The sequence below is a fragment of the Dasypus novemcinctus genome, chromosome 9 (genome assembly GCF_030445035.2).
Source record: "Dasypus novemcinctus isolate mDasNov1 chromosome 9, mDasNov1.1.hap2, whole genome shotgun sequence".
NCBI lineage: Eukaryota > Metazoa > Chordata > Mammalia > Cingulata > Dasypodidae > Dasypus > Dasypus novemcinctus.
Window position 1 is genome coordinate 101,890,041 of NC_080681.1, and position 63,739 is coordinate 101,953,779.

General features: G+C 44.0%; 1 protein-coding gene across 4 annotated transcripts; it reads left to right on the plus strand.

The window, feature by feature from the left end:
• Window positions 1-11,886: 11,886 nt before the first annotated feature.
• Window positions 11,887-46,838, plus strand: AK2 (adenylate kinase 2). 4 transcript variants are annotated; one of them, XM_058303951.2, is made up of 7 exons: window positions 11,887-12,086; window positions 32,848-32,973; window positions 35,232-35,342; window positions 35,475-35,569; window positions 41,000-41,072; window positions 42,203-42,398; window positions 45,922-46,838. In XM_058303951.2, the coding sequence occupies exons 1-7, from the start codon at window positions 11,988-11,990 to the stop codon at window positions 45,924-45,926; spliced, it is 705 nt and encodes a 234-aa protein (XP_058159934.1). In that variant the 5' UTR covers window positions 11,887-11,987; the 3' UTR covers window positions 45,927-46,838. The 4 variants fall into 4 exon arrangements, with proteins under 4 accessions (XP_058159934.1, XP_004471436.1, XP_004471434.1 ...); XM_004471378.4 differs by having other exon boundaries at window positions 11,893-12,128; XM_004471379.3 differs by lacking the exon at window positions 45,922-46,838 and having other exon boundaries at window positions 42,203-42,569.
• The last annotated feature ends 16,901 nt before the right edge of the window (window positions 46,839-63,739 follow it).

Consider the following 63,739-nt stretch of genomic DNA (forward strand, 5'->3'; position numbering starts at 1 on the left):
GTGAAGCCCATCAACGGCACAGATGGAGTTGTGTTCTGAAAGGTGGGAGGGAATTGGTCTGTGTAGGTAACTAAATATAGCCCCTGAAACTCAAAATCCACACCACCACTAATCCCAGCAAGGGGATCTCAGCCTCTTGTCTGCAGTTCAGCTTCTTTACTTTAACCCTAATGAGAGATAGATCAGGTAGGATAAGTTAGATTTTGCTGTAGTAAGAAACAACTTAGGAAAAGATACCCCATGGTCATGTATCAGAAGACTTGATAATGCTAAGATGACTATACTCCACAAATTGATGAACAGTTGCTGTGTAAGCACTAAAATTCACCCGGAAATTCAAGGCATCTGGAATAGCCAAAACAATCTTGGAGAAGAAAAACAAAGATGAAGGATTCATACTTTCTGATTTCAAAACTTATTACAAAGCTGCAGTAATCAAGACATTATCATTCTGGCATAGTATAGACATATGGATCAATGGAATAGAATTGAAAGTCCAGAAATTTTTATTTATGGTCAACTGATAATTGACAAGTGTGCCATGACAATTCAATAGAGAAAAATAGTCTTTTCAACAAATGGTGCTAGGACAACTGGATATCCACATGCAGAGGAATGAAGTGGGACACCATACCAGATACAAAAATTAACTCAAAATGGATTAAAGACCTAAACGTAAGAACTAAAACCATAAAACTCTTAGAAGAAAGTATAGGAGCAATTATTTGTGACCTTGGAATTAGAAAATGGTTTCTTAGATATGACACCAAGAGCACACACACTACCAAAGACAATATAAGTAAATAAAACCTTATCAAAATTAAAAACTTTTGTGCTTCAAAGGACACAGTCTAGAAAGTGAAAAAACAACCCATGAAATAAGAGCAAATACTTGTAAATAATATATCTGATAAGGGACCAATCTAGAATATATTTTTTTACAAACTATTACAACTCAGTACTGTAATAAAAAGACAAATAACCTAATCAAAAAATGGGTAAAGGATCTGAATAGACATTTCTCCAAAGAAGATATGCAGAGCTCAATAAGCACAAGAAAAGATGCTCACCATCTTTAGCCCACAGGCCAATGCAAACCAAAATCATAAGGAATTATCACTTGGATGACCCTGATCAAAAGTCAGATAATAACAAGTGTTAGCAAGAATACAGAGAGGGAAGCGGATATAGCTCAATGGACAGAGCTTCTTTCTACCTACCATATAGGAGGTCCAGGGTTGGATATCCAGGGCCTCTTGGCCCATGTGGCGAGCTGGCCCACGTGGAGTGTGGCCATGCACCAAGGAGTGCTGCCGTGCGTGGAGTGCAGCCCTGCGCAGGAGGGCAGACCGCTCAGGAGTGGTGCAGCCCACACTGATGCAGCAAGATGACGCAACAAAAGAGAGACACAGAGAACAGACAATATGAAACACAGGGAACTAGGCAGCTGAGGTGGAGCAAGAGAATGTTCACCTCTCTCCCACTCTAGAAGGTCCCAGGATGGGTTCCCAGAGCTGCCTACTGAGAATACAACAGACACAGAAGAACATACAATGAATGGTCACAGAGAGCAGACAACACAGGGGAGGAGGGGGCAGGAGGAGTGAGGAGAAAAGGAAAAAAAGAATACAGAGAAACTGTAACCCTCATAAATTGCTGGTAGGAATGTAAAATGGTACAGCAAGTTTGAAAAATAATCTGGCAATTCCTCAAGTTAAACAGAGTTACCAAATGCCCCAACATTTCCACCCCTAGGAATATAACCAAGAAAAACAAAAACATATGCTCACACAAAAATTTGTACACAACCTTTAATAGCAACATTATTCACCATAGCCAAAAACTGGAAACAACCCAAATATCCATCAACTGATAAATGGATAAATAAAGTGTGGTAGATCCATATGATAGAATATTATGTGGCCATAAAGAGAAGCGATACACTACATGCTACAACATGGATGTACCTTGAAAACTTTGGGCAAAGTCAAAGAGGCCAGTCTCAAAAGATCATATATTATATGATTTCGTTTATGTAAAATGTCCAGAATAAACAAATCTATAGAGACAGAAAGTAGATTAGTGGTTATTTAGGACTTGGAGAGAGTAGTGTGAAAAAAAGGAGTGACTGCTAAAGGGTAAGGGTTTGTTTTTTTTTGGGGGGGGGTGATGAAAATGTTCTAAAACTGATTATGATGATGGTTGCACAATTCTGTGAATATACTAAAAACCACTGAATTGTGCACTTTAAATAGTTTAGTTGTATAGTATGTAAATTATATATCAATAAAGCTGTTATTTGGGGAAAAAACCACAGTAGCTTAAAATAACAAAATTAATTCCTTGCTCATGCTATATGTGCATCTTGAATCAAATGGCAGTCCCCACTCATGATAGTCTCTCAGGGACCCAGGCCGACAGAGGCTCTATCTTGATACAGACAGAGGCTTCCATGGCTCCAGAGGCCAGGAAAGAGAACACTGGGAACCCGCACTGGTTCTCGAAAGCTTCTGCCCCATTGTGGCTTGCATATCACTTCTGTTCACAATCATTGGCCAAAGCAAGTCACATGCCTTTGCCAAGTTCAACAGGGCTGGGATCCACCTGTAAAGAGGGACATTGAATATTTGTGAAAAGCAGTATGGTCTATCACCAAACAAACAAACAAAAAGTTGCTGAGGTGGGAGATTGCACTTCAAGCAAGCCAATGAAGTATGCTGAGCCTCAGTTTTCCCATCCATGAAATAGGGACACTAGCAATTCTGACATTAAAAGTGTATTGTGTTAGCTTAGTCAGATTGCGTGTGGAGTGCTGGCACAGAGCCTAGTATAAATACTTACTCAATAAATGGTAACTTTTATTATTAAGGTATGAAGAACCTTGATTGCTGCAAGGCTAGAGTAAAATGGAAGTCCTGAGGCCACTTGCTTCACTGAGGCTATAAGAACCCTGGAGCTACCATCACACTCACACACACATGTAGCAACTGGGTCCAGGGCCAGCCTGGCCTGAGAAGGTCTGGGATTTCATTGGGCCTTTGTAGGCAGAAGTAGGCAGAGCTGGCCCCCTGGCCTGCTTTTGTTCTTAACCACCAGCGCCAATGAAGCATTATAAGTCAGGGCCATTTATGTGGCCAGTGAGGCTCAATGGAGGTCAGCATTGGATTTTGGGGTTGCAGGAATAGATCTTAAGCCTGAGAAACTGACTCTGGGATGCATGTTTTGTACCAGTTACTTGTATCTGAAAACCAGGCAGGCATGTAACCTCTCCAGAGCAGTCAGGAGGCCCTAGAAAGGAACCACACTCCTATAACAGGAAGTGGGAGTTTCTTGCACCTGGAAGAACCTTCATTCTGTGGGACAGCAATGATATCTCAGGGTGGAACCTGGTGTGGTGGTTTGAAGCTGTATGCACCCAGAAAAACACATTCTTAAATGTAATCCCTTCCTGTAGCTGTGAACCCATTGTAAGTAGGACCTTTTGATGAGGTTACATCAGTTAAGGTGGGGCCCACCTCTGAGGATGGGTCTTAACCCTATTACTGGAGTCCTTTATAAATGGAATGGAATTCAGACACACAGAGAGAAAGCCATGGAAGCAAGAAGCTGAAATCAACGGAACCCAGAAAAGAATGGCGAGGCTGCCACATGCACTGCCATGTGACAGAGGACCAAGGACCAAGGATCACCAACAGCCAGTGCCAGAACATCAGTCTTTGAGGGAAAAAAAAGTATCAGCTTGATAATGCCTTGATTTAGACTTTCTTTGAGCAAATAAATTCCCATTGTTCAACCTAACCCATATCATGGTATTTGCTTGAGCAACTCAGGAAACTAAAACACCTGGGAAGATCTGAGCCATCTACCCCTCCATCTGGGAGCACGTACGTAGTCTCCTGCTTGGTAGAGTCCAGACAGATAAGTGTCCATACCCTGCACCATTAAAGAAAGTAGACATTCTTTAATTCTGTTGGTATTTTTCTATCAATCCCATCATTATCCAGATGGGACACCTAGGCCAAAGCCAAAATTTTGTATTCTTAAAAATATATTCATATATTTTTGTATTCTAGATGGACTTATTTGTGGCAGCAATGTGGAGGAGACACTGGAGGCTGCAGGGGGTTCATCTGGGGTGCATGGGGCAGAGTGGGTGTATTAGTCAGCCAAAGAGGTGCTAATGCAAAATACCAGAAATTGGTTAGTTTTTATAAAGGGTGTTTATTTGAGGGAGGAGCTTACAGATACCAGGCCATGAAGCATAAGTTACTTCCCTCACCAAAGTCTACCTTCACGTGTTGGAGCAAGATAGCTGCCAACGTCTGCGAGGGTTCAGGTTTCCTGGGTTCCTCTGGGTTCAGCTCCTCTGGTTTCTCCACAAGGTCAGCTGTAGACTATGAGGCTCTCTAGGCTTTGCCTCTCTCACAAGTTCAGCTGTAGACTGTGAAGTGAATGGCTCTGGCTCTCTCCCTGGGGCTCCAGCTTCAGCATCAAACTCCAACATCAAAACTCCAACATTAAAAGCCCTAACATTAAGAACCCCTCCAACGCTGTCTTTTGCCTTGCCTTTTATCTGTGAGTCCCCACTCACCAAGGGAATGGGCAGACTTGGTGGCCACTTGGATCTGGGGAGAGAAAAGGCGAAGGCAGGATCAAAACTGACTCCCAGGACAAGTTTAGGAAAAATATTCAAAATATGACACCAAAAGTAACTTGGTAGCAAAATCTGACCTGGAAGACATAGACTCTTTGTATTAATAATTATTTTTCTCCTAATACTGCAGAAAAGTTAATGTGTTTTATTACATGGTTCTGTGCCCAGATCATACTAGGGGTAGTAAATTACACAGCATATAATATATGCCCTATATCGCCTTTTTTGCAAGTCCAAAAAGGAAATTCTGAACTCTGAATCATATCTGGATTTATAAAGGGGATTGTGGAGCTGTAACAATAGAAGCAGCAGCAGCAAACCACTGCCCTAGGCTCCTCCTAGAGGGCACACGAGGATATCATTGTTACTATTTGTTTTCCAGTTATCTGTCCACAGAGGTCCTTGTACCTCCTCAGGGTCTCTTCTACTCTGCTGGTCACTGGTGTCCCCACCCCAAGCCACAATGTGAAGAGGCACTTTCTGCTGCCCCTTGGAGCACACTGAAGCATGAGGGGATCTGTGGATGTGTCTCAGGTCCCTAGCCTTGCCCTGCTTCATGGGGTGAGGGGGAGACTCTGAAGTCTTGTGTTTTCCTAGGCATCCCTCACACACACACACATACACACACAGAAGCTATAGATCCTCTTCTGCTCTAGGATTTCTCAAATCTACCTGAGGATCATATCACTGCCCCCACCCACTCACCCTACCCACCTCCGGGACAGTGAGGGGCAAGACACAAGACCCCCTCTCAGTAATCATAGATTTTCCCTTAGACTATCTTCTTCCTTCTGGGCAAAGGTGTCTAGTTTCTGGGGGTGGGAAACTGACTGTTTCTTCTAAATTTTTTCCCGAGGCCAAGACCTCAACTTTTAGAACCCCAAACTGAGGCTGTTTCTCTTCTGTTCTTTGCCTCCCCTGGAGTCATTATTCCCCTGAGGCATGAAAGTGAGCACCCATAGTTGCAGAAAGAGCTTGATTAAAAACAAAAATGATATATGGGCGCACAGCTAAACAGGCTGCCCCTTCTAAAAGAAATATTGCCATCCACTGGGCCACTCCTTCAGGTTTCTCCTCTCTCCTTTTCCTACACAGCTTCAAGAACAAGGGATTTCCACTCACACTTCCCTCATTTCCAATGGAAGCTGCTCCCTTATTAAAGGTCATCTACAGACTCCTTAGAACTAATTCCTAGGGGCTTTGCTCAGTCCTCATCTTCTTTGACTTCTCCAAGAAGGCTGATTGTATGATAGTTCAAGAATATCATCTATTTCTTTAAAAAAAAGTATCATTGCCCCTCTGACATGACTCCTCCCAGTAGGAGGAGCATATTTCCTAACCCATTGACTTCAGCTTGAAAACAGAACTTGCTTTGGCAAGCAAAATGTGAGTACATGTGACCTGTGGCACTTCCATGGCCTGTGCCATTTCTGTGCAGAAAGTTTAAAGCCCAACACATGGGAAGCGGACTTGGCCCAGTGGTTAGGGCGTCCGCCTACCACATGGGAGGTCTGCGGTTCAAACCCTGGGCCTCCTTTACCCGTGTGTAGCTGGCCCATGCGCAGCGCTGATGCGTGCAAGGAGTGCCATGCCACGCAGGGGTGTCCCCAGCATAGGGGAGCCCCACATGCAAGGAGTGTGCCCCGTAAGGAGAGCCGCCCAGCGCAAAAGAAAGTGCAGCCTGCCCAGGAATGGCACCGCACACACGGAGAGCTGACACACACAAGATGATGCAACAAAAAGAAACACAGATTCCCTGTGCCACTGGTAAGGATGGAAATGGTCACAAAAGAACACACAGCGAATGGACACAGAGAGCAGACAACTGGGGGAGGGGGGAGAGAAACTTTTAAAAAAATATCTTAAAAAAAAAAGGCCAGCACATGATCCCATCATTAGCCTTTTTCCTGTGGTGTACTGGTAAATGTTAACAACCAGCTCTTCAAAGGAAAAAAACCTGTTTGCCAAGTTCCATGGTATAAATATTCCCATGACAACTGATTTCAATCTACCAATATGACATCACTCTCCACCTTTACTAAGGAGTGGACTTGAGAGCCAAGCCAAGCCCACAATTTGAATCTTGAGTGCAATGGCACAGGTATAGAAAACGGCTGGAGCTGAGTCATTCTGATTGCAGAATCCATGAGTAATTTTTGGGTTTTGGGGTGGCCGCACCCAAATTTAGAACCAAATGAGAGCCACAAAAGTAAGACAGAGGAAGACCAAATACCATTACCACTGACAAAGCTGCTGGGGATGTGCCCTTAAGTGTGATAGACAAGCAGACTTACTAATACTGGCCCCTAGAATTAAACTTCCCCACCTGGTCCCAGGCAGTGCTGAAATATCATAATCCTCCCAGTGAGGACCAGATTCCGGAAAACAGCATGGAAGGAGAGAGAGAGAGAGAAAAAAAAAGCATGTTTTGTATAGCAGGCAGATCTCAAAGGGAAAGAGAGGAATTTCTGAGTTGAGCTTAACTCATTTTCTTCCAACTCACCAATCAGGTAACTCTGGGGAGTAATAGGTGGGTGAGGGGGTGGGACAAGACACAAGAGCATTCCTCTAAAGGAATTCCTTCCACATAGAAAAAGCTGGTATAGGGAATAAATGTTTCCCCCAGCACTCCCACTTCTTCCTCATATCTAGATTTCCCAAAGCAGCCCTTGCTCTATCATTCCTGAGGTCTCTGGTGCTCAGCTGTATCCTCCCAATGAATTCCATCTTGTTTAACATAGCCAGAATCTATTTCTGTTGCTTGCAATCAAAGAACATGTATTAGCTTCTGTCTTAAGTCAGTCAAAGGGGTACTGATGCAAAACACCAGAAATCGATTGGTTTTTATAAACGGTATTTATTTGGGGTGGAAGCTTACAGTCACAAGATGGTAAAGAGTAAATTACGGCATCTCATTCTGCAGCACTCCTATGGTCCATGCCTCAGACCATATACTTTTCTTGTTTTCTTGTTTCTTAATAAACTCTTTATTCCCTTGCCTGAGGAAAAAAAAAAAAAAAGAAATGAAAGAGAATAAATCCCTCATCAAAGACTGTTGCCACGTGTTGGAGCAAGATGGCTGCTGTCTCTGCCAGGGTTCAGGCTTCCTCTGCAGGCTCCGTGGTCCCAGTTTCTTCTGGTCTCAGCTACAGGCTGGCATAAGGCTTGTTTCTTTCCCTGGAGCTTGTTTCTTCCTGGGCTCAGCCGCTCATTCTCTCCACAAGGTCAGTTGTAGACTCTCCTCCCAGGGCCTCTGCTGTATCTATGGAGCCATTTCTATTCTTCTGTGTTCTTCTCCCGTGTATTTACTTCCCAGGGCTCCAGCATCAAAACTCCAACTCTCTCCTCTGCCCTGTTGTTTTCTCTGTGAGTCCCACCCACCACTCAATGTCCTACCAACATGGCCAAATCAAACCCTAATCATAATTTAATCAAGTAAAAAATGAAATCTCTGAACTTAATACAAAGGGGAACACACTCAGAGGAACAGACCAGTTTAGAAACATAATCCAATATCTATTTTTGGAATTCATAAACAATGCCAAACTGCTACAGCTTCCCATTGCTGCTGTAACAAATTATCACAAATTATGTGGCTTTAGAACAACACAAATTCATTATCTTACTTTCTGGAAGTCAGAAGTCCAAGATGGTCTTTCAGGACTCAAATCAAAATATTAGCAGGACTTTATTCCTTCCGGAGGCCCTAGGGGAAAATCTGCTTCCTTGCCTTTTCCACCTTCTGGAGGCTTTCTGCACTCCTTGACCCATGGACCCAGCCAGCAATCATATCACTTTGATGTCTGCTTCTGTTGTCAAATCTTCTTTGCTGACTCCCCTGCTTTCCTCTCTCCCTGATGAGAACCTTTGTGATTACACTGGGCCCACCCAGAAAGCACAGGGTAATTGCCTTATCTCAAGATCCTTACCTTTATTGCATCTGCAAAGTCCCTTTTGCCATGTAAAGTAACATACTCACAGGTTCCAGGTATGAGGACGTGAGCATCTTTGAGCAGGGAACAGAGAAGCATTATTAGCACAAAACACTAACAGAAATACTTAACTTGTCTCACACTCACCCCTTTTTCTCCTCTCCAGTCTGTCCTGCAAGTGATCTTCATAAAATGGGAATCTGGTCATCACATCCGTACCAAAGAAATTTCCTCATTCCCCCAAACCCACTTAATATAACCCACAGCACACCTAACTCGCTCCTTCCTCTGAAAGTTTGTTCCAGTGTTCTCTCAGCCAGAAAAGTCCCCAATCCCCAGCCCAAAACCCAGTCCCTTCCAACCTTCAAGGCCCTTCTCTTTCACATGATCTCCATAATCTCTCTGGCTAGAACCCAGTGGGACTGTGAGCTTCAGATTGGCAGTAACTGCTGGAAACCATCGACTCAGACAGAGTTGAGTCCCAATCTCAGCTCAGCCACAAGTAGTAACCTGAGCCTTAGTTCCTCAATTTTAAAAATGTAGATAAGAGTAGTTACCTCACACATAGGTTGTTGTGAGAATTAAATGAGATAAATCACGTACATGCTTAGCATAGTGCTTGGCACATAGTACTCGATAATAGGTAGATGGTGGTAATTATTATTAATAATACCATTGAGTAAATAAATGAACTAGGTACCCCCTCCTTTCCCTGATTGTCAGAATCCCCTTAGTATGCCCCAAGGCCTAGAGCATTTAAAAATAATAATAATGCTTTATTTTTACAACAGATTTAGGTTTATAGAAAAACTGTACAGAAATTGCAGAGTTCGCCTTACCCCTCAACACACAGTGTCCCCTATTAACATCTTGCATTAGCGTAATACAATTAGTTACAATTGATGAACCAACACTGATACATTATTACTAACTAAAGTCCATGGTTTACTTTAGGGTTCACTCTTTGTGGTGTACAGTTCTAGGCGTTTTGACAAATGCATAATATCATATATCCATCATGACAGGATCATACAGAATAATTCCACTGCCCTAAAATTGTCCTGTGCACTATCTATTCATCCCTCCTCTCTCTTTGAACCCATGGCAACCACCAATCTTTTTTTTTTTTTTAATTTTTTATTGTAGTTTACCTTTAAACAATTTTTAAGAGTACACTTCAGGGGTATTAATTCACAATTTTGTGTCACTGTCACCACCATCCATTACCAAAATTTTTTCATCACCCCAAACGGAAATTCTGCACACATTAAGTAATAACTCCCCATTTCCCCCTCCCCCAGGCCTCTGGCAATCTCTAATCTACTTTGTCTCTATGACAGAGCTTTGAACACAATATTTGTCCTTTTGTGCCATTTTCCAATTGAATAAATAAATGTTACATTTTGTGTATTTATGGGTAGTCTTAGTTGCTTTCCCTCCTGGGGATTCATGCCTGATCAGAATCACCACAGGATTTGGTGGCAGAAGGGGAAAGCTGTCCCCACACTCCTTGCCTGGTGCCCTCCATACAGCAGACCTTAATAAATGCTTGTCTTGTTGAGTTGAAGTGAATTTGGACCACAAAGAAACTCCCACCAGAGAAAACGGAGTTACTCCCTTCCCCTTCTTCCACCAACCCTGTGCTCTCTGGGGCACCAGCCTGAATTTGTGGCTTTGGACTGGTCACCATCTATCTTTAGTCTTCAGCGTCCTTTCTGATATATGGGCAAAACAATCGCTGCCTCCTTCAGGGCCATGGGGAGGAGCCAACAAGATCAAGCAAGCACCCTGTAAAAGTCCCATAAGGAAATTAATGCAAATTTCTTTTGTGAGGTAAAGTAGAAGAAACCACCACCCAAGGGTCAGAAAATTCATCACTGGAGGTTATGAGCCTTTGGGGAAAACATAGTTGTTTCATAATCACACTCTTGACAAAGGTCCAAAGGGGCCCTTGGGTCAGGTCTTGCCCAGGCCTCAGGGGTTGCTTCATAGAGGGTGTGGATGGAACTTTCACACACCAAAAAACGGTAGAAATCATTTTCCACTCCAAAGATGTTCATCTCTTTAGAGAAAAGCTTTCTTTTCCCTACTTAAAAAAAGTTGTTTTTATTATAAAGGCCACACCTGTTTATTATAGAAGTAATTATAGACTTTTTTTAAAAAAGATTTATTTTTTATTTATTTCTCTCCCCTTCCCCGCCCCCCCCACACGTTGTCTGCTCTCTGTGTCCATTCGCTGGGTGGTCTTCTCTGACCACTTCTATCCTTACCAGCAGCACCGGGAATCTGTGTCTCTTTTTGTTGCATTTTCGTGTTGTGTCAGCTCTCTGTGTGTGCGGCACCATTCCTGGGCAGGCTGCACTTTCTTTTGCACTGGGCGGCTCTCCTTACAGGGCGCACTCCTTGCATGTGGGGCTCCCCTACGCAGGGGACACCCCTGCGTGGCACGGCACTCCTTGCACGCATCAGCACTGTGCATGGGTCAGCTCCACACGGGTCATGTAGGCCTGGGGTTTGAACCACAGACTTCCCATGTGATAGGCGGACACCCTATGCAGTGGGCCAAGTCCACTTCCCAAGAACTTTTTGAAAAATATAAAAATGCACAAAGGGGGGGTGCGTTCCGGTAATTACAGTATACAGGGATCAAAACTTGTAACTATCAAAGAGACTGGGATTTTGTGGTATAATAACCGCAATATTGTATCCTGCTTGGTGTATGTTTTCCTATATGATTAAATAGTTCTATACAAAGGGAAGATTCCAGTATACAAATTTGTTGCAATTTATTTAACCAATCTCTGCTTGTTGGATATTTGGGGTAGTGCCATATTTTTTTCTTTTCCCCTATTAAAAGTGCTGCTGGTAACATCTTCGTAACATAATCTTTGCACATATCATTGACTATGTCCTTTGAAATTCTGAAGGTGGAATTGGTGGGCCAAAGGACATTTGAGATGTACTGCCAACTTGTCTGAATGATTTTACACATTTTCACTCCCACATACACTGCCTATCACACCGAAATTGCTGGTGTCAGAAACAGCCTAACGCCTAACCCGCCCAACCCAGTCTCTGGCCTTCCTTCACCAGTTCCCGCCTATTTCACACACCGGCTCGGAGCGCCAAGAGCACCCCGGCCCCTCAGTCTTGCGGGCCCGCCCCTTCCTTACTCCCGCACAGATTCTGCCCAATCAAAATCAGCCGTCCCCAGTATCGCCGCGTGGTTGGTAAATTGAAGTGTCCGTGGCGCTCGGGGGCGGGCGGACAGGGCTGACGGACGTAGCGTCGGGCCAGTGTGAGCGGCGAGCGCGGCGTGCGTGGCGTGCGTGGAGAGCTGGCCTGGAAGAGCTTGACCTGCGACTCCAGCGGTGGTGCGGTGACCAGAGGATTCGGCGGGCATGCCTCCTAACGAGCCAGCGACCGAACCGGCCCGCGAGTACTCTAAAGGTATCCGGGCCGTGCTGCTGGGGCCGCCCGGGGCTGGCAAGGGTACCCAGGTGAGCCGCAGGTCGGGCCCGGTGTCGGAGCGGAACTCCAAGGTCAGGGCAGCCGGAGGTCTAGAAGCCCTATTCTCGCCCGGGAGCGCGGCTGTGGGCTGTGGAGGTCCCGGGTTTGGACGCTGAGGCTTGGGGGGAGGTCTGGTCACGGTCTTGATTTCTGGTGAGGAGATTAGGGGAGTCTGAGTTAGGATTGGTGTTCTTGAAGAATCTGGGTTTGAGGTGTCGTGCCTGGGGATCTGAGGCTGATTTAGTGGTTAGAGGCTGGGAGGTCGGGGTCGGGGTGGTCCTGGGTTGAGGTATCAGGATTACTAGCTGAGTGGTGGCAGGGAGCTTTTATGGCCCACATTACCTGCGAGTTGGGGGTGGATTGTCCAGAATCAAGGTTACCGTCCAGGCATTAGGGTTAGGGGAACGTTTTCGTTAATGACTAATGACGGGCTGGAGAACATCTCCAGCTCTTAATGCAGCCCGGCATCTCTTGATGAGAAATGCTAAGAGAAATGAGGTAACTTGGGTTAGCCGGTTACGTTGGGGGATGGAAGAGAAAGCTTAGGGCCTTCTGAAAGCTGGGCGTGAGTGTGTAGAACAGGCTTTGTAGTAAGCCTGGGGAGCCATTGAGATTCTGATAAGCACTGAACCTTTGAATAGTATCCAAATTAAGGATTGGAAATGCTTTTGGGGCCTCAGGGTGGAGTTGGGATCTGAGACCACTGCCTATACCTGGAGGGGCTAAACAGCTTAAATGACTCAAATAATTTTAGATAGAGGGAACTTGGAAATTTAACTTCCTCGATATGCAGGTAAGAAAATAGGGCCAAAGGGGTTGGTGGCTTTCCCAGGTTAGGGGAGTTGATGTCATGGAGCCTGGGACCATAGTCATGGAGCACCAGAGGACTGGAGTCAGAAATATCCCCCTGCTCTGGTAGGCTGTGGGTGGCCTCACTTGGTTTCTGGGTCCCTCCAGATCTGGGACCTTTTGGGACTTTAGATCTGGATTGGGATTTTTTATCTCATTTAGGATTCAGAAGTCCGTAGATTACTTTATTGCTATCCTCTTCCTGCCTGAGGTCTGTCATTGCTTATTTGGCTCTAAAGAGGGAATTCCTGAAAATTTTCAGCCCCCAAGTGAATGGGCAATCTGGGAACTGCTCTGTGCCCATTCTTCTCTTCCTAGCACTTGCCAAGATTGCAAAGTATTCGCTCTTGGCCAACCTACCCCACCCCCACCCCCACCCCCATGACACCTAGCACGTTACTTGGCACTTGTGGTGGGTTTGCTGTAAATTTATGAATGATAAAGATTAATGTGGGTGATGAGAAGGGACTTCTGGGAGACTGTCCCTGTGACTTTGCTTTTTGTCTCTGGGCACTAGGTCAGAAAAGACTGCTTTCTCTTTCTTTCCCTAGCCTGAGCTGATTCTTTCTCCTAGCCCACTCATTACCTAATCTCCTTGTCCTCAGTGATGTTGACTTCTCTCCTTTGTCCTGTTGCTGCCATCCTCAGTTATCAGGTATCCTGTAGCCTATACATCTTTAATCCTGTACTCTGCTAGACTTCTGCTATTAGTGGCCAGGTATAAAAAGGGTAGCTCAAGTGCATTGACTTTCTTAGCTCATTATGAAATTAATAATTTCAGTAGTCGTGAAGTGGACAGCCCATGCCAGTGCTATAACAAGAGCATACAGGGACTTTATATTCTGGTGAGTTAACTTCTAAGCCTCAGCGTTCTCACCTGAAAAATGGGGATACTTGTCTTATCATTCAACATTTCATGAGCACCCACATTACAGAGACAGTAATGAACAAGATTAATAAGGTGCTTGGCCATGTTGGCTAAAGGTTCACAGGATATTGGACACTCAGGTTATATGTGTATATAGCACCCGAGATACTTCGATCACAACCTGGCACATAGTAGGTACTTAGTAAATATTCACTCCCCCTAGAAACACATCTCCCCTCCCCTCTGATGTATATCAGTGTAAAAGGTGACTCCTTCAGGAAGTCCTGAAGAAAATTTTACTTATGAGCTGCTTTATAAGATGCGAGTTTGATGGAAAATTGGTCAGAGAAGGCTTTGTGAAGGAGAGGATATGCGAATAGAGCTAGGAAAGGGTAAGATTCACACAAGCTACTTAACTTGCATAAATTTTCCTCTCCACAGTTAGAACAGTTAGGAATATTGGTAATTGTAGTCTATGAGTTAAAAAGAAGCCAGAGGTTGCAAAGTTGCAGCTTTCACCAGCATTTAGCCTGCAGGTGCATCCTCCTCCCTAACTTGTTATTGGGAAGAATTTTGAATATGCAGAAAAAACAGGATAGTACTATGAGCCCCATTACCCAGGCCCAAGAACCATTAACTAGTAGCCATTCCTTCCCTATCCACTCTCCCTTCACAAATTATTTTAAGGCATGCCCCAGGCATCATAACATTTCATGTGTAAATACTTTGGTGTATATCTATAAAAGATAGTTTTGATGGGGGAGAGAGGGTGGTGTGAACAAGATTTAATAATCCTTTTTATTTCTGTGGAGTTGGTAATAATGTCTCCCTTTTCGTTTCTGCTGCTTGTTATTCACATCCTCTCTTTTTTTTTTTTTTTTGTCCGTCTAGCTAAAGGTTTGTTGATTTTGTTGAGCTTCCCAACCAACTTTTGGTGTCCTTGGTTCTAATGTTTTTTATTCTATTTCATTTATCTCAGCTCTAATCCTTATTATCTTTAGGACTTGTAAGTCCCAACACTCTAATTGGTCTGCCTTATACAAAAGAGGGATTGAAAACACAACTTTTTACTGGCTGTTTTCCTCGGAGTGGGAATTATCCAGGGGAGGAGTCAGTGAAGCATGTGGTCAGGTGATAGGTAGGCCTTTTGTCTTCTGGTGTCTTATAGCATTAGGCCTTGGGTCTCCCTGTTGTTTTTTTTTTTTTTTTTCCTTTTTCTTTTGAGGTAACAGGGGCCAGGGATTGAACCCAGGACCTTTTATATGGGAAGCCAGCTGTCAACCACTGAACTATGTCAGCTGCCCTGAGTTGGTTTTTTCATTTGTTTTTGCTTGTTGTTTGGTTTTGTTTTTTCCTTAGGAGGCACCAGGAACTAAACCCAGGACCTCCAATGTGAGAAGCAGGCGCTCAGCTGCTTGAGCCACATCTGTTCCCCTCTCCCTGATTTTTGAAAGACAGTCTCGCTGAATATAAAAGTCTCGGTTGACAGTTGTTCTCTTTCAGCACTTTTATGTATTTCATCCCACTACTTTCTTGCTTCTATGGTGTCTAATGAGAAATCTGTGCTTAATCTTATCAGGACTCCTTTGTACCTAACACCTTGCTTTTCTCTTGAACTTTTTTCTTTGTAAAATTGTTTTAACATTGTTATAAAGCTTACAGTCTGTATACCAATTTTTTTCATATGTCCCAATAATGTCCTTTTGAATGTTTTCTCCTTTCTTTCTAGATCTCATCCAGAATCATATATTAATACATTTAGTTGTCATTGTCTCTCTTTTTTTTCCCAAAGATTTATTTATTTATTACCCCCCCCCAGTTGTCTGCTTTCTGTGTCCATTCTTTGTGTGTTCTTCTGTGTCTGCTTGTATTCTCATTAGGCAGCCCCAGGAACTGATCCTGGGACCTTCCAGAGTGGGAGAGAGGCGATCATTCTCTTGTGCCACCTCAGCTCCCTGATCTGCTGTGTCTCTTATTATTTTTCCTCTGTGTCTCTTTTTGATACATTATCCTCCTGTGCCAGCTCTCTGTGTGGGCCAGCACTAATGCACGAGGCAGCACTCTGTGCAGGCCAACACTCCGCATGAGCCAGCTTGCCCCCACCAGGAATCCCTGGCAATTGAACCCTGAACCTCCTATATGGTAGATGGGAGCCCAATGGCTTCAGCCACATCTGCTTCCTTCATTGTCTCTTTTATTGCGCTTTCTTTTCTTTTTTAATCATGGAAACATATATGTAATGTGAACTTTTCCACCTCAGCCACTCCCAAGCATACCATTCAATGGGATTAATCATATCCACAATATTATGGTACCCTTACTACCTTCCACTACTAAAACTTTCCTCTTTCCCCAAACAGAAACCTGCACCCATTATGCATGAACTTCCAATTCTCCCTTTTTCTCCTGCCCCTGGCAATCTGTACTCTAATTTTTTTTTAAGTGTCTCCCCCTGCCCCGTTGTCTGCTGTCTGTGTCTGTTCTCTGTGCGTTCTTCTGAGTCTTTTCTTCTCTTTAGGCAGCCCTGGAAACCGATCCTGGAACCTTCTGGAGTGGGAGAGAGGTGCTCACTCTCTTGCATCACCCCAGCTCCCTGATCCACTGTGTCTCTTATTGTCCTTCCTCTTTGTCTCTTTTTATTGAGTCATCTTGCTCTCTGCTTGGGCCAGCTCACTGCGTAAGCCAGCTCAGCGTGCAGGCCAGCTTGCCTTCACCAGGAAGTCCTGGGAATCGAACCCAGACCTCCCATATGGTAGACGGGAGCCCAATTGGTTGAGCCACATCTGCTTCCTTTACTCTAATTTCTGTCTCTGAGTTTGCATATTCTCTGATTTTTTTATTAGTTACCATGGGGCTTAAATTTAACATCCTAAATCTATAACAATCCTGTTTGGTTTGATACCAATTTAACTTCAATAGTATACACAAACTATGTTCCTATACCCCTCCACCCCCTACCTTTGTGTAGTTCTAGTCTTAAATTACATGTTGACACATTATGAGCCCAAAACCACTGATTTTATCATTACATTTTATGCATTTGCTGTTTATGTCTTGTAGGAAGTAAAAAGTGAAATTATAAACCAAAAATAAATGCAGTAGTACTGGCATTTATATTTACCCATGTCATTGCCCTCACCCAAGATCCTTATTTCTTCATGCAGTTTTATCTATTTTCTAGTGTCCTTTTCTTTCAACCTTTATTTTTATTTTTTTTTTTAAAGATTTATTTATTTATTTAATTTCCCCCCCTCCCCTGGTTGTCTGTTCTTGGTGTCTATTTGCTGCATCTTGTTTCTTTGTCCGCTTCTGTTGTCGTCAGCGGCACGGGAAGTGTGGGCGGCGCCATTCCTGGGCAGGCTGCACTTTCTTTTCACGCTGGGCATGCTCTCCTCACGGGCGCACTCCTTGCGCGTGGGGCTCCCCCACACGGGGGACACCCTTGCGTGGCACGGCACTCCTTGCGCACATCAGCACTGCGCATGGCCAGCTCCACACGGGTCAAGGAGGCCCGGGGTTTGAACCGCGGACCTCCCATATGGTAGACGGACGCCCTAACCACTGGGCCAAAGTCCGTTTCCCTCTTTCAACCTTTAGAACTCTCTTTAGCATCTTTTTTTTTTTTAAGATTTATTTTTTATTTATTTCTTCTCACCCCTCCCTGTTCTCCCATTGTCTGCTGTGTCCATTCGCTGTGTCTTCTTCTGTGTCTGCTTGTGTTCTCATTAGGCAGCTCTGGGAATCGATCCTGGGGCCTTCTGGAATGGGAGAGAGCCGGTTACTCTCTTGCACCAACTCAACTCCCTGTCCTGCTACATCTTTTTATTTTCTTTCCTCTGTGTCTCTTGTTTCATCATCTTGCTGCACCAACTTTCAGCGTCAGCCAGCACTCCTGCGTGGGGCAGCTTTCCCGCGCTGAACGGCATTCCCACACAGGGGGGCACTCCTGCGTGGGATGGCATTCCTTCGTGGGCTGGCACTCCATGTGGGCCAGCTTGCCTTCACCAGGAGGCCCTGGGCATCGAACCCTGGACCTCCTATGTGGTAGATGGGAGCCCAGTTGGTTGAGCCACATCTATTTCCCTCTTAAGCAGCTCTTGAAGAGTTGGTGTAGTGGTGGCAAACTCTCAACATTTGTTTATCTGGGGATGTCCTAATCTCACTTTCTTTTTTTTTTTAAGTACGTTTTTATTAGAGAAGTTTTGAACTTATAACACCCTTCCACCAACACACCACACAGTTGTGGAGCATTTGTTACAGATGATGAGATAATATCATCAGACTATTACCACTAACCAGGGTCCAGAGTGTAAATTTGGTATATTTTTCCCATAGCCCCCTATTTTTTAACACAGCACATCTTTGGCATTGATGCAAGAAAATTATAGTATTGCTGTTAACTATAGTCCATAAGTTACATTAGTTGTATTTTTTCCCCTTCTCCACATTCCCACCACCCTGCAATAGTGACATACATCCGTTTTAGTTCACAGAAGGATATCCTTTTCATTTGTACTGTTAACCACAGTTCTTATCCGCCTCTGGGTTCACTATGTTGTTTAGTCCCTGAATTATACTCTAGCTTCCTTTCAATTAACATTTACATCCTTAGACTACCCTTTTCAGCCACAATCTCATTTTTAAACGAGCTACTTTCATTCTGCTTACAATAATGTGTTACCATCAACTCTGTCCATTTCCACACTTTTACAGTCAAGTTAATTAAAACTTCTACATTAACCATCAGTACTCCTCAACCTTCCTCTTAACTCCTAATAACCAGTACTCTTGATTTTAACTCCATGCATTTATTCTTTATAATTAGTACATATTAGTGAGACCATGCAATATTTGTTCTTTTGTGTCTAGCTTATTTCACTTAGCATAATGTTTTCAGGGTTCATCCATGTTACATGTTTCCCAATTTCATTTCTTCTTACTGCAGCATAGTGTTTCATTGTGTGTATATACCACATTTTGTTTATCCATTTATCGGTTGATGGACACTTGGGTTGTTTCCATCTTTTGGCAACTATGAACAACGCCTCTATGAACATCGGTATGCATATGTCCGTTCACGTCCCTGTTTTCAGTTCTTCTGGGCATATTCCTAGTAAAGAAATTGCTGAATCATATGGCAGTTCTATATTTAGCTTGCTGAGGAAGCACCAAACTGTCTTCCACAGAGGCTGCACCATTTTACATTCCCACCAACAGTGAAGGAATGTTCCTATTTCTCCACGTCCTCTCCAGCATTTATTGCTTTCTGTTTTCTTAATAATGGCCATTCTGTGTGGTGTGAGATGATATCTCTATGCCATTGTCCTTTTGATTTGCGTTTCCCTAATAGCTAGTGCTATTGAACATTTTTTCATGTGCTTTTTTGGCCATTTGTATTTCCTCTTTGGAGAAATATCTAAGTCTTTTGCCCATTTTTTAATTGAATTGCTTGCTCTTTTATTGTTGAGTTGTGCAATATCTTTTTATAGAATAGAAATCAAACCCTTATCAGATATATGGTTTCCTTTTTTTTTTTTCCCCATTGAGTGGGCTGCCTTTTCACCTTCTTGACAAAGTCCTTTGAATCACAAAAGTGTTCTAAGTTTGAGGAGGTCCTGTTTATCCATGTTTTCTTTCGTTGCTCATGCTTTTGGTGTAAGGTTTAAGAATCTACCGCCTACCACCAGGTCTTTTTTTTTCTTCTTCATTTGTTTTTATTTATTTTTTTACCATCAGGTCTTGAAGATGTTTCCCTACATTTTCTTCTAGATTTATAGTTTTAGCTTTTTAAATATTTTCGGTCTTTGATCCATTTGAGTTAATTTTTGTATAAGGTGTGAGATAGGGGTCCTCTTTATTCTGTTTGGATATGGTTATCTAGTTCTCCCAGCAGCATTTGTTGAAAATTATTCTGCCCCAGTTGGGTGGGTTTGACAGCCTTATCAAAAAATCACTTGACTATAGATTTGAGAGTCTGTTTTCTGAAACATCAATTTTATTCCATTGATCTGTGTTTTACCTTTATGCCAGTACTGTTTTTACCACTGCACCTAGGTAATATGATTTAAAGTCTGGAAATGAGAGTCCACCAACTTTGCTTTTCCTTTTTAAGAGGTTTCTGGCTATTTGGGGCTCCTTACCATTCCAAATAAATTTGATACTTGGCTTTTCCATTTCTTTTTAAAAAAGGCTGGCGAAATTTTTATTGGAATTGCATTGAATTTGTGTATATATTTGGGTAGAACTGACATCTTACTGATATTTAGTCTTCCATGAGCACTTTGGAAGACTTAAGATTGGTATTAAATTTTTTTTTTTCTTATTCATTTTTTTCTCTATATATATATTTTTAATGTTACATTAAAAAAATATGAGGTCCCCATATGCCTCCCACTCCCCCTCACCCCACTTCTCCCACATCAACAACCTCTTTCATCATCGTGGGACATTCATTGCATTTGGTGAATGCATTTTGGAGCACTGCTGCACCACATGGATAATGGTTTACATTGTAGTTTACACTCTCCTCCAGTCCACCCAGTGGACCATGGCAGGACATACAGTGTCCAGCATCTGTCCTTGCAGTATCACCCAGAACAATGCCAAGTCCTGAAAATGCCTCCACATCATATCTCTTCTTCCCTCTCCCTACTCTCAGCAGCTGCCGTGGCCACTTTATCCATGTCAATGCTACATTTTCTTTCATTACTAATCACGACAGTTCCATAGTAGAATATCAGTAAGTCCACTCTAATCCATACTCTTCTTCCATCCTGTGGACCCTGGGATGGTTATGTCCACTCCACCTCTATATCAAGAGGGGGCTTAGGGTCTTGGTAGAACTCATCTGTGAAACCATCTGGTCCTGGGCTTTTTGTTTTGGGGAGTTGTCTGATGACTGTTTCAATCTCTTTACTTGTGATTGGTTTCTTGAGGTTTTCTGTTTCTTCTAGGATCAGTGTAGGTTGTTCATACTTCCCTAGAAATTTTTCCATTTCATCTACATTGTCTAGTTTTTGTCATACAGTTTCTCATGGTATCCTCTTACGATCTCTCTTATTTCTGTCCATTTATCACATTATTCAAGCTCTTTCTTTATTGAGCCTCTGCCCATATGTTCTGTACAATTCTGAAAGTGGTGTATTGAGGTCTTCAAGTATTATTGTAGAGATATCTCTTTCTCCCTTCAATTTTGCCAGTGTTTGCCTCATACAGTTTGGGGCATTCTGGTTAAGTGCATATACATTTATGATTGTTATTTCTCCCTGGCGAATTGCCCCTTTTATAAATATATAATGTTGTTCCTTGTGTCTAATAACAGTTTTGCTTTTAAAGTCTATTTCATCCGATATAAGTATAACTACTCCACCTTTTTATTTGTTTACTGCATGCATGGATATCTTTTTCCAGCCTTTCACTTTCAACTTGTTGCTATCATTGGGTCTAAGATGAGTCTTTTGTAGACAGCATAGATGTACTCATATTTTCTTATCCTGCCAATCTGTATCTTTTGATTGGGGGGTTTAATCCATTAACATTCAGTGTTATTACTGTAAAGGCAGTTCTGCTTCACCCATTTTGACCTTTGGGTTTTATCTGTCATATTTTATTTTTACCACTCTTTTGACTCAGTTATTTTTACTGATATAATCTTCATTTCTAAATTCTCTTCTAAGCCCCTCTTTCCTGTCTTTTCTTTTCAGGCTGTAGTACTCCCTTTAGCATTTCCTGCAAATCTAGTCTTTTGGTTACAAACGCTCAGTTTCAGTTTTTCTGTGAATATTCTAAACTCACCCTCATTTTTGAAAGACAGTCTTGACAGATATAAGATTCTTGGCTGGCAGTTTTTCTCAGAAGCATGTTAAGTATATCATACCACTGCCTTCTTGCCTCCATGGTTTCTGATGAGAAATTGGCACTTAATCTTATTGGGTATCTCTTGTACGTTATGTATTGCTTTTCTCTTGCTGGTCTCAGTATTCTCCCTTTGTCTTTGGCATTTGACGTTCTGGTTAGTATGTGTCTTGGAGTTGGTCTATTTGGATTTACTTGGATTGACTTGCATTGTGCTTCTAAGACATCTATGTCTTTCAGTAGGGTTGGGAAATTTTCTACCATTATTTATTCAAATATTCCTCCTGCTCCTTTTCTCTTTTCCTTCTGGGACAGCCATGACATATATGATTGTATATCTCTTGCTGTCATTTAGTTCCCTGAGACCCTGTTCAATTTTTTCCATTCTTTATCTGTTCTTCTGTGTTAGCTTTTGGAGGCCATGTCTTCAACCTCACCAATCCTTTCTTCTGCCTCCTCAAATCTGCTGTTATTTGCCTCCAGTGTAGTCTTAATTTCATTTATTGTGCCTTTCATTCCCAGAGAATTCTGTGTATGCTTTCAGATTCTTCTTTGTGCTCACCTAGTGTCTTCTTAATATCCTAATCTCTTTAGGCATTTAATTGAATTTATTAAGGATATTTGTTTGAACATCTCTGATTAGTTTTCACAACTCCTTTATGTCACTTGGAGGCTTATCTTGTTCCTTTGACTGGACCATATCTTCCCGTTTCTCAGTATGAATTGTAATTTTTTGTTGTAATTTTATCTTGGCATTGGCTTACCAGATGTATTTATTCTGGGTGTAGTTTCTCTCTTTAGTTTTGGGCTTTCTTGCCATTTCTTACTTGCTGGTTGTGTAGTAGGAGCCAAGGATGTAGTTGGTACTGTAAGCTTTGGAGGCCAAAGCTGCCTTCATTGCCCCAGGAACTGATGAAGCTTCTCCCACCTTTCTCCTCTGCCAGAAGTAGGGACAGAGCTGCAGCCATCTGTATCTTGCTTTCATTTCTGAAAGATGATTTTGCCACATATAGAATTTTCATTAGTGGCAATTTTTTATTTTCAGCAGTTCAAGTATGTCATGCCACCACCTTTTGCCTCCATAGTTTCTGATGAGAAATCGGCATTTAATCTTTTTTTTTTTTTAAGATTTATTTATTTATTTCTCCCCCCGCCATTGTCTGCTCACGTCCATTCGCTGTATGTTCTTCTGTGTCTGCTTTATTCTCTTCAGGCTGCACTGGGGATCTGTGTCTCTTTTTATTGCGTCATCTTGCTGCGTCAGCTCTCCGTGTGTGTGGCACCACTCCTGGGTGGGCTGCAGTTTCACATGGGGTGGTTCTCCTTGCGTGGGGGGCACCCTTACGTGGAGGCGTCCCTGCATGGGCCGGCACTCCTTGCACGTAGCAGCACTATGCGTGGGCCAGCTCACCACACAAGCCAGGAGGCCTTGGGTATTGAACCTGTGGACCTCCTATATGATTGGTGGACGCTCTGTCTGTTGAGTCACATCCGCTTCCTGGCATTTAATCTTTTTGAGGCCCCCTTATACAACATATTGCTTCTCTCATGCGGCTTTCAGCATTCTCTCTTTATCTTTGGCATTTGGGTTTATTTTGTTTGCTGAGCATATTGGATGTGTATATTTATGTCTTTCATTAAATTTAGGACATTTTCAGCCATTATTTCATTTAATATTCTGTCTGCCTTAGTCTCTTTTTTTTTGGTATCTCTTTTAATTTATAGGTCCCCCGCCCCTCCTTTTTTTTCAGTTACGAAGGCCAGAGCTTGAACCCAGGACCTTGTGTATGGGAATCTGGCGGTGAACCACTGAGCTGCATTGACTCCTCCAAGTTGGTTTTTTCGTTTGTTTGGGCTCTTTTTAGAGATACCGGGGAATCAAACCTGGGATCTAGTATGCGGGAAGCAGGCGCTCAACCACTTGAGTTACACCCACTTCCCTCCACCCCCTTTTTTTTCTTGCAGCTTTTTTGTGGAAAAACTGGGATGTTTATCTTAAGAGTATCCCTCATCCAGGGAATTTTTTATTGTATCCCCATGGTATATTTAGCATCTTCCTCTGTCCTCTTTATTTACTAAATATTGGTTTGTGTGGTTTTTTTGGTTATTTTTTAAAGATTTATTTATTTATTTCTCTCCCCTTCCCTGCCCCCAACCCCGGTTGTGTGTTCTCTGTGTCTATTTGCTGTGTCTTCTTCCTTTGTCTGCAGCATGGGAATCTGTGTTTCTTTTGGTTGCATCATCTTGCTGCATCAGCTCTCCATGTGGGAGGTGCCATTCCTGGGCAGGCTGCACTTTCTTTCGCGCTGGGCGGCTCTCCTTATGGGGCACACTCCTTGCGCGTGGGGCTCCCCTATGCGGGGGACACCCCTGACGTGGCAGGGCACTCCTTGCGCGCATCAGCACTGTCCATGGGCCAGCTCCACATGGGCCAAGGAGGCCCAGGGTTTGAACCACGGACCTCCCATGTGGTAGGCGGATGCCCTAACCACTGGGCCAAGTCCGCCGCCCTAAATATTGGTATTTTGATCCACAAACTTAATCAGGTTAGGTTTTGATTTTGGGGAGATAAAACTATTTCAGAGATGGTTCTCTGCTTTCTTTTAGAAGGCATGTGATGTCTGCTTTTCTTTTTGTGGTGTTCATAGCCATTGCTCTTCAGTACCTAGATCCATTATTTCATTAGGGCAAAATGGTGATGTTCTAATTATATCATTCCTTTTTCCTTTATTAGCTGAAATACTTCTATAAAGTAATAGAAAAGGCAGGATAAATGCGCATTTGTTCCTTTGATTTATTCACTTTCAAAATAATAAGTTGGCCACACGGTGTATCCATTTGGGAAATTTTGCCTAGAAGTCCCAAGCTCCAGTTTCTTTTGAGAATGAAAGATCTGGCAGCACTGGCCTCCATTCCAGTATGGCAGCAGTCAACAGCAGCTGAGCGGCACCACAGTCTTACATGGTCCAGTCTTTGACTGTCCTCTGCATAGTCACCTTCGTTGCCTGTTGCTTACTTTGGCCCACTTCATTTATTTGCATTGCTTGCTTGGCTTCCATCGGCAGATGTTTGCAATTTTTAATGGAAAATCCCTAACCTGGAGTTAGTGTCTGCTCTGTAATGTTTGTTTTCTTTCCACCAGTTCTTCCTTTTATATCCATATAACTCAGTATTTTTTGTGTTTTATGTTGACATAACTGAAATCATCTGTTTCCTTTTAAAACTTGTCATTTCCAATTAAAATAAACATTTGAAAAGAAAGCATATCTGTTTTTGCCATCAATAGGATAATGTGTAAAACCTCTAGAATACTTGAGTTTATTTAAATAGCCTTACTTTTTTGTCTCTCTTTTGGTGTTGGGTGTTCCCGCAGTATAGTCAAAGCCAAAGGTGTGTTTTGTTTTGTTTTGTTTTGTTTTTTTTCTGCCAGCCTCTGCTCACAGTTTCTTATGTGTCCAATTCATGCCTTTCCTTCAATGCCTGGCACACCTGGGCTCTCAGCTACTATCTTGCAGACCAGACTGTCAGTTTTGTCACTGACCCTCAAAACAACTCTTTTTTTTTTTATTTTTTTTATTTTTTTATTTTTTAAATATTTATTTATTATTATTATTTTTTAATTACATTAAAAAATATATATGAGGTCCCATTCAACCCCACCGCCCCCGCCCCCCACTCCCCCCACAGCAACACTCTCTCCCATCATCGTGATACATCCATTACACCTGGTAAGTTCATCTCTGAGCATCACTGCACCCCATAGTCAATGGTCCACATCATAGCCCAGACTCTCTCACGTTCCATCCAGTGGGCCCTAGGGGAATCTACAGTGTCCCGTAATTGTCCGTGAAGCACTATCCAGGACAACTCCACGTCCCGAAAACGCCTCCACATCTCATCTCTTCCTCCCGTTCCCCACACCCAGCAGCCCCCATGGCTACCGTTCCCACACCCATTCCACATTTTCTCTGTGGACATTGGATTGGTTGTGTCCATTGCACACCTATGTCAAGTGAGGGCTTAGATTGCACATGGGTACTGGATGCACTCTTCCCGCTTCTAGTTGTAGACACTCTAGGCTCCATGTTGTGGTGGTTGACCTTCTTCAACTCCATGTTAGCTGAGTGGAGTAAGTCCAATAAGTCAAAGTGTAGGAGCTGAAGTCTGTTGAGGCTCTGGGCCTGGGTGTCATATTATCAGTCCAGAGATTCAAATCCCCTACATATATCTTAAACCCAGCACCAACTACAATTCCAATAAAGTAGCATGCAAGTCTTGTGAAAAGAGATCCCCTCTGAGTCCATTTCCATCACGCAGAAACACCAGCTCCAAAGAAGGGCCATCTGTCATGGCAGTGAACCCCTTCTGCCATGACCATAGAACCCGTGGGTCTCTTTATCCCTCAAAAGAACCAATACCTGAGGTTGTATCTACCTTATCTGTCTCTTAGACTCTGTTCAGTTGTACATAGGGGTATTCCTTCTGACAACCTCCAGACTCTTTTTTAGAGACTCACAGCCTTATAATCTCATTTCTCCTTTCCATTTCCCCCTTACATTAGGTCAAACCGCTTCCCGAAGTCATGTTATTATATGTAGACAGGTATATTCTGCTGTTCCGCATTGAATCTTTAATTCAAGGTCATTTTCTAGTTGCTTCTTCAGCTGGTATGTGGTAGTGATCCCTCGGTGCCAGGGAGGCTCATCCCCGGGTGTCGTGTCCCACGCTGGGGGGAATGCATCACATCTACACGCTGAGTTTGGCTGTGAGAGTGGCCACATTTGAGTAACATGAAGGCTGTCAGGAGGAAACCCCCAGGCACAATGCTACTCTAGGCCTTGTTCTTATTGCAGGTGCATAGGCTCAAAAGTGTAGCCATTAGTATCAAGAGCCCACTGTTGGGCCCTCCTTCCTTCCTGGTTCTTGCCTTTGCACCTGGAGGATTGCCGCTGCTCTCCCAGGGCCCACAACAGTGACCCCCCGGCCAGGAGCCCAGTACCCCCCCAGCTGTTGTTTTTAATTGTTTCCACTATGAGTATATATAGACATTACCATATACCCTGGGCATATGCCCTGTATAACTCCCTGTCAACCATATATATCCTGTCAATAACATCCCATATCAGTATTCCTCCGCTGCCATTGTTGAACCACTCTGTGATCCAAAACTTCCCGTAAAGTGAATCCCAACATAATGTCAGCTTCAGAAGAGTCTTAGATCACCAAAATTCATATATACAATATACAGTATTTCCCCAGATCCACCATAAAACCTTTTCCCTTCCACAGCAATAATCTTTTAACTTATTCATATCATATTTCCTGAAACTGATGTACAGATTCCGAAACTATAGTTTTCAAGCAAGGTAACATTTGTGCTTACTATGTGGTCCATACTTTAGGTTGTACAGTTTTCTAAATTTTTTAGTTATCCTATGTTTTGTCTTATGGTTTTCATTATTAGTCTGTCGTCCCCTATATGTTTTTGGTGTAATATTAGCTGTTTTATATTCATCCCCGTGTACTCTCACATAACTCCTCTTTTGCCCCCTTATTTACCTTTGTTCTATCCATTGCACGTCCATTTTCCCCTCCCCTTAGGGCCCACAACGCCTGCCAATCTAATGCCCTGGGAGCCGTCCTTTCTCACGAGAGATACAGTTCTCTCTATTCGACGGCATTAGTCTTCCCCAGGACATGGGTCCACCCCACCCAATGGTAGAACCCACCTTGGCAAAATGAGCCTTCAGCTATTCCCTCCGGAGTCCGTCCCGCATCAGACCATACCCCCTGAGCGTCCTAACCAGGTGACCCTCCTACTTATACTTTGATACGTCAAAACAACTCTAAGACCCACACTTTTATTCCAGCTTTTGCAGTTATGGAAACTGAAGTCCAAAGGGCTTATTGCTTGCCCTGGGTTATATAGCAAGGAATTGGCAGAGCTGGGATTTGCTCTTGCATCTGAATGATTCTAAAGCACCTGCTCTTTCTGCTGCTATCTGCAGGGCTGGATTTTTCTCCTACCCTATGCAGGTTCTGATGGATGTGTTTGTTGCTGAAGATGCTGAAAGTGAACCTTGTCCTCATGAGGTGTCATAATTACAACATAGTCACCCTTTACTCACTTACATGTGACAGACTCTGAGCCAAGGCCTTATTGCATCATCTGACTTAATTCTTCTACAACCCTATATTCTTATCCATAACCTTTATTGATAAAGAAACAAAGACTTAGAAGTTGTATCTTGCCCCAGGACACATATGTAGTAAGTAGCAAAGGCAGGATTTGAACTCATGTTTACCTGACACTTGAGCAGAATCACCAATTTACATTGGCTATGTAATCTAGTTGGAAAGGCAGAAATGAACATACGTGCAAAAACTACATACTAGTACGGGTACCATGTGAGAAGTGTCAGATGAGTGACTGACAGATGCTGGTAAGATTCAGGATTAGAACAAGAACTGTATTTTGTGAAGTGTCTCCGGGTTCTTTCCTCCTACCCACCCAGGGAGGCTAGTAATAATACCTCTGTACAGAGGAAAGAGCCTCAAAGAATCATTGCCTCAGGTTACATGATGAGTTAAGAGGCAGAGCTAAAATTCCAAATGCAGATTTCTGTGATTAAAAAACAAAGACATCTTTTTATTGAAATACACATAGAAGAAGGTATTGGTGTCTTAAGTGAGCAGCTTGATGAATTTTCACAATTATCAGGAAACATTACCAGCAGTGTAAGCATTCTTTATGGTCCCTTCCACACCCACATCCTTGTGTGTGCACACACACCTCCTGAAGCGTAGCCACTAAGGCTCTGTGGGGGGGGGGGGAGGGTGTTTATATTTAAAGCCATATAGAGTCATGAGTAAGATATAGGCCTCAAAGTCTTGGGGCTGGTTTCCAGGTCTGCTCTCACTAGCTGTGTGTGATCTTGGGCTACTTAGCTTCTGAATTTTGTCTATAAAATGGGAGTAAAAATAGTTCTTTCTTCATAGATTTATATGTATTAATGCATACAAAAAACTATAAAGTTTTGCATTGAAAATTACTTGGTATGTTGCAAACACTCATTCAAAATTAGGTGACATTGATGGTTCCTCCTCAGAGGAAGAAGGGATGGTTGGGGAGGTTTTCAACAGAAGAGATATGCTTATGATTTGGCTACAGAGAACAGTAGGACTTAGATCAGAAAGGGGAAGGAAGAGTACATTCCTATATAGAGAAAAGCTGAGCTGGGGTCCTTGGAGAGGCATTTGTGTTATATGTTTGCCATGCATTAAGGGGCTGGTAGAGAGAAGCGGACTTGGCCCAATGGATAGGGCGTCTGCCTACTGCATGGGAGGTCCATGGTTCAAACCCCGGGCCTCCTTGACCCGTGTGGAGCTGGCCCATGCGCAGTGCTGATGTGCGCAAGGAGTGCCCTGCCACACAGGGGTGTCCCCCGCGTAGGGGAGCACCACGCACAAGGAGTGCACCCCATAAGGAGAGCCGCCCAGCACGAAAGAAAGCGCAGCCTGCCCAGGAATGGCGCCGCACACATGGAGAGCTGACGCAACAAGATGATACAACAGAAAGAAACACAGATTCCCAGTGCCGCTGATAAGAATAGAAGTGGTCATAGAAGAACACACAGCAAATGGACACAGAGAACAAACAACTGGGCAGGGGGCAGAGAGAAATAAATAAAATAATAAATCTTGAAAAAAGGGGGGGGGGGGACTGGTAGAAATAAAGAGATTGGGAGGCACCAGAAATTGATTAGTGAGGGCACTGAGTACCAGGCAAAAAAATTTGGATTTCTTCCCTGTTGTACTGGGGAGATATTGAAGGTTTCTGAATGTGTGTTGGGGTTGGGGGCAGATAACATATCCAGCAGTGTCTTAGAGGGTGATTCTAGCTATATATACAGGAGCATTGAGGGTGGGGGTGGGAAAGACAAGGCAGGAAGATGATATTATGGTAAGAAAATAGGTGAACTTGGGATTAAATCAAATCTGGACAACTGGTAGTTTCCCTTTATTCCTTAAATGCCAGACACCATGCTGGATAGCTTTGCATACATAGTCTTATTAAATTCCCACAATAGCTCTGAAAGTAGACATTGTTATCTGTACTCTATGGGTAAAGAAACTGAGGCCTTAGAAAGGTAACTTGTTCAAGGTGATACAGTAAGTGAACATTAGAGCCCAGTTTCCAACCCAGACCTGTACCATTATAAAACCCAATCTCGTGCCACTAGCAAGGACCTCTCTCAAACTGTGTGTGTGCATCGGAATCGTGTGTATCAGAATCCCAAGGTACTACCTGAGAACAACTCAATCATAAACCATAAGAGTGGGACTGTCCAGTATTTGTATTTTTATTGTGTCCCTTATGATGGTGACAATAAACAGAAGTTTGAGAACTACTACCCCCAATGTGATGCCTCACTAGTTTTAGATCTTTTCACCCACTCCCTCATAATACCCCTTGCCCCCCACTATACACACAGGACTCTCATAGAGGTGATGAGCCCCTTTCCCGGACTCAGCAACAGTCTATGGCTAGTGAGGCATAAGAGGTTCAGCGCCTCAGCTGTAACTGAGTGTGACCATCTGACTCTAAATAGCCCTACTTCTCACAGAACCATGCTTCTCCAGCACAGCTAGGCATGCCCTGGAAGCTTTTAGAAATTTAGATGCCCAGGCGCCACCTCAGACCTGTGGAATCAGAATCTAAATTTAAAAGCATCCCCAGATGACTCATTTACACATTAGAGTTGGAGAAGAGCTGCTCAAAATCATAGGTTTGAAGTGTGAGGGAATTCTAACATAGTTATATCATGACACATCTTCAGTTTTCAAGTAAAGAGTGATGCAAGAAAAAGACCATGGAAGAAGGTCTTTTATTTATTGAATGTCTTCTGTACGTCTGATTTTTTTGGTACTTTATTTCATTTAATTCTCACAGCAACCTTATGAAGTGGACATTATCCCCCATTTGACTGGGTAAAGAAACTGACACTCAATGAAGTTAAGTAACTAGCCCAAAGTTACATAGCTATTGTGCCCTAGCCAGAATTCAAGCACAAATCTGTCTTTAAAGTCTACGCTCATTGCAGCATAATACCACATTGATAGCCGTGCACCAGCAGAGAATGAAGGAATTAGTTTTTCATTATGCCACATCTTCCCTATTGACATGTTTTTCCATGTAGTTGTAGAGTCACATCACCTGGAGCATCACATCAGAGTCCTAGAGTTAGGGGATGATAAAAATAGAATAGTTAGGTTCAATGCTAACAGCTTTTCTCTGTTTGTTTTGGTCAGCCTTTCCCCCTGAGCAGGCCTGACCTCCAAATTGTTCACTCAAGTTGATTTTTATAGCCAAAGATAAAGATTGGCAAAAAGTACCATTTTCTGGGATATATGGCCACAGATCCAACCTAAAGGACCCAAAGATTTTCCATGGCCAGAAGGTCTTGACCTTCATTGGTTTTCAAAATGCATGGTTTTTGGTTTGTTTGTTTTTTATCCCCCGCCCCCCGCCCTTGGGGCTTTCTTACTGTCTGCTCTCTGTGTCCATTTGCTGTGCACTCTTCTGTGTTTTCACTTGTCTCCCTTTTTGTTGTGCCACCTTGCTGAGTCGGCTCTCCACAGCACTTGCCAGCCGGACAGCACTCCACCGCATGTTTTCCAGCGGCTCTCCGTGGTGCAGGCAAGCCTGCCTTCATAAGGAGGCCCAGGACACGAACCCAGGGCCTCCCATATGGTAGACGGGAGCCCAGCTGATTGAGCCACAGCCACTTCTCCAAAGTGCATGGTTTTTAATAATGCCTTCTGGTCTGGGTTCCATTTTGGTATAGTCATTTCTTTGCTTGAATGGAATCAGTCCATGAATTGCAAGCCAGAGTTTGCTGAATTGAGCCCCATCTGTTTGCTTTTTTTTTACATGCACCTAAGAAGATTCCCAGTGAAATGGTTTGAACAGGAAAGCTAAATATGTAGCTCTTTGAATTGATCCTATTCTCCATGAATTCTGTGTTCTTTTTTACATTTACGAAACCTATGTTCACTGTCCATGATCTCTTCCTGTTCTAATTCTGCATTCTGATGCATAGTCCACCAAACTATGAGTTTTTTGAGGACAGGGTCTGTGTCTCCTATTCATTTCTTTCCCTTGCTCCCTGTAGGTTCTTAGAAGTAGCATTCAGTAAATGTTTTCTTTCAAGAATGAATATGTAATTAGGATGGCAGTTACAATAGCAGCTGATACTCACTGAACTTTCTGCCATGCCGTTTGTCTAATTCTATGTAATCTTCTCATCGACCCAGTGATGTAGGTACCATTACCATCTCCATTTCACTTAGAGGAAATTTGAAACTTAGGAGGTAAACTAATTTTTCTTCTGTCACATATCTTGTGATTAGTGAGCCTGGAGTCTGAAACCCATGCAGTTTCACTTTCAAGCCCCTGCTCTTAACTAACAGGCTATCCTGTCTGCCAAGTAAATACTCATCATACATATCTCATCTAATCCTTACATCTACCTTCTGAGATGGAGCCTTCATTTTAAAACAGATGAGGAAATTGAACCTCTGAGAGGTTAAGTGATTTGTCCAAGATAAGGCAGCTATCTAGAGACAGGAGAAGAACCCAGATCTGCCTGAGAGTGAACCCATCTTCACCTGTCTCCTGGACCCAGTGGCTGCAAAACATGATGATGGCACATTCATTCCTTCAACAAATATTCATTCAGCACATGTTATGTGCCAGGCATTGTGCTGAGTGCTTTATATACGTTATCTGATTAAAACCTCACAGCAACCATGTGAAGTATTGGTGCTGTTGTTTTATTTTTTCCATTTATAAAGGGGAAACTGACACATTTATATATGTGTTACTAGAGTTTCTAGTGCAAGTACTGATATTACCTAATACTCATGACAGCTTCCTTTGTGCTAGATACACTGTTGTAAATGCTTTATATGTGTTATCTCAAGGAATTCTTACCATAACCCTATAATTGTTTTACGTTTGAATATAATGTAGGGTAAGTGCTATTGTCCTTATATTATAGGTGAGGAAAAAGACATTTGCCAAGTTCACAAAACGTACAGTGCAGGACCAGGTTCACATCCAGAAAGTTTTTCTCCAGGGTTAACTGTATCTTGGTTTTTTGTCTTCCTCTCCACAGGCTCTCAAATTGGCTGAAAACTTCTGTGTCTGCCATTTGGCTACTGGAGACATGCTGAGGGCCATGGTGGCTTCTGGTTCAGACCTGGGAAAAAAGCTGAAGGCAACAATGGATGCTGGGAAATTGGTAGGTTTGGTGGTACCAGTGAGTGTCGATAATCTTCTAAGAGTCTAGATCTGTACTGTCCGATGTGGTACCTACCAGCTACATGTAGCTACTTGAATTAATTTAAATTTAATTTAAAATTCATTCTCAATTCCAGCGGCCAAGTAGCCATATTTCAAGTGTTCATTAGCCAGCATAGATGAAGAACATTACCATCATTGCAGAAAAATTCTATTGGACAGCCCTGGGCTAAAGGGGTTTTAACAACTGGCCAATTAAATGGGCTTTTAGAGTAGCAAGTTATTTGGTGTGTTCTGAATTGTTTATGGCACTTGCTTTATTCACAGTATAGTATTTTGTAAAAACCTAATTTTAAAGGCCAGTAATGAAACTACCATCATTAGGCGAGAAGCCAGGATATATTCAAGAGAGGACTCATGAAGCCACATAAGTGGTTTGGGTTTTTTTTTAACCTACTTTTGTGGATCTGTGTTAGAGACAGAGGAGTTAGCTGATAATTGTGACAAAAATAATCTTTCTTAGTTTCAATTCAGTTGGTCTGAATGGACAAATCTTTTATCTATAAATCTTTTTCTTTTTTTTTTTTTTTAAGATTTATTTTTATTTATTTCTCTCCCCTTCCCCCCCTCCAGTTGTCTGCTGTCTGTGTCCATTTGCTGCATTTTCTTCTGTGACTGCTTCTATCCTTATCAGTGGCACCATGAATCCGTGTTTCTTTTTGTTGTGTTATCCCCTTGTGTCAGCTCTCTGTGTGCGGCACCATTCTTGGACAGGCTGCACTTTCTTTCACACTGGGCGGCTCTCCTAACGGGGCGCACTCCTTGCACGTGGGGCTCCCCTATGCGGGGGACACCCCTGTGTGGCATGGCACTCGTTGTGTGCATCAGCACTGAGCATGGGCCAGCTTCACAAGGGTTAAGGAGGCCCACGGTTTGAACCATGGACCTCCCGTGTGGTAGGCAGATGCCCTATCCATTGGGCCAAGTCCACTTCCCTATCTATAAATCTTTGATTAGTGCTCGAGCTTAGTTGTAACTGATTTATCCTGAAACTCAGCCTCTGGGAATCACCTCCAGTAATCATTTGGTACTTGATCCTGTGGCTTTTTATATCTCAGAATATTGGTTGGGGGAAGGTGCTGGGCTTTGCCTTAATTCCTAGTTATCTCCTTTTAGGCTTTGAGAGTGTATAGATATATCAAATGGTGCCCCTGCCACCCTCCACCTTTCTCATAATGTTATTTTCAAATCAGACGGACAAATATTTTGGACTTTGGGTCTTGGAGAAGATCCTGTACGGAGAAAAAAATGGGGGTGTGGCAATGAGATTACTTATCTCCAGCCTTCATTTGGTAGGAGAGGTTAGACTTTGACCTCAAGTTCACAGCTGGTCCAGGAGATAAGAGCATTAACTGCCAAGATGGGCAGCCTTTGCTATAATGCAGGCAGGAGACTTTTTTTCTTAGAAGGCCCAGGAGAAAAATGAGTTTTTGAAAGCTGGTAGGCGTCCTCGTTGGGGTTTGTATTGGGCCCAGAGGTGTGTTTGGCTGGATCCTCAATTCCTCGGTTCTGATCCAGTCTTGCCAGTTCTTGTCTAGGGCGGTCAAGCACATACCACAGTCAGGTTGCTGTTAGCCTAAGCAAAACTGTGAAATTGAAATTGGTGCCTTTTTTGTGTTCTGGTCATCCCCATTCTCTCCTGGAGCCCTTTTCAGGTAATCTTTCAGCCACTGGTTCTCACCTTTTTTTCCTTTTCTTTTCTTTTCTTTTTTTTTTTTTTTTTTTTTAAGGAGGTACTGAGAGTTGAACCCAGGACCTCATACATGGGAAGCAGGCACTTAACCACTTGAGCTACGTCTGCTCCCCTCCTCACCTTTATTGTTCCTTGAGGATAGGTGATTGCTAATAAGCTTTTATCTGATGATAAAAGAATGCCAAATCTAGTGACAGCAGGGCCTTCGAGACTGAAGACAAAGATGGAACTGTCATGGTGGGAAGAACTCTCCCTCACCTAGATTATTGGGACACAGGATAATTTCAAGGGAAGCGGAGGTGTATGTGGTATGCACAGAAATAATCATTAAACTGAGTCTTCCAAATGGAGCCACTCCACATTTGCTCTGATTTTTGCTTTGAAGTCAAGAAGGCATGCCGTTTAGTAACTAGGTTATACAGATACAAACTTTTGACCCTGGAGATGGGCCAATATCACTTGTTTAACAGATTTAAACCCAAGAGTGTTTTGTTCTTAACTTCCAGGTGAGCGATGAAATGGTGGTAGAGCTCATAGAGAAGAATTTGGAGACCCCTCCATGCAAGAATGGTTTTCTTCTAGATGGCTTCCCTCGAACTGTGAGGCAGGCAGAAATGGTGGGTGGCTTAGTTTTTGTATCACCATTGCATGAACGTGATCTGCAGTTCTTTATCTCTTAATTCCTTTGAGGGTGATGCACCTGATTAAGCTCTGATAGCTTAGGTGGGCCGCACACTCTTCTTTTACAGCTCGATGACCTCATGGAGAAGAGAAAAGAGAAGCTTAATTCTGTGATTGAATTCAGCATTCCAGACTCTCTGCTTATCCGGAGAATCACAGGAAGGTATACATCCCCTGAATTCATGAAAGGAAGTTTCCTTCTTGTCATGCTTCCTCAGAGTTTTTACAAACTGTAGGAATTGCTTTTGCTCAATCCCAGCTTAGTGCTGTTTGAACATGGTCAGTCTTACTTAATGACATCTGAAGTGGTGACATAGGATGGTGATATGGAAAGAAGAGCAAGGGATTTGAAGTCAGACAGCATCTCAGTCCTGGCACTTTGTCACTATGACCTTAAGCAAGTTTCTTAACCTCTCTAAGGCTGTTTCCTCATCTGTGGAGTGGAGTTTATAACACTTACTTCAAGGAGCTATTTAAAGTACGTCGTTCAGAGCCTTGCTCATAGTAGGTACTCAAGAAATTTTCATCTCCTTACCTGTATATCTCCATTTTAGTGCTTTTTTGTTTATGATATATCCACTTTAGTCAAAACCTCTATTTGTTCTATGGTAGTGAACATTGAACATAGAAATGCTTCTCACAAGTTTGTTCCAAAAGACCGCCATCACTTTAGGCTAGTTTCCTCTACCCTATTTCTTCATCACTCTACCATCTGCTTTGTGACTTCAGAAGTATGTTGGAAGCTCTCAACCACTAATAGACCCTCCCATTTTCTTCGGTATTGTAGGCTATACCTTTTTTTTTTTTTTCTTTTTTTGCATGCTGTCTGCTCTCTGTGTCCTTTCGCTGTGCCTTCTTCTGTGTCTGTATTTATTTTTTTATTTTCCCCTCCCTGCTTGCGGCTTGCTTGCTGTCTGTTCTGTGTTTTTTATTTTTTTGCTTGTCTCCCTTTTTTCTTTTTTTCTTTTTTCTTTTTTTTTTTTTTTTTGTTGTTGTTGTTACATCACCTTGCTGAGTTGGCTCTCTGTGGCGCCTGCGTGCGTGTGAGCCTGCCTTTACAAGGAGGCCCTGGGACGTGAACCCAGGGCCTCCCATATGGTAGACAGGAGCCCAACTGATTGAGCCACAGCCACTTCCCTGGCTATACCTTTTTTTAAAATTTCTTTGTCATTTTAAATGGAGTCTCAGGAAGCCCACCATCTTGAAACAGACATCCATGACCGTTATTGTGTGTGTGTGTGTGACCATTATTTTTTAATTACTACATGATATTCCACAGTAGATGAACCATCATTTATTTAATTATTTCCTTATAATTATAAATTTGTGTTTTTCTGTGTATCTGTTTACTAGTTGTGCTTCTTTTGTCATACTCTTTTGTTCAGTACATTTTTATTGGATACCTCCTACATGCCAGACATTTAAAAGAAGACAAAGGTGAATATAACATAGCCCATACCTTCAATGAGAGAAGCAGATATTACGAATAGTGAATGTTAGAGGCGTTGTCCTGAAAGGCTATACAAGATATATTAATTTTCTTTTCAAATGTCCAGGTTTCATGATTCAGCTATTCTGTATGCTCCGTGTGTTTTCCTTCTTTGCATCCATATTGACACAAAGTAGATAAAGTTGATCTAATCCAAGAAGAGATAAGGTTGACAGTAAGGGGCATCACCAAGGTTAGGGTCTCTGAGGTGCAAAGCCTGGAGAACAGGAGGTGTTAGCAGAACCAGGTTACACTGAGAGGTGCCTTTTATTCAATTGGTCCAGCTTCCTGAGTGCCTGCTTTGTATACAGCACTGTACCTAGGAACTGACAACCGGTAGGCGGATACAGAGGAACTATATGATGATGCACATCGCTTACCTCAGAGAGTCTACAACCTCTCTGTGAAACCTGGGTTGTACTGGACTCTTTGGTGCTATAGGAAGTCTAAGAAGGGAGCCTGGGGACAGGGAGGGAAGGCTGCCTAGGAGAGAGGCATAACGACAAACGTGACCTTCCTAGATGGGGAATTATTTCAGTGATGCTTTCCCAGAAGAGGGAGTTAAGGGAGGAATGAGATTATAGGGTAGCAGGCGTCTAGCTGAGGCTGGTGGCAGACATGTCTGCCTAGAGTTGGAGTGGGTTGGGAGCTGGATGGTAGAATGAGTACTCTTGGGAAGGTTGGATGGAAACTTGACTAGGGAAGGCCTGCCAAGGAGAAGAGGGTAAACTTGACCAGGAGTCAGGAGGTTCTTAAGCCATTGGATATTATGGCAAATGAGCATTAAAAAAAAAAAAAAAGATTTTATTTTATTTCTCTTCCCTTTGCCCTGCTCTCTGTGTTCATTCACTGTGTGTTCTATGTGTGCTTGTATTATCAGGAGGCACTGGGAAACTGCATCTCTTTTTTGTTGTGTCATCTTGCTGCGTCAGCTCTCTGTGTGTGCGGCACCACTCCTGGACGGGCTGTGCTTTTTTTGTGCGGGGTGCACTCCTTGTGTGTGGGGCTCCCCTGCATGGCAGGGCACTCCTTGCGCACGACAGCACTGCACATGGGCCCTCTTACCACACAGGTCAGGAGGCCCTGGGTATCGAACCCTGGACCCTCCATATGGTAGGTGGATGCTCTATCAGTTGATCCACATGTGCTTCCTGGCAGATGAGCATTCTAAGAACATTAGCTTGGTCCTGGCATGCAAGCTAAATTGAGGGAGAAGAGAAATAGACAAGGACCCCACCTAGGAGCCTGATTGTAATCCATAGGTGAAATGATAGAGGCCTCTAATTGGGTTTGGGGAGGGGGACAGTGTCAAACAGAGAGGTTCTGAAGAACAAAACCGGAGGATTGCTGTAGAGGGTGAAAGAGGATGGACCCAGATCCCTCCATTTGGAAGTGAGTGGTTTGGTCTCACTTGGAGTGAGAACTGATCTCCTCCCTCACAGAGGAGCAAACAGAGATTGGTAAAGATGTTTTTTCCCAAGTTCACTCATCAGATCTGCACCAGAACCCTGCTTTCTGACTGCCTGGGCTACTACACTGACTGTTGCAGTAAGAAGAGGCAGGAACTAATCCCTTTAAGATGGATCTTGATTAAGTCTGAGGTGATAACAACCCAAGTGGAGAGGTCTTATTTTAACAGTTTTCTGAGTTAGCTTTTAACTCACTTCAAATAATTTTTTGATGCCTCATTATTTTATTTCTTGAATATGTTTGGTCAGTGGGTTTTGTATATGTCTGTGTGTCGTTCTGGTCACTGTCATATTAACATCTAGTATCATCACTGTTTTGTGGATGAGAAATTGGATGTTTAAAGAGTCATACTCAAGGTAGCAGTGGCTCCAGCATCCAGCCCTGATCTGTCTGTGCTATCACTGCTCCACCTCCAGGCCAGACTCAGTGGCTTATGGAGTTTTTTGGTTTGGTACTTGAGACCTGAACCTGATAGAGAACTTGGAAATTGGGACTTTTATTTCCCTTCTAGGGAATAAGCCTTGCATTCCTTTTAAAATGTTATTTGTGGGGGGGTAGGAGGTATATAGGGACCTCGTATTTTTTTAATGTAACATTTAAAAAAAAAATAAAGGGAAAAAAATAATAAAGACAGGGGGTGTGTGTTTTGTGTTACTGGAGGGTTGAGGGAATTTGAGAGTGAGAGATGTGGAGAGACAGAGAGGCAAGTCATATTTATTACAGCCTGGATGTGTATGTGCCCTTTGCTCTCCAGAAGCTAAAGCACTATCATGGCCCACATTTCATGCTGTTCCTCTCCTGGGTTTCCCAATGGATGCTGTCAGTTCTGCAACAAAGGAACCCCTCCAGTGACTCAAATGAAAGAAGGCCCAGTGTCACAGCACATGATGGCAGTCACAGGCACACTCACTCCTCATTACTGCTTGTTTACTCTTATCATCTTACTCTCCTATACCCACTGACACTTCATGCATAAATGGACTACCTGGCCCATGAAAGGTGTGCTGGGATTAAAACACAATATCACATTTTGTACAAGTGTGGCTTTGATAGTCTAATCCACAATTTCCCGAATAATGTGCCATCAGAGCAGCTGGACAGGGACCGAGGTGATTGTAGCACCCCCAAGAAGGAGCAAGTAATTTCCTCTGTTTACCCCCAAGTGCTGTACAAATATGTCTGTGCATGCTACAGTGTGAAAAATATTGGGAAGCTCTGGTCTTACAGGCCTTCTTCACAAGAAGAGTAGCCATCTGTTAAATAAGCAAACATTTGGTTGGTGCAAAAACCACACAAACTCAAGCAAGCCCTAGATACTTTGCAGTGTTTGGCCTGCCTTCTGCCTTCTTCCCTTTTAGGAATCTGGGCTCCTGAAGTATGGCCACTCCCAGGCAGGAACATGGACAGACATGTTGCCTGGGGAGGCTTAGCACAGATGCAGCTACCAGCTACATTGTCAGTGCCAAATAAGCCTCTTTAGTTCATGTCTTGATTATTTTATCTTTTTTCCTGATGCCTTGAATATTGCCCTGTACTGGCTGGTCTGTCTTTTAACCATGTGATCTCAAAGATATGCTACATTGCTAGTGGTTTTATATCCATGGGACATATTTTCCCTGTAGTACCTTTCTGATTTTGCAGGTTAGAAAACACAGTTAATTTCTCTATCCTCTGTCTCTTATAGCACTTTGTACAAATGTCTGTTAAGGGTTTATCACATTTATTGTAGTTAGTTATTTACACGTTTTTCTCCCCCTACTAATTTTTTTTTTTAAGATTTATTTTATTTTAATTTATTTCTCCCCTCCTCCCCCCGCCCCAGTTGTCTGTTCCCTGTGTCTGTTTGCTGCGTGTTCTTCTTTGTCCGCTTCTGTTGTTGTCAGCGGCACAGGAATCTGTGTTTCTTTTTGTTGCATCATCTTGTTGTGTCAGCTCTCCGTGTGGGTGGCGCTATTCCTGGGCAGGCTGCACTTTCTTTCGTGCTGGGCAGCTCTCCTTACGGGGCGCACGGCTTGTGCATGGGGCTCCCCTACACAGGAGACACCCCTGCATGGCATGGCACTCCTTGCGCGCATCAGCACTGCGCATGGCCAGCTCCACACGGGTCAAGGAGGCCTGGGGTTTGAACCGCGGACCTCCGATGTGGTAGATGGACGCTCTAACCACTGGGCCAAGTCCGCTCCCCCCCCTGCTAAATTAAGCACTGCTTTAAAGCAGGGATCTTGACTTGATGGCTTCAAAACCCTGGATTCAGCTTAAGTCCTTAATTGGGTTAGACACTTGATTAGTGTCTGTTGAATGAAAAGATGAATGACTGTGTGAAGGCCAGCACCTAGTGCTTTTTCTGAATTCCTGAATTAGGTAGTTATGGCACTGGTTGGTGTTTTGAGCCAGGCACTCATAATGTTCAATCAAAATAGAAAACATGCTTATGTTCTGATATAAGCTCTCCTGAAAGCCCAGCTATTTTCCTAAGCGGGAGATAACTATAGTTGGGTTCTCTAATGGGTGAAAGATCATATAACCAACTTCTCTGTCTTTGTCATCCTGAAGCCTGATGTGGAGGGGACGGGCCGTGAGGGCAGGGGGTAATACTTACAAGAAGGCTGCTTATGTTCATTTGTTGTCTTTCAGACTGATTCACCCTACAAGTGGCCGTACCTACCATAAGGAATTCAGCCCACCAAAGGAGCCTATGAAAGATGATGTATGTGAAATCAGGACAGGAAACTCTTTTCCTTTCTTGCACACTATTCTTTGTTTTTTCCTTTGTTTTTTCCATCTTCCATTTATCATCACAGATACTACTAACAATCTCATAAAGTAAATAAGGTGAGCTGTGGCCAATCTATATAGTATCTCCCCAGGTGATTTATTGTATGACCCCAAAGTAGCTACCTTCCCAGGGGTTAGATTATACCTGTCTTCTGTCTAGAGCAGATCCTTCCTGGCATCATGGCAAACTAAATGGTCAACGAATCAGAAGACTACTTGGAAGCCCAGAATTAAAACCCAGGGGTGGATATTGCTGAAGAGAAGTTTGCTAACCAGCGCATCCAGAAGAATGTCTTCTCTTCTAGTGACAGCTCTGCTGTGCCCTTCAGATTCAGAATCCCATAGCTAAACTACCAGTGCCAAGTTCTTATGACAGTCTTTAATTGCCTGCAGATGTGAAAGGGAGGATCTCACACTTGCTCACTGTGATGTTTGCCATACATAGTCTATATGTTCTGTGTTAGAGCATGCAGCAAGCAACAGCAATAAGAATTTCCTCAGTTTACCCTAATCATATGAGGCAAGTACATCAGGTCAACCTGGCTCTATAAAAACAGGTTTCAAAGTTATCATCTCAACTTACATTTCACAAAATTGATGATTCTGACATTCACAGAGTTCTTTCTCACTTGTCATATTTAGAATGTTGATGGACAACACTGTAGTATATATAGCCAATATTTAGGCAGCTAAGATTACCTCACTAATTCTTCTCTATTTAAATATATTCTTCTGGTCTCCAGGGCCTCCATCTTTCTTGCTTCTGAGCTTAGAAGTGTTCATCTTGGAAGCTGAACTGAGTGAGCACAAAGTTGTGAGAGCAAGACATTGCCCATCTTCCTCTCAGAGCCCCTTTCCTCACAGTTGCTGTTCGTGACAAGCTTTCTGACTTCTCTGAACCAGCTGGTCCACTTCTGGGTGTAGCAGAGTTCTTTATTGGAGAGAAACTAGATTGTTGGTCTTTCCCCCTGGTGGACTTTGGCATTAGACAGCATCCCAGGCAGAATGATCCCATCTCAAATTTGCTAACAGTTCTGGCCTTTAACCTCTTCCTTTTTTCAGATCACTGGGGAACCTTTGGTCCACCGATCAGATGATAATGAGAAGGCCTTGAAAATCCGCCTGGATTCATACCACACTCAGACCATCCCACTGGTGGAATACTACAGTAAGCGGGGGATCCACTCTGCCATCGATGCTACGCAGACTCCTGACGTCGTATTTGCAAGCATCTTAGCAGCCTTCTCCAAAGCCACATGTAAAGACTTGGTTATGTTTATCTAATGTTGGGTACAAAACGAATTTCTTTCTTCTTCCAATCCCTGTTGAGGGAGTGGGTGGGAATGGCAGGACAGGCAGAGGAGAGCTTACTCAGGCTAGTAAGAATATCATTTGATGTATTGATTAAAGAAGCATTTGTTTGATGTGACCTTGGTATGTGTGCAACTGTCACCTCATCTGTGTGTGTATGCGCGTGTAAGTTGTCTGCCAGGCACCCCAGTTCCAAAACCTCATGGTATTTATTGTCTCCAGCAGCTGATTAGGAGAAACCTGGGGTCACATGAAATCAGGCCACGTCAAAGGTCCTGAAGGCAGATTGTTGACAGGGAATCCCACTTATTCTCTGGCCCACAGTAAAAAGCTATGAGTCAGTATGCAGATGGGGATCTTTTTTTTCCCCCTCTAAATGAAAGAAAAGCATTTGTATCACAGATTCCAGAAATCACTGGGAGAGGGTATCACCATAGGCAGAGTAAGGCCAAGTTGTAATATTTTTGTGATTTGTGTCATGGTGCTATAAAGTAGGGATCATTCGGGACCTGTGTTTAAGAGCTAAAATGTTGCCAAAGAGTTAAACCAGATGAAAGGTCCTTTTTTATTCATACTATTTTCTGAACATCCAAACTGGGTATCAGAGCAGTCAAATCCACTTCCCCAAGAGAGACCAAAGTAAATTGTTCTGTTTTTACTTTATTTTTTTAAAGATTTATTTATTTTTATTTATTTCTCCCTACCCCCCCTCGTTGTTTGTACTCACTATCTGCTTGTCTTTTTAGGAGGCACCAGAACCAAACCCGGGGCCTCCCATTTGGGAGGGAGGTACCTAATTGCTTGAACCACCTCTACCCCCTGTTCCGTTGTGTCTCTCGTTGTGTTTCCTCATTATGTCTGTTGGTTGCGTCATCTTGTTGCGCCAGCTCACTGTATTGCTTGTCTTCTTTAGGAGGCACTGGGAACCAAACCCAGGACCTCCCATGTAGTAGGTAGTAGCCTACCTGCTTGAGCCACATTTGGTTCACTGTTTTTATTTTTTATTTATTTCTCTCTCCCTTGTTGTTTGCACTTGCTATGTGCTTTTTCGTTAGGAGGCCGGGAACTGAACCTGGGATCTCCAGTGTGGGAAGGAGGTGCCTAATCCCTGAGCCACCTCCGTTCCCTGTTTTGTTGTGCCTCTCATTATGTTTTTTCTTCTTGTGTCTCTTGTTGCATCATCTTGCGTCAGCTTACCATGCCCGCCCATCATATCAGCCCCCTGTCTTGCTCGATTTCTCTAGGAGGCACCAGGAACCTCTGCTCCTACTTTTGTTGTGTCTCTCATGTTTTTCTTCTCATGTCTCTTGTTACATCATCTTGTGTCACTTGCCATGCCTGCCAGTCATGCCAGCTTGCTGGCTTCTTTAGGAGACATTGGAAAGTGAACCATGGACCTCTGTGTGTGGTAGGCAGGAGCTCAGTCACCTGTGCCACATCCACTTCCCTGTTTCTGTTTTTAAGGTCTGCTTCTGTTTCCAATTGGAAACAAAGCAGTAAATTGGGGATGATCTCTTCTTGGAGTCTTTTTTTTTTTTTCTTTTAAGATTTATTTTATTTATTTATTTTTCCCCAACTGCTTGTTTGCTCTTGCTGTTCTGTTCATTGTGTGCTCATTTTCCTTTTAGGAAGCATCAGGAACCGAACCCAGAACTTCCCATGTGAAAGGGAGGTGCCTAATCGCTTGAGCCATCTCTGCTCCTGGCTTTGTTTTGTCTCCCATTTTGTTTTCCTCCTTGTGTCTCTTGTTGCATCAACTTGTTGCATCAGCTTGCTGCACCAGCCCATCATGTCAGCTCCTTGTCTTGCTTGTCTTCTTTAGAAAGCACCAAGAATCGAAGTTGGGATTCATTGGTAGGCAAGAGCTCAGTTGCTTGAGGCACATCTGCTTCCCTTGGATTCTTTTTTTTTTTTTTTTTTTTAAGATTTATTTTTTATTTATTTCTCCCCCCTTCCCCTCCGGTTGTCTTCTCTCTGTGTCCATTCTCTGTGTGTTCTTCTGTGACTGCTTCTATCCTTATCAGCAGCACCAGGAATCTGTGTTTCTTTTTGTTGCATCATCTTGTTCTGTCAGCTCTCGGTGTATGCGGCGTCACTCCTGGGCAGGCTGCACTTTCTTTCATGCTGGGTGGCTCTCCTTATGGGGCACGCTCCTTGCACGTGGGGCTCCCCTACGCGGGGGACACCCCTGCGTGGCACGGCACTCCTTGTGCTCATCAGCACTGCGCATGGGCCAGCTCCACACGGGTCAAGGAGGCCAGGGGTTTGAACCGCGGACCTCCCGTGTGGTAGGCGGACGCCCCATCTTTTGGGCCAAGTCCACTTCCCTTGGATTCTTTTTCAATCAGAATTTGTTGAAAACCAGTCTCCAGAATGTGAAACCCATATCAGATATGTCTTTTTTAAACCTAGACCCTCTCCCTTCCTTAAACCCCTTCAGCCCCGTACTTCATGATAGCAATAGCCACAGACTCCCCAAGAAAAAATCACTACAAAATACAAAATCACCTCTGACAGTAACTAGCTTTTATTTACAACCTCAGCTCCCTAACCATTAAGCATTTCCTGGGGTCCATGCAGTGCCCTTTTGTCTCTGGCCTTGATTTGTGGCAGACAGATGAATTAATAGACTGCTGTTATTAAAAACAGCAGCTTCTGGAAAAAAAAACATTAGAAAGTCAGTGTCAGGTCCAGGAAATAATGCTGCCTTGCTCAGCATAATCTGCTGACTTGGTGAAATGAACTCTAATAATAAAGTGTCCAGTCCCCACATGACCTGAGCTCAACTACTGTCGGTGAGTCTACCAGAGGGCTTACTTCAGTCCATATGGAAACTGGGCGTGGGTATGTAGCCATCTGGCTTCCCTCTTCTTGTCCAAGTGAGTGTGTGCTATTTCTCCTCTCCCTTGTTTCTCTGGCTATAAACTAACTAACTCTGCCCATTCTTAACGGAAACCCTGTCTGGCATTGTATATTTCTGGGAAGCACATGACTTCTGGGAATGGGCAGGGAAGAGGAGTGAAACTAAAATTGTGCCTACAGAGACCTGGCATCCTTCTCTTAGTGAGGGTGGCCTTGTCAATCTTGGAATTGACTCTCCTTTGGAGGATGGCTGCAGGTACTTGGCCTCAAAATTGAGTTCTAATGTTTGGTAGTTGAATATGCATGATCCTTGCTCAAATATTTGTCATCCATCCACATTCATTCACATGTACACACAAACTCGTGTGTGTGATATTTGAATTGAAACTAAAAAATCACAGGATGTATATGCCCTTCTCTAGTTCAGGTGAGATTTTTGCTTCATTTAATTCCAGAGTCTTAACCTCAGCGGGCATGAGAGCTTTCATCTGGCAGAGAAATGTCCAGTGTTTAATGTATTTGGTTGCTGGGACATGCATGACAGCCTTCTCTGATACTTACTGATTTTTAAAAACCCACTTTATTTTCTCTTGTTTCCTCTATTTCAGCCTAGTAACAGAAGGCCAGGCAAGACTGCACCACTCTTCATCACCCTGCGGCGACATCCCTGCTCTTAGGTGCTGGGCGGTGGGAGGGGGTGGTCAGGGTAAAGATGGAGAGGGAGGGTGTTGAGGGGCTCATGCGGAATATTTGGAAGAGCAACAGTGTTGTAGTGAGATGATTTCTTTTTCCTATAGGTGGTAGTTTTAAAAAATATAAATAAAGGGGAAATTAATTTTTTAAACATACTGTGATTGGAGGGTGTTGGTAGAAATAGGGAGATTCAGTATTATTTCTAAGGAATCAGGTTCTCTTGTTCTCTAGACTGGTGACATTTTAAAAAGCCAGTACCCTAAGATCTAAGCTTTTATCTCAGAACCTCATGGATTGCCAAGTCCAGAATACAGGAAATCGAACTGTTAACCTCTCTGTCCTATAGCTCGAAACAGGAACGGTTTGACAACTGACCTCGATTCTCCATATCATTGAGATCAAAAAAATCATCTCCACATTTGATAGAGACTTATGGGGTGTAATCTCAGGGAGGGTAACTCAGCAAATCAAGTTTACAGGAGTCATGGGGAGGGGAGGGCAGGCTAGTCTCAACTCTCTTCCCCTGACTTGCCACTGATTTACCAGTTTACCTGCTTTCGTGGGTAAACTCTCAAGAGACACCCAGTAGTCGCCCTAATCCCAGCATGTTCTTGCCTTCTTCCATCCACAGTGTGTGAAGGGACCATTTTTAATAAATAAGCAAATTTCCTAAGCAATAGCATCCAAAGATTGTCCCTTCCATCCTCAAATTCTGTGGCTGAGATCATACAACAGCACTGTGATATCCTATTTTCACTGAGGTGCCTTTCTTAACTGACCAAATGCTGCCTTGTTTGGCCCCTAAATCAATAAAGTGTATTAAAAAATTGTATCCCCTGTTGTGGAAATTTTTTTTAGGGGATGTGGGCTAGAAAAATGGCAGTGAACTCTGGACCTGGCTTGGAAGCCCTTTCTTGTGGTTACTGGCATCCTTGTGGTAGGGTGGTCCGTATATGTGTTCATGAGATGAGCCTTTCTCCTCTTGACTTTCTGTCTATATGAAGGTTCTTGAGCCCAGGGACAAGCACTGTGCTTAGTATGTAAGGGACCTAGGACAAATCCCAGCCAGTTATTTGTTCTTTTCTTTCCTCATCTGAAAAAAGTGGCTGTTAAGGCCACTTTTTCAGACTTGTTGGTGCAGAATGAGGTTTATAAGGACAAGCTTTTTGCTTGGTGCCTGGCACACAACAGATAAATGTTAGTTGGATCAGAACATACCCATAAAAATATCTGCTTCCTGCTGGGCTGAATAATTATTGAATGGATAGTTATCCCCAGCCTAGAAAGCCAGTGCTTCTCTAATCCTTAAACCAGATTTTTGGCTGCCTTTTCCACTGCCTCTTTAATACCCTTGGTTGCTTCTCTCTCTGTCCTACTTTATCCTTTTCCTCCCTAGCAGAAGTAAGCTTAAATCATTTGTCCAAACTGAAGTCCTCATGCTTTTCTGAAGGGATGCCTTTGCCGGTGAGATTTCTGAGAAATGACCGCTATGCCTAGAACCAGAGGGAGCTGGGTTTGAAGCGCCACCATTCTTCAGGCATTCTCGGTGGTGGGAAGGCAGAGCCAGCACTGGCATATTAAATCCTGCTCTGTGAACCAGCCCCTCTCCCTCTTCTACTTTACCACTTCTCCACCTCTGCACTTATTTTCCAGGTGTCAACAAAACTTGTTTCCTCTGTTCCATTTCTCTGAGCTATTTAAATGCCACATGAAAAATTTCTTCCTTTCCTTGGTCATCATGTAGCCAATTGGGGAGAAAATTTGTAAAAACAGCCTGGGAAGCAGCATGCTTTGATTAAAAAGAATAAACTGAATAAAGACTGGGTGAGCTGTTACTCATTCACTTCTTTGATTTCCTCATCGAGATTGGAGTGATAAGAACGTGCCATTCCCGGAAGACTTTTTTAAGTCATGCCACGTGCTGTACAAAGTCTTCATACACATGACCCTTTTAACCTCCCAAATCTCTGCAGCCAGAATTGTCGTTATCGTATTTTACAGGTGAGGAAATCAGACTTGGAGAAGTGTATTAGTGAGCCAAAAGGGTGCTGGTGCAAAATACCAGAAATTGGTTGGTTTTTATAAAGGGAATTTATTTGGAGTAGGAGCTTACAGATACCAGGCCATAAAGCATAAGTTACTTCCCTTGCCAAAGTCTATTTCCACATGTTGGAGCAAGATGGCTGCCAATGTCTGCCAGGGTTCAGACTTCCTGGGTTCCTCTCTTCCTAGGGCTGGCTTCTTTCCAGGCTCAGGGTTCCTCTCTTCCCAGAGCTCCAGCTTCAGCATCAAACTCCAACATTAAGAATCCTCAACTCTGTCCTTTGCCACACCCTAATGATGTGGCCCAATCAAAGCCCAAATCATAACTTCTTTTTTTAAAGATTTATTTTCTATTTATTTATTTACCCCACCACCACCCCAGTTGTCTGCTCTCTATGTCCATTTGCTGTGTGTTCTTCTCTGACTGCTTCTGTCCTTATTAGGGGCACCAGGAATCTGTTTCTTTCTGTTGCGTCACCTTGCTGTGTCAGCTTTCTGTGTGTGGCTCCATTCTTGGGCAGGCTGCACTTTCTTTCATGCTGGACGGCTCTCCTTACGGGGCGCACTCCTTGCACTTGGGGCTCCCCTACGCAGGGGACACCCCTGAGTGGCACAGCACTCCTTGTGTGCATCAGCACTGCTCGTGGGCCAGCTCCACACGGGTCAAGGAGGCCCAGGGTTTGAACCACGGAGCTCCCATGTGGTAGGCGGACGCTTCCCCTAATGATAACTTAATCACACCCAGGTACAGACCAGATTACAAACATAACCCAATATCTATTTTTGGAATTCATAACCATATCAAATTACTACAAGAGGTCAATTAACATTCCTCAGCTCACAGCTAAAAGGCAGAATCAGGACTCCGGGGCAATCTCCCACACCAGAGACTATCCCCTGATCTTGTTGCTGAAGTGATTTAGTGACCTTTGCAGCTCCACAGGCAGAAAGGGCCTTTTGGGTGAGAGCTCATTTTCAGAGACACTTGCTGCCAGAATTGATTATGAAGTAGTCAGTGCAGAGGACCAGGATATGTATCTCAGGATCTCCTGTGTGCACCAAGTGTCACAGAGCAGAGCCCCCATTCTCAGGAAGCCTCACTTGTCTCTTCAAGATCACTAAATGATAAATTTGTTGCATTCCAAAAAAAAAAAAGATCACTAAATGAATCAAAAGAAATACTGGCAGGAGCTGCCTCATGAGATCTCAGGCAAGTAGAATCAAAATGATGCCCACCCCTTAGGTGTGCTGTCAGCACCACTGACCAAGATACTGCTGTGAGTCAGGGCACTGTACACAGTTGATGCTTGGCTAATGCTGATAGGATTCAGAAAGAAAATACAGGCAAAGGGAAACGGACTTGGCCCAGTGGTTAGGGCGTCCGTCTACCAAATGAGAGGTCCGCGGTTCAGACCCCAGGCCTCCTCAACCCGTGTGGGGCTGGCCCATGCGCAGTGCTGATGGGCGCAAGGAGTGCCCTGCCACACAGGGGTGTCCCCCGCATGGGGGAGCCCCACGCGCAAGGAATGCACCCCGTGGGGAGAGCCGCCCAGCGTGAAAGAGAGTGCAGCCTGCCCAGGAATGGCGCTGCCCACACTTCCCATGCTGCTGACGACAACAGAAGCGGACAAAGAAACAAGACGCAGCAAATGGACACAGAGAACAGACAACCGGGGTGGGGGGGAGCGGAATTAAATAAATAAACATCTAAAAAAAAAAATACCCTTTTAAAAAAAGAAAAGAAAAGAAAATACAGACATTGGTGGGATCTGTTGTCTACCTGTTTTTCAGGAACCAGCCTAAGGTTTCTTAACCCAAGAATCTTCTGGAAGTTGATGGACCTCTGAAATCATAGGCAGAATTTCATATATTTGCATTTCAAAGTTAACCTGTATTGTATGCTTACTGTGTGCAGGTTCTACATAAATATTCTTCTCAATAACCCTTTGGTAGTAAGTAGTTTTATTATTTCCATGAGATGTACATGGATTTTAAGATACTTCCAGTAATGGCAGAACCAGAGCATGAGCCCAGGTCTGTGGCTCTATACCCAGCCTCTCACCACTGTACTGGCTACTTTGACGCTTTGCTGAGGAAAAGGAAAAGATTCTCAGAGGCACTCATGATACAGAAAAGGCTACAAGCCATGGATCTAGATGAAGGGAGCAAAGATTTGTGTAGATTTGCTCTTTCCCAATAAAGGACCTGAGTGGGGATACTACCTCTGGGAAAGCCTTTTTCTGTTTTGTCATTCTCAGTTATTTTCCAGGGCCTTTCCTACTATGAGTACCAAAGAGCCAATGGGCTGGAATTGCAAAGATTCTTGAAACCACCCCTCTTCCAGAAGGGCTAGAGGTGGGGAAAAAGGAAGAAGAAAAAGGAGTAAGCTTTTCCCATTTTGGTTCTGGAAAGGGTGGCAAGGGGATGATGTATGCTGGCTCTCCATGGTCCTTCCTCTCAGGCTGCAGTTCTATACGGCTAAGGACGTTGCATTCTGAATCTCAGAGGGAACATGTCCTTCTCACATCATTGGAATGCAGCAGCTCTGGGTTGTCCAAGGCAATATGATAAGCCCTTGCAAAGGGCGTCATACACAGCCCAGTCAGGATGAGGTGCCCCCGACACAGAGCAGACAGGAGTGGAAAGAGGTGTCAGAGATCAAGACAAGGCTTAGGCCCAGATCCTATAAACACAATGATAGATGATTTTGGGGTAAAACTGCTAGGAAGCAAATCATTACATTGTATAGATTACCTTAGATAAAGACTTTTGGGACAAGTTCCTCTGTGCTTAGAGCTAGGAGATAATTTTGCTTCCAATTTAACTGGTCTACATTCTACTAGATAAGAAATGCTTCCTTTCTACTGTGTTTTCCTTTTTGTCTTGGCTATGAGGAACTCAGAACTAAGTCTTGAAGTCAACTGCTTTGCTTTCCTCTGCCAAGTCTCAGTAAAATTCTTACTCCACCCAACCCCAATTCCAGTCATTTGATATTTAGTGTTCTTATGTTTGTTTGTATGTTGTATACTACCTTGAGTCTATTTTGTAAAAGAAACAATATAAAGGAAGGGCTAAGTGGTGCAGATTGCTAAGAGGGTAGCTTCTTGGAGAAGTGATCTGGTTGGCTGGCTCCATGCAGAGGACTGAGGGCATTCCAGGCAGAAGGCACAGGGCCTCCATGCTGCTCTTACTTAATGAGCCCCTAGAGTTCTTAGAAAATCTACATTTCGTTGGAAATAGTGTTTTTCATACAGAGCACAGGGACAATAATAAAAGTTTTTCAGCATGGATAATGTTGAGAATACAGAAGAGCAGGACATAAAGAATGTGTACACATAGAGTCAGTGGCCCACTTTAAGCTCAGCCTATATGCCATCCTTCATTTTCCCTTCCCCCAAACATTACATCAGTGCTCCATCCTTCCAGTCAGGCAATCCTTTGCCATGGAACTAAAGAGGGGGGGGAGGTTAATTCTATCTGCTTTGTGTATAGTCTGTGCCTACTGGTCTGTGCATGGGTTCTGTAGGTGACAGAGGTGAACCAAGGCTTGATCTTGGTATTTACTGTGTGCCTGGGAGAGATGCTTAACCTCTGAGCCTCAACAAATTTATCTGTAAAATGGGGCTTATAGTACTTATCTCAATTTTCCAGCTGCTAAAACAAATACCATACAATGGGTTAGATTAAACAATGGGTATTTGTTGGCTTATGATTTTGAGGCTAGACTAAAATTGAGGCACCAGCAAAGTAATGCTTTCTCTCTGAAGACTGGCATTCTGGAGCAGGCTGCTGGTGATCCTTGGGTCCTTGGCTTTTCTGGCACATGACAGTGCACATGGCATTGTCCTTTCTCCCAGGTTCCATTGACTTCCAGCTTATCCTCCTCCTGACTTCATCCCTCTGGCCTTCTCTATAAAGCCTCCAGTGTTAGGATTAAGACCTATCCTGATTCATTTGGGCCACATCTTAGCTAAAAATAACATATTCAAAAGGTTCATGGGAAACGGACTTTGGCCCAGCGGTTAGGGCGTCCGTCTACCAGATGGGAGGTCCGCGGTTCAAGCCCCGGGCCTCCTTGACCCGTGTGGAGCTGGCCCCTGCGCAGTGCTGATGCTCGCAAGGAGTGCCGTGCTACACAGGGGTGTCCCCGGCGTAGGGGAGCCCCACGCGCAAGGAGTGCACCCATAAGGAGAGCCACCCAGCGCGAAGGAGGGAGCAGCCTGCCGAGGAATTGGCGCCGCCCACACTTCCTGTGCCGCTGACGACAACAGAAGCGGACAAAGAAACAAGACGCAGCAAAAAGACACAGAAAACAGACAACCGGGGGAGGGGAGGGGAATTAAATAAATAAAAATAAATCTTTAAAAAAAAAAAAAGGTTCTATTTACAGTGGGTTCACACCCATAGGAATGGATTAAGATGAAGATTACCTTTTCTGGGGTACATAATTCATCCTGCCACAGTACCCATCTAGGAGCTCCAGCAGTTGCTCAGTAAATGATCCTTCATTTCTCCTTTTCAATGGCAAATGGCCATGGAGAAAAGGGCCTTACCATGGCTGCCAGGTGTTTCAGGGTGGGTATCTTCACCCATTCCTATTTCCCAGCACCTACTCCCATTTCCCTTGGAATACTACATCAAAGCAGAACAGATTGCTTTTTCTCTGGGGTGTTTCTTGAAGTGCCAGCTGTGACCCCAGGTGGTAGTGGGAATCAGTTCTCTTATTTAGGGGTGCTGATTATACTGTAGGTTGGCAGGAGCAGAACTGTCATCATCTGTCTAGCTGCCCCCTACTCTGCCTGCTGGCTTGTGATGGTCATGGCCCCCACAAAGCTCAACGCTCACGAAGAATAGGACATTCTGCAGTAGAAGATGAAGGAAACAGGAGCTGCCGTTTAAACCAGAACTTGGGGAAGCAGTTGTGACTCAATTGATAGAGCGTTCACCTACCATATGGGAGGTCCAGAGTTCAAACCCAGGGCCTCCTGACCCATGTGGTAAGCTGGCCCACACGCAGTGCTGCTGTGTGTGCGCAAGGAGTGCCGTGCCACACGGGTGCCCCCCATGTAAGCATGCCCCACATGCAAGGAGTGAGCCCTGCAAGGAGAGCTGCCCCTTGCAAAAAAAGTGCAGCCTACCAGGAGTGGCACCACACACACGGAGAGCTGACACAGCAAGATGACACAACAAAAAGAGACACAGATTCCCTGTGCCACCTAAAAAGAATGCAAGTGGACACAGAAGAACACACAGTGAATGGACACAAAGAGTAGACAACAGGGGGGACAGGGGGTGAGGGGTGGAAAAGGTGAGAGAAATTTTAAAAATAAAAAACAGAATGGAATGGCAGAGACTACTCCAATTCCACAGACGCACCCTAATGGCTGCCTACAGGAACTTCCCCTCTTGAAGCTAAAATGGAAGATAACTTGGAAGAACATGGTGGAATAAATGTGTCCTTTAGTTGCACATGACATCAGGGAAGTTGTCAAAGTGTATGAGAGGGTCTTTGGTGAGGATTTATTCATTTATGTATTGAAAACTTTAGAAGCATTTATCTATGGTACAGGAATAAGGAGAGTATCACCCTCTCCAGGCGGTTGTCAGGATTAAATGAGTTAATGTGTATCAGGTGCTTTAGAACTGACTGGCCCAGAATGCTCAGCAATTCCACCCTGTCTCAGCAATTCCACTTTTGGTAATGTACCCTAAGGGGAATGACTAAGTATGTGCAGAAAGATGGAGCCACAAGGATGTTCATCACAGCATTTTTAATAATAAGGAATTGGAAACAACTTAGATTTCCAGCAACAGGAGATACACAACCATGAAATTAATTCATTTCAAGGCCTGAAAAAACTTCATGATATGCTCTTGGTTGAAGAACAAAGGTTATAAAATAATACAGAGGGGAAAGCAGGAAAGCAGCTGTGGCTCAAGCAGTTGAACTCCCATTTACCGTATGGAGGACCCAGGCTCAATTTCCCTGACCAGCTGGTGAAAAAAAAAAAGGTGTCCCAGACCTGCAGGTGTAGGCCCCCAGGCGGTAAAGTGACACCAAAAAAAGATGGTGACACAACTAGACAGGAAAAACAATACAGGGAGCAGATGTAGCTCAAATGTATGTATGAAGTCCCAGGTTCAATCTCCAGTACCTTCTAAAAACAAATGAAAAAAGTAGCTCTCATTGGGGAGCTGATGTAGCTCAGTGGTTGAGTACCTGCTTCCCAGGTACAAGGTCCTGGGTTCGAAAAAAAAAATTTTTTTTTAATACACTTTGTTTTGGAATAATTTTAGATTTGCAAAAAAAGTTCCAAAGACAGTACAGAGAGTTCCCATACATTCTTCACCTAGTTTCCCCTGATGTTAACATCTTACTTAACTAAGACACATTTGTGAGAATTGAGATTAACATTAGTACATTATTATTAACCTAAACACCTGACTTTATTTGGTTTTTACCAGTTTTTCCACTAATGTCCTTTTTTCATTCCAGGATCCAATCCAATATGCCACTTTGCCTTCAGCATTTTGGCTTTTAAAAGGTTTATATAAATACCATTTCATACCCATTAAAATGGCTATTATTTAATTTTTTTAAAAACACAAGTATTGGTGAGGATGCACAGAAATAGGAACGTGTGCATTGTTGGTGGGAATGTAAAATGGTGCAGCTATTACGGAAAACAATTTGGTGGTTCCTCAGAAAGTTAAGTATAGAATTACTGAGAAGCAGGTGTGACTCAACTGATAGAGCATCCTTCTACCATATGGGAGGTCCAGAGCTTGAACCCAGGGCCTCCTGGCCCGTGTGGTGAGCTGGCCCACATGCAGTGCTGCCGTGTGCAAGGAGTGCCCTGCCACGCAGCAGACACCCCACGCACAAGGAGTGCACCCCGCACTGAACCGCCCCAGGCAAAAAAGAGCAGCCCGCCTAGGAGTGGCGCTGCACACACGGAGAGCCAACACAGCAAGATGACACAACAAAAAAGAGATAGAGATTCCCAGTGCTGCCAAGAATGCAAGTGGACACAGAAGAACAAACAGCAAATGGACACAGAACAGACAAATGGGGAGGGGGGCGAGGAGAGAGAAATAAAACAAATCTTAAAAAAAAAGTATAGAATTACCATATGACCCAGCAATCCCACTTCTAGGTATATACCACAAAAAAATTGAAAGCAGGGACTTAGACATACACTTGTAAACCAGTGTTCATAGCAGCCTTGTTCACAATAGCCAAAAGGCAGAAGTAACCCAAATATCCATCGGCAGATGAATGGATAAACAAAATGTGGTATAGTCATACAATGGAATATTATTCAGCCTTAACATGGAATGAAGTTGTGGTACATGCCACTACGTGGATGAACCTTAAAGACATCATGTTGAGTGAAAACACACAAAAGGGCAAATACTGTATCATCTCATTTAACACATTGAATTGTATACTTTAAAAAAGTTTATATGCTTTGAAAAGCATCTTGAAGGTTATACACAAAAATATTAACTGTGATTATAGTTCGAGTGGTAGAATTAAAGGGGAGGTTTAAGTTTTTTATTGTCTTCTACTTTTTCTATAATATATCATTTTTTAAAAAAAATAATAATGCCTTCATGCTGAACTGGTGCCCTCTGTGATTCCTCCTACAGTTATGCTATGTTGTGATGATTCACTTATCTGTACTCTTTAGACTGAGTTCAAAAGAATGGGCCATGTCTGCTCCATCCCTCTTTTCCCATCACACAGCACAAGGCCAGGCATGGGAAAAAGCACTGATAATGTCTGGTTGAATGAATGACTGAAATCAGAGAGGTTTATTGCTACCAACTCTCAGAGATTAACTAGTCTTTGCACTCTTTTTCAGCTCAGGGAAATCCCAGGCTTATGTTTCCCTAGTTTAGTGGCCCCAGCAGAAAGACAGCACCTGCTTTTCACAGAAATAAATATATCTTTAAAAAAAAAAAAATCCAGATCTCCCAGCACAGAACCTGGCACAGAGAGGAATCAGAAATCGAGGACTTTTGTTATCAGAGTTGTGGCATGTGAATGTGGAGATGCCAGCTCTGCCCCACAGGGCCTGTAGGATCCTTGCCCTTTCCCCAGCCCATTCTAAATTCCTTCCCTCCTAGGCAGTTGAGAGACAAAAATGGAATTCACTGCAACCTTGGGATGGGGGTGGGCCATAGTCACTTCCCTCAGGTGCTGGCTTGGGCCAATGCTACCTCCTTGTTAGTCAGGGCTCCCACATCCTCTGCCCTACTCAGCTGCCTTGGCCTGGGCCTCAGGCCAGCACAGGTGTGGGGGCTGGAGCTCAGCCAGGCCTGTAACCTGCAGCGGCAGCAGTGCAGTCCCTAGCATGCTCCAGGCCAGACCCAGAGAGCAGCAGGAATGACGGAGAGCACCAGGCAGGTACCCCTTTGAGAGACCTGAGTGTTCTGCACCTGTTCATGTGAGCCCCTATCCCCAGGTCTAGAGACACTCAGACAGGTGTTGAGAAGCTGGTTCTGCCTCTCTCTGAGGGACTGTGGACAAGTCACTTCTCTGTGCTTCAGCTTCTTCCCCTATACAGTGGGAATAATGGTGTCTTCTTCAAGCAGTAAATGGAATCCTATATGTGAAAGTGCCTTGTGCAGGGTCTGCAAATAGTAGGTGCTCAATAAGTGTTACCCACCCTCACCCCACCCCCAGCCATATCATTGCCAGGACAGCTGGGGTCAGAGCCAAGCACAATTCCTTTAAAAAAATTGCCAAGATCTTGCCTAAGCTATCTGAAGCCATGCCTTCTCACTTCCCTGGATGGACTCCCAAAACCTGGGCTTGGTCCAGGCTGCCCAGACTAGGTGGCTTTGAATCAATCACTCACATTCTGAGCCTCTGCTTCCTCTTCTGAAAAACAGACACCACATTTATTGATTCAACAAATTGACTCTTACCTCATCTGTACTCAGAAACAGATGAATGAGATACAGTGCCTTCCCTCAAGGAGCTCCCAATCTAACAGGAGAGAAATGTAAAATCTGAAGCACTCATGGAGAACATTGTGATCAACTGAGCTCAGATGGGTCAGGGAGACCTAGAAGAGGGGACATCTGAGCCACACCTCAAAAGATGACTAGGAGTTTGTAGGCAGCCACTGAGGGAAGAGTTTTTGGGATAATCAGATAACCTGTGTCGAATAAATGTGTTTTATAAAGTGGGCTGCCTTTCCCTGCTACGTTGGTACCTGAGGCCACATTGTTTCTATAGGCAACAATGAAATACCCTAGAAACCTCTCTCTAGGTCGAGTTCCTACGATGTGGGGGAGGAGTATCATCTTCAGGGTAAAGTCCAGGCTCACCACCAGGCTGGCACACAAGGCCTTCCAGCTTCATCTCCCCCTCACATTTTACATTCTGGCAACAGAATCACTTAGCATTCCCTAAACTTAGCACCACACTATTTCTTTTCCCTGAATGCCCTTCCTCTTCACAGCCACCTGGCAACCTTCAATTCATCTCCTAGAAATGAGGTTGGTACAACTTGCCACTCATGCTGACTCAGCACCTTTTTAGTGGTAAATGCATGGGTTCATCCTCCCTCCCCAAGTGTCTGGGCTCCTTCAAGGACAAAGAGTGGGTCTCTGTGTGCTCTGCTCCCCCAATGCTTAACATACGGACTGACCCAGAGCACACATCCCTGGATGGATGGATGGATGGATGGATGGATGGATGGATGGATGGATGGATGGTTGGAGTCATTCATTCCTTCAGCAAGCACTGAGTTTCTGCCTTAAGCCTATCTTTGCTGAGCCATGCAGAGGATACAAGAGGCACAGGGTACAATCCAACCCTTAAAGAACAAGGGAAGGAGAAACACACAGTTAATTGTAATGTTGGGTGAGACTGCTAGGATAAAAAGGACCTTTGGAGAATAATGGGAACACAGAGGAGGAAGCAACTACTTTGGTTGGGTAGACTGGGGAAGGCTTGCAGAAATCAATATCCAAACCAGGCCTTGAAAGGAGGTAAGGAATTTGCTGGGAGATAAGAGAAGAAAAGACTCTAGCAGAGGGAACAGCATGTACAAGGCATGAAAGGCATGAAAAGGCATGGAGGCATGAAAAAGCACAGAATGCCCCAGGGACAGCCTGTTAATTGTAGGGCTAGAGCATGGGAGGAATGGAGACTAGGCTAGAGAAGCAGACAGGGGCTGAGGAAAATGAACCTTAACCCTTCCGCCCAAGGAATCTGGACACATATTTTAGAGCCAGAGAAAAGAGCCAATCTGTATTCATGAAGTCAGTTTGTGTTTTAATGTGGAGGAGAAAGGAGGGGTGGAGGGGTCAGTGAGGAGGCACTTGTATTAGTTCAGGGCTTTGGGGCACTTAGTTGTAATAGCAATAGTTACACTTACTCAGTGATTACTTTGTGTGAGCCCTGTTTTACATACCGTGTGTGTGTGTGTGTGTGTGTGTATTATCTCCATTTTAAACATACAAAAACCAAACTATAAAGTTAAGTAATTTGCATAGGGCCACAAACTTGTGAGTGGTGGAGCCTGGGCTTGCATCCTGGCTGACGCACTCCGGGGCCTGTGCATCTAATTACTGTGCTGTATGGTCTCTCAGCAGCATCATAGTAACAATAATGAAGCTGACAAACTTCATGCCGGGCTGCGCTCGGTGCACTTCAGACTGTTAACTCAGGGTTAATCAGGTTCTAATCAGGTTGGCCAGGAGGATGCAGTCCAGCTGGGAGACCACCCCAGAGTCGGCAGCCCAGTGGAGATGCCTTGCTGTGTTTGAGCCGCCTCAAGGGAAGTGGCCTGACTGCCTCTCCAAACTGCTGACAGTGACCTTTGGCAGGAGTAGCTTGAGCCTCATGCTGCTGTTAGCCAAGAACCCAGCCAGAGGGACTGAGCCAGTGCAGAGCGAGCAGCTGCAGGCTTGGATCCCTGGAGCCTCCAGGATTTGGGCTTAATGCCTGGACCCTAGTCCAGGCTGCAGAGCTGGGGACCAAGCCTCAGGTCCCATAGGTTCTGGGCCCAGCTCGGTCACTGATATGCTTAGGCAAATCCCTACCCCTTAATGGGCCCCAATTTCTTGGAGGTGAATGAGTAACAATGCCCCTATCCCTGACCTTCCTCCCAAACATCACCTATGACAGGCAGGAGGGGTCTCACAAAGCAGTGTCTCCGGCCAGGAAACCTGGGCTCCATGTTATTTAGGATCTCTCCTTGGTGTCGGGTCTGTGCTGGGCACAGGGCGACAGAGAGGAGCCCAGCTGGTCCCTGTCCTCAAGTAGCCCCCAGGCCGTTGGGAAGGAGAGGGGCAGACAGGAAAACCAGCAATTACAGCCCAATGTGGTAGGTATTGTACTACAGAGGAAAGAGACGCAAGGGGCTAGAAGGACAGAGCAATTAACTCTGCCTGCAGGGGTCTGGAAGGCTTCCCAGCTGAGAGAACATGGAGCTAAACTGTGGTTTGCATTTTTCAAGTAGAGAAGATGGTGGTGGGTGAGAAAGAGGCATTCCTGTCAAGGCCTGGGGGCAGAAAGGACAGGATCTGTTAAAGAAGTGGTGAGCTCAACATGGCAGATGGTGGGGAGAAGAGTGTGTGTGAGTACAAGGAGACGGGACTAAAGGGGCAGCTGGGAGGCAGCCAGGGGCTCAGCTGAGTACCAGGTTCTCCAGTCGCAGCTGAGAACCAAAGAGCAGGGCCTCACGGCTTGGCCCGCACCACCTCCACGCTTCCCCAGAGGCTGTCCTGTGCCTTCCCGTTCAGGATGCTCCTGCCCCTCCTCTGTCTTCTGGGTTTTTTCAACAGCACCGTGAGATGGCTGAGATTCAAATAATTAATCAGGCGATCCAAAAGCAGTTATTGAACTCCTATGTATCACACCCCACGTCAGCCTCTGGGGAATAGCCCAGACATGATCCCTGCCTGGTGTCCACAGTTCTGGTTGGATTCTCCAGAGAAACAGAACCAATAGGATATGTGTGTGTATACATAAATACATATACATATATATATATACATATATATTTATTTTTAAGGAGGTAATGGGGATTGAACCCAGGACCTTGTACAAGGTAAGCAGGTACTAAAAACATTGAACTACATTCATTCTGTATTTATACATTTAAAATATATAAATATTTTATATATTTTAAATGTATAAATACATGATAAAACATGACTATATATTTTATAATATATATAAATATGGCGTATAATATATTTAGTTATATAAAGAGATTTTCTTAAAGATTTATTTTTATTTATTTTTTCCCCCCTTCCCCTCCTCCTGCCCTGCTGTTTTTGTTGTCTTGTGTTGTCTTCTCTTCTAATTTTCTCTCCTCTAGGATTCAATCCTGGAGACCCCTGATGTGGAGAGAGGGTCCCTGTCAGTTGCGCCGCTCAGTTCCTGGTTTCTGCTGTGCTTCACCTTGACTCTCTTCTTGTCTCTCTTTGATGCATCATCATCTTGCTGCATGACTTACTTGCACGGGCACTGGCTCACCATGACGGCACTCGCATGGGCACTGGCTCATCACGCAGGCACTGGCTTACCACGAGAGCACTTGCATGGGCACTGGCTCACCACGGGGGCACACTTTCTCTTCTTTTTCCCATATAGTAGGTGTAAGCTCTATCACTTGAGCCACATCTTCTTCCCAAGAGATTTATTATGAAGAATTGCAATGCTCATGTGATTGTGGCAAATCCCAATTTTATAGAAGAGGCCAGAGGCTAGAAATTTTGTTAAGTGACAAAGTCTTGAGTCTGAATTCCTTAGGCTGGAAACTCAGGAAAGTGTGGAGAGTATAGTCTGAAGGCAGAAAGCCTTCTTCTGAGAACCCTCAGTTTTTCACATTTAAGGTCTCCTGCTGATGGGATGAACTCCATCCATATTATTGAAGATTATCTCCTTTACTTAATGGCAACTGGTTTTAGAGGCTGATCCCATCTCCACAGCAACAGCTAGCAACAGTATTTGACCAAACAGCTGGACACCATATCTTAGCCAAGTTGACACCTAAAATTAACTATCATAGATGCTAAAAATATGAACATGCCAATAAATTAGAAAAATACAGGTAGCTGGAGAACTTTATAACAGGGAACTGACCTCACTGGACAGAGAAGGTATCCATAAGGAAGTGATGTTATAGTTCCACCCTGAAGATTCAGAGGAGCCAGTTTTCCAAAGCAGCAGGGGAGAGAATATTTTCCAGTCCAAGTCCAAGATGACTTGTCCTAGGTCATCTGGCCAGTAAGGGGGACATGAGGTCAGAACACCAGTCCGTCTGACTTCAGATCCATTGCCTCACAGTCCCCTCCCATCAGTATCTTTTCCCCATCATGCAAATGTCAATAGCAGAATTTTCTTTTTTTTTTAAAGATTTATTTATTTAGTTAGTTAGTTAGTTCTCTCCTCCCCCGCCCCCCCCCCCCCCCCGTTTTTGCTGCATCTTCTTCTCTGTCTGCTTCTGTTGTTGGCAGCAGCATGGGAATCTGTGTTTCTTTTTGTTGCGTCATCTTGTCGTGTCAGCTCTCTGTGTCTGTGTTTCTTTTTGTTGCATCATCTTGTTGCGTCAGCTCTCCATGTGTGCGGTGCCATTCTTGGGCAGGCTGCACTTTCTTTCACGCTGAGCAGCTCTCCTTATAGGGCGCACTCCTTGCGCATGGGGCTCCCCTACGCGGGGGACACCCCTGCGTGGCAGGGCACTCCTTGCGTGCATCAGCACTGCGCATGGACCAGTTCCACACGGGTCAAGGAGGCCCAGGGTTTGAACCACGGACCTCCCATGTGGTAGACGGACGCCCTATCCACTGGGCCAAGTCCACTTCCCTCAGAGTTTTCCTATCTTTGATCTTGTTGGGTCCTCTGTGAGGTAGGGCCCATTCTTCCCATTCAGCGGCAAAGTGAATCCTAGGAAGTCCAAGTGACTCACCCATGTCCACATAGCAAGTCAGGTCCAGGACAAGAGCCCACATCTCTGGGCTTAGGACATCTGATGAGATCATGGGGGAAAACCGCTCTGTCTTTTCCAGCTTTGTCTTGGGCCAGGCCATTTATGGGATGATAGACACCTAAGGGACTTTCCTGAGTAACAACTCCCTGGAGGGACACAAGAGTGGCCCAGGCAATATTTTCAACTTAGGGCCAGCACTGTCATGGGCCACAAGCAGCTGTTTTCCCAGCCTTGCTGGGAGCCCAGAGCTAAGAGCAGTCACTCAGAGTCTGTAGTTCTTCTCCTGAGGTTGCAAATAAGACTGGTTTTTGTTTTTTTCAGGTTCCGGCCCTGGGACCTCATTTGCGAAAAGCCAACGCTCAACCACTGAGCTATACTGGCTCCCCAGAGTTGTTTTTTTTCGTTTGCTCATTTGTGATCTAACCTGGGACCTCATATATGGGAAGCAGGCGCTCAACCACTTGAGCTACATCACTCCCAGGACTGTTTATTTGGGGTTTTTTTTAAGATTTTTTTTTTTATTTATTTCTCTCCCCTTCCCCCCTGTTGTCTGCTCTCTGTGTCCATTCGCTGTGTGTTATTCTGCGTCCACTGGTGGCATTGGGAAACTACATCTATTTTTTTGTTGCATCATCTTGCTGCATCAGCTCCATGTGTGTGGCACCACTCCTGGGCAGGCTGTGCTTTTTTTTTCACCCAGCGCAGCTCTCCTTACAGGATGCACTCCTTGTGCGCGGGGTTCCCCTACACAGGGAACACCCCTGTGTGGCACGGCACTCCTTGCGTGCATCAGCACTGTGCGTGGGCTGGCTCATCACATGGTCAGGAGGCCCTGGGTTTGAACCTTGGACCTCCCATGTGGTAGGCGGATGCCCTATCCATTGGGCCAACTCCACTCCTCCCCACCCAGGACTGTTTTTGAAGGACGTAGAGTATGTATTTCCACACAGGGATGGGAAGTGCAGGCCTCTCCTTTGACCTCTTTCTCTGGATGTCGGTATCCATCAGAAGTACCTGTAAGCTATAGGAGGTGCTAAGCCCTTGAGTACTGACATGGAGATACCTGCCCCTTCCCCCGAAGGGGCTGTCTTTTGACCTGAATGGGAATCTCTGGACCCTGTTACAGGATTTCTGGGTTCTAGAGGCAGGGTCTCCAGGACCTTATAGAGGGAACCTTTGGGTCCTGATTGAGGTGGCGTGGGGTAGGGGTGGAGAATCTTTGGATACTGATAGGTGGGTTGTCTCTGGACTCAGGGGAAGGGATTCTAGCCATAACAGATCACTTGTCAGAAAGATCGTGTATTAGCCAAAAAAGTACTGATGGAAAGTACCAGAATATGTTGGCTTTTATAGAAGGTATTTATCTAAGGTCAAAGCTTACAGTTACAAGGTCCTAAAGAGTCCAACTCAAGATTGGTTTCTCACCAAAGTCAGTTGCCACCTGTTGAAGCAAAATGGTTGCCAATCTCTGCAAAGGTTCAACCTTCCTCTCTTTCAGCTACCTGCTGGCATAGGGCTTGTTTCTTTCCATCATCTCCCCGGGACTCCAGGATCAAAATTCTCTCCTCTGCTGGGTCTATGGAGCTCTCTCTCTTCCTGCATATCTTCTTCTGTGTCTTCTTGAGTGAGAGCCCATTTATATCAGCCTATCAAGGGGGCAAAGACTTCACCTGAGTTACATCCTACTGATGTGGTCGAATCAAAGTCCTAGTCTTAACATAATTTAATT

Excerpts from the sequence above, each read along its gene's own strand:
- AK2 (XM_004471377.3), top strand. The coding sequence starts at position 11,988 with ATGCCTCCTAACGAGCCAGCGACCGAACCGGCCCGCGAGTACTCTAAA. Across the intron at positions 35,343-35,474 it reads CTGTGAGGCAGGCAGAAATG|CTCGATGACCTCATGGAGAA; the intron begins GTGGGTGGCTTA and ends CTTCTTTTACAG. Across the intron at positions 41,073-42,202 it reads AGGAGCCTATGAAAGATGAT|ATCACTGGGGAACCTTTGGT; the intron begins GTATGTGAAATC and ends TCCTTTTTTCAG.